We start from the raw sequence: 72,089 nt of genomic DNA, 5'->3' as shown, positions 1-72,089 counted from the left end.
ATATACATTTTGGGCCAAAACCAAATTTTTCCAATACTGTGAATAGATAGCTCCACTCCACTCCACTCTATCAAATGCCTTCTCTGCAACCAGGGATACCACCACCTATGGGACCTCCCTGGATGCAGGAGAATACAAAATACCAAGAAGCCTCCTTAAGTTGGTAAATGAGTGGCGACCGCTAATAAAGCCTGTCTGATCTGGGGATATTATTTCTGGTATAACAGTATCTATTCTAGAGGCCAACAATTTGGCAAGAATTTTAACATCAACATTTAGCAAAGAGATTGGCCTGTAGGAATTCTAGGCACTCTAGTGGATCTTTTCCAGGCTTCAGAATGAGTGTAAGAAATGCTTTTGTGAGAGACTGTGGCAATTCTGTATTATTTAAAGAATTCTCAAACATTCTCAGGAGAAGCAGGGCTAATTTGGGAGCAAAAGCTTTTAAAATTCGACAAGATAACCGTCGGGGCCAGGGGTTTTGCCATTTTGCATTGCATTAATAGAATCTAAAATCTCTGGCAACTCAATTGGTTGTTCTAATCTTTCTTTATGATCTGGATTAATAGTCTGGATATTCAGGTCATTCAAAAAGGTTGACATGCCTGATATATCCCCACAAAATTCTGAAGTATATAAATTTGAATAAAATGTTTTAAAAGTTTCATTAATTTCTCTAGGATCCACTGTCAGTTGTTGTGATGTGTTGCGAATCTGTGGAATTAACCTGGAAGCTGATCGACACTTTATCTGATGCGATAATAAACTGCCCACTTTTTCCCCATGTTCATAAAAATTCCCTTTAGACCAAAGCAGATTTTGCAAAGCAGAGTTTTTTCAATTGATATCTGATCATATTGTGCTTTAATTTCCACTCTCTTTTTAAGCAGTTCTTCAGAAGGGGATAGAGAGAGTTGTTGATCTAATTTTTCTACCGATTCAATTAGTTGTTGTAGTTTTGCATTTCTCTTTTTATCACTGGATACAGAATAAGATATAATTTCACCTCTGATGACAACTTTAAATGTCTCCCATAAAGTCAGTGGTGATACCATTTCTGAATCATTTGTGAGCAAGAAGTTATCTATCGCCACTGATATATATATCTGTGGAAATTTTTATCTGCCAACAGTGTAGAGTTTCACGAGTTCACATGTTAATGAAATCTGATGTAATATTATAATGCGTATTTGGCTTGCTGTCTGGGGGGAGGGCTCCGAGCTTGGATTTCGCCCCGTCCCGAGTACTCCCCCCTATGAATGTATAGGTCATATATCTATGAGCAGACCCAGCCGAGTGCGAGGTGATGGGGTGGTGGCGGGATGCTGAGAAATTTGTCATGAGACAGGAGGTAAGGGAAGGCTTTATTTACACTGGCTTCTTCTTGTGCTGATTGGATGATTACCTGAACATGCTCCTCCCGAACTTTGTTACATAAAACTTCATTTAATCGCCAAGTAGGGCGCTGTGTACAATGCTGAATAAAACGTAGGTCAAGAAGTAATGGTGTGTGATCTGATATTATAATTGCTGAATATTGAGTATTTTCCACTGAAGGAAGTATTGTTTTATCTATAAAAAAATATATATATTCTTGAGTATGAAGAATGGACAGGGGGAAAATAAGAGAAGCCCGTTTGTGCCATGAAAGTAGAGAGAGCTTGGGACATTTTAGACTGGAGCATGGTTTTTGGATTCGAACGATCTAGAATTGGGTTAATAACACAATTCAGATCCCCGCCAAAAATTAATCGATGTGAGTTTAAGTTGGGTAAAAGTGAGATCATTTTATAAATGAAATTATAACATCATTAACATCATCCCAATTGGGGGCGTAGACACATACCAGGGCAACAGGGGTGTGAAACAAATCACCTGTTACAATAACAAAACGACCCTGAGGATCTGAAACACATTTGGAAGGATAAAACTGTACTTTCTTATGTATTAAAATCGCTGTTCCTCTTGCTTTACTGTTGAAGTGGGAATGAAAGACTTGACTAATCAATGTTTTTTTGAGACTCATATGATCTGCTACCTGTAAATGCGTTTCTTGCAGAAATGCTATTTCAGTATTCAATTTGTTAAGATGAGCAAATATACAAGCTCTTTTATTTGGCCCTTTCATACCTTTAATGTTCCAGCTTGTGAACCGAATGGTAGACCCTCCTGTACTATTTGAATCACACATTAATCAATCGTTAGGTTATAAAAGAATAATGAATAAGACCACGTCTCCGATGCATGACGGGCAAGTAAAGAGAGAGAGAGAGAGAAAAAAGAGAAAAAAAAGAGAAAAAAACTTTGGCGGTTATCATCCCAACCTAGAAGAAACTGAACTTTTCCTATATTTGCCTCAAGAACAAAGACAAATTGCAGGCCCCTATTATCAAACCCCCAGTAATCCCTCAACTGACTTAAAACCATTCCAACCTCTAGGGAGCAACCCAACCTTTACCCTTATGAAACATTCTCAGTGTTTAAAACGCTTTTGTGAATAAAGTCTTAACTCAGTGGAGTATCAGTCTGTCACAGAACCATCAGCTTGTTTGAGTTAGGTTTAGAACAACAAACTATTTTCGAAGCCACAAAAAATGAAAGTGTTTATACCTTTTTCAACCGTATCAAGAAAAAATAAAATAATTATCCGTCATCCTTCACTCAAAAGGGAGACATTGAACGTGAAATAAATAAATAAATGATCCAAATCCTAAACATTGATACGTTGATTGTAGAACTGTTTCGCCTCCTCCGGTAAGTTGAATATGAAAGTTTCTTCATTAAAAGTCACTCTCAGACGAGCCGGGTAGAGCAATTGAAATCGAATGCTCCTCTGGTAGAGTGATTGCTTAATGCCATTGTAAGACGCGCGTTTCCTTGACAGGATAGCGCTGAGATCTGGGTAGATTCTGACTGGATTCCCCTTGTATTTCGCCTCATGCCGCCTTGCCCATCGTAGTAATTGCTCCTTTTCTTGGAACCTGTGAAAGCACACCACAAATGGACGTGGTTTATGGCCATCAGCAGGCTTTTGACCGGGTGATCGATGCGCTCTCTCAAGTGCTGGTGGCTTGTCGAAGACCTCCGTGCCCGTCATCTCTAGCAGCATCTCGGCAATGAACGTAAAGGGATCTTGACCGCTTTCGCTCCCTTCCGGAACGTTCACAATCAGGGTCCGAAATTAACACCCGCCAAGCGCCAAATGCGGGTAGATTTTCCGTTTGGCGAGTATATCTCAAAAGGCTATCCGCCACAGTGGCGGGTGAATGTTCATACCAAAATAATAAAATTGTCAGCGCGCACGCGCTCTTCTGCCTCCGAGCAGAGAGAGAGAGAGAGAGAGAGCGCGCGCGAGTGAATGAGCCCCGGCCGCGTGCGCGCACTCACTATTCAGAGCGGACAAGCGTCAAGCTTTCCTGTACTTTTTGACAGAGCTTCTTTGCAGCTCAAGTCGGCGGTGGTGTGTACGTACAGTTAACGCTCTATCTGTTGACGGCGCTGAGGAAAAAGGATATGTGAAGCTGCCGCCACTGGAAGAAGCGGTCGCCCCAAAAAAGCCGTGCAGAGCGTCTTCAGCACTCGCGGATCGTGCATACTCCGCCGCTGGCCAGGCTGCTTCTGCTTTAAGTTACATTTTGGCCGTTCTTTTCTCGATAAAATTAGTTTTCTCATAGCGTTTGCAACGCAATACTCGTTCCCTTATCTCTCATGGAACCGAGGTTACGTAAGTAACTTAACCGAGGACGTTCTGCCTTCCCTTCCACATGAGTCAGGAAACAAAACTGACAAAAAAAAAAAATAATAATTATTTTACCCCAATGATAGTAATATTTCATATATTTTGATCAATATATATAGTTTTTTTATTTTTTTATTATACATTTCAAATTTTGCTCTGGACAATTTTTTACGTTTGTATTCAACATAATTTGCCTACCTTATAATCTCAATTAAAAGTACTTGAATGAATGTATATGTGACAAAAAAAAAAGGCTGTTTATTATTTTGGCCGGTAAAAAATATGCTTGGCTGGTGGATTTTTTCATCTACCAGTCCCCGTGGCAGGTGAGCCAAAAAGTTAATTTCGGACCCTGTTCACAATCCTCAGGTTAGACCTTCGCGATCTATTCTCCAAATCTTCAATGCGGTCAAGGAGAGATGTGTTCTGCGCTTGCAAAGTTTTTATTGTATTTTTGGCCACTGTCAGCTTTTCGAAATTCTCCCCAACCAGGGATTCTGTCGTGGCCAAACGGCTTTGAAAGCCATCCACAGTCTCTCTCAGTGCATTTACAGAGCTTTGTAAAGGACCGATAGATTCCCGAATCAAGTCAGAAATGTCTTCCCTGATACTAATGCGCTGATTAGTTAATTCAGAAATCAACTGGTCCATGGAGACAGATTCAAAAGTTTCTGTCATGGCCTGTTTTTCGAGATTGGAGGTAGAGGCAATGGCTGCCAACTTACCGGCAATGCTAGCAGTAGCTCTCGTGGTCGGTGGGGCTGAGGGGTGCGGTTGCTTCTGCTTAGTGTGACTCATAATTCACCAAGAGATGTTCTAAACGCGTATATCAACGATGACTGACGCTATATGGCGTGTAACAAGTTTAGTTTGAAAATGTAGGTCGGGAGCCTTTCTTCCTTCGATCTCACACCTTCATGACTATACCGGAAGTCCCCAATTATTCCTTTTTAATAATCTACCACAGTACTCATATCTCATTGATGTATATTTAAACATAACACATCGAGATGCGTCACAGCAGGCTTGACGGCAGCGATGCCAAACATTATAGGATCAAATTAATCTGTCGTAAGCACTTGAAATTTGTATATTTTAATCCTGCAAATCAGACTTGAGAGTTACAGTGAAATTAAATTTTGGTCATGTTGTTCACACTTTGTGTGAATATATTAAGCCTGGTGCACACGGGACGATTTTCCAAACCTGAGAGACCCCACACACGGCGATAAAAAATCACGGGTCTAACAGTTTTGGTCGTACAGTGTGTGGTGCGCAGCCACACGGCAAAATCAACACATCACACATGAACCGATCTGACTCCCGAGCATTCCCAGGTCAGACGGGAAATCTCGCAAAATCCCTCGAGATCAAACGTAATTTAATACTGTGCTTACGAGGATACTTGACAAAGTGAACATTTTGGCATACTTTTGTGTGTTTTTGTCCGTTCAAGCGTGAAAGAGAACTCAATGCGGCAGCGCACTGTCTGAATTGCGGCATTCTGTGCGCCTGAGTCCTGTGTGTGTGTGTGTGTTCATCACACAGAGAGGAGATTTACAGACAGCACGCCGCCAGTACAGATTTAAATTCTTTTTTGCGTTTTATCGCGCTTGAATTGTTTCTTAGCACTTGAATGAATGATAGCGTGATAAAATACTATAGTATAGAGCAGCCAATGGATGAAAGAAAAATCTACACGCCACAGTCCACAGGCTGCGTGCTCGTTTGTCCCCGGGGGAAACCACACACAAGGAGAAATCGGGCCAAAACAATCCAACATGTTGGATATCCCTGATTTGAGATCGGAGCGGTCCCGAAGTCCTTCCGAGCAGACGAGAGCTGTCTTAACACACCACACACGGCAGGAATATCTGATCAGATTATTTCACGATATCGGAGCATCCTTAAGATTGTCGGAAGGGGCCTAAATCGGCCTAATTATCCTGCCGTGTGAACCAGGCTTTAGTCATATGGACCACTTTTATTGTGCTTTTTTGATCAAATTTGTATAGTTAGCCCTATTCACCATTACCTTTCATTGTATGGAAGAGTACACTATTCGCACTCTAGCAAACATTTCCTTTTATGGTCCACAGAAGAAAGAAGAAAATCACACTTGCTTGGAAAACTGTGAGGGTGAATAAACGATGAGATGAACCATTTCTTTACGCGGTCATTTGCACTTTGTTGGATTGTCGTAATGTTTGTTCCACCAGAGAAGAATGAAAATTGTGCCAGCCAATTCCAGTCTCCCCTACAGATATTGCCTTAAAAATACAGCATTGCTTTCCCCCATGTTTGCCGTCTGTTTAGAGTAGTCAATCATGACTAATGTCAAAACACTTCAAAACAAAACCAACATAACTAGAAGTCCCATCACCATCATTTCACACAGACCAGAATGATGATTGTCTGGTTGTTGGTGTCTTCTCTTTTAAACCTCATTGTTTTGTATGACAGTTCTGCTCTGCTGCTTTGTGGAAGTCATGACAAGTTTGTGTGTGCGTTTCATTGTATTTGTGTGCCCGAGGGGGGCAGGGCTGGCCTCTGCATCTTTCTCTTGCTCCGTACAGCCTCAGATGGGTGATTCATACTGGTTCCTGGCTTGTAACAGGAGGGACATCCAGCTCTTTATTACCCTCATCCGTCACCATCAGTTCATCAATCCAAAGACCGGCGACTCTGACCGGTGGCTGTTCGTCCTCAGTCCCTCGTCGCCTCTTTCTGCGATGAATGGGAAATTTATGCTGCCTTAGATGCACACAAACATGGAGGCAGAGACCAGTCAGTCTCAAGACTGTGTCAGGGATGAGGTCCCTCGAGATTTGAGTGTGAAGATGCTGCCTGTTTCTTGCTCTCTTGTTTTCAATGTCCCTATTTCCTCCCACGTCAATTTGTTATCTTTGGGTTTAGTTTTAGAAGTATCACTGTTGCCAAATATTGCAAACTTGAGTAATTTTGTACACCACCATTTAGAAGTTTAGGAAGGTGTTTTTTATTAAAGAAAGTAATCGCGATTTTAAAATGTGATGACATTTCTCGTCGAGGTGAAAAGCTATCTCGCAATATCGCCATGACTGAGGGTGAAATAAGCATAGAAGATGCCACCGCTACGTTTACATCCACTGTCGGTTTGCTTTTTTTTTTATAGAAATAAAAACAATTTATTTTAGTTGGATAACGTTTTGTAAACTATTGTAACCATCTGCTCTGCTCATCCAGCACTAGCTGCAGAGTCGCACATAGTGCAGCAGGGATCACAGTTCACTGATCACGTGACGAGTTAAGTGAGATGACTGACAAGACCATGCCGGAGGATTCGTCTTAACTTGGAGAACGTGCAATCGCAAATTCGAGAGTAAAACGCGCTCGCCCTGATGCGCGCAAATTAGGCTACATACAAATAGTCTCCCAGTATGAATCCTATTTTAGGCTGGGCTGTGTAGTTGTAACCACCTCTTAGCTCTGGTCTCTGTTTTGGTCTCTTTTTGCACTTTGAATATTGAGAGTGTACTTTAATTATGATTTTATCTCTTTTTGTATCTCTTTATGATCTCTTAAGACTAATAAAATAGTTATTAACTGTTTTTTTTTGTTGTTAGATATACTATGTTCAATTTGTGGAAAGGAGTTCAGTTAGGAGGTAACACAAGTTCTGGAAGCTCATAAATCATGCACAGTAAGTTCTGAAGAAGCTCATGTGAAATCATACAGGAGAGAAGCCAGTCAGTTGAGTTTGTGGCAAAACCTTTTTCAGTGCTTGTATATTGTTGTCTTTCAATGCATATGATAATTCATACTCAGAAAGTAATCTATCCTGATTATATAACAGTTCAGTTTCAGCAGCGAAAATAGTTCCAAACATCTCACAGGAACACTAACCACGTTTTTATTACTTCATGATTCAATTGCCTATTCATAAACAACTGCCTCATCATGTATCATGTAGGCCTACATGAAAAGTATCATTCTTTTCAAAAATTCTTATTCGTATATTATTATTATTTTCCAAACATCTCATAATCTCATTTAATACGGTTTAATTGTTCAGTGTAAATTATTTAATTTGATTGGTTACAGCCATATAGTGCCTTATTATTCTAATTGAATTTCAGATTTAAGAATTTGAAATAAAATATAAAGCATACATTTAATAAAATTAGGGGGGAAATGCCCTTTGTAAGGGTAAAAAAAAAAAAAAAAAACTAAAAATCTAAAAATGGAGTGTTTTCCAACAGTGATGTAATGAAACAGTGACAATTTAAGTTTGAAGGGAGTAAAGCCTCTGTTTAGGCTATTAAGGATATGTAATTTTGCCAAAAGAATTAATTTTAACCATATCATATCCATGTTACCATATCATATCCGTGTTACCATATCATATCCGTGTTACCATAACATCATGCTTAACACTTGAGAATTTGAATAATTGTAATGTGATGATCAGGTGCAGATATCTAAATTAGAGAATATCATGTTTGAGAGGTTGGCGTGTGGATGATTAATTTTTAACAGTGGATTCAGGTGAAGTTACATCTGATCTGCACATCTCTAGCGCACAAGCCCTAGAGCCCCCATTTAGTTCAGGTACAAGTCAATAAACAGACTTCCTTTGTTCAATTTGCGCACTGAGCATGGGTTGGAGCTCTTAATTTTGAACTCTCAAAGTGCTCTAGATTAATGAATTTATCTTTAAAATGTACAAAATTTTCTTTCAGAGGGGCTTGACCACCCCCCGCCCCCCTAGAGGTACCACGGTCCACCAACGCAAATAATGTGGGAAAGACAATATGAAAGTCATCCAAAATTAAAAATCGAACTACTACAGTATCTCACAAAAGTGAGTACACCCCTCACATTTCAGCAAACATTTAGTATATCTACTCAAGGGACAATACTATATAAATGAAACTTGGATATATTTTAGAGTAGTCAATGCGCTTCTTGTATAGCAGTATATATTTACTGTCTCCTGAAAATAACTCAACATACAGCCATTAGTGTCAAAATAGCTGGCAACAAAAGTGAGTACACCCTAAGTGAACATGTCAAAACTGTGTCCAAAGTGTCAATATTTTGTGTCAGCACCATTGTTATCTAGCACTGCCTTAATCCTCCTGGGCATGGAGTTCACCAGAGCTGCACAGGTTGTTGCTGGGATCCTCATACACTCCTCCATAATGACATCATGGAGCTGCTGGATGTCAGACACATGGCGCCTCTCCACCTTCTGCTTGAGGATCACCACAGGTGCTCAATAGGTTTCAGGTCTGGAGAAATATTTGGCCACTCCATCACTTTCATCTTCAGCTTCCTCAGCAATGCAGTTGTCATCTTGGCGGTGTGTTTGGGGTCGTTATCATGCAGTTTGGCCCAGTTTCTGAAGGGAGGGCATCATGTTCTGCTTCAGAATGTCACAGTACATGTTGGAATCCATGTTTCCCTCAATGAAGCGCAGCTCCCCAGTACCAGCAGCACTCATGCAGCCCCAGACCATGATGCTACCAACAACATGCGCGACTGTAGGCAAGACACAGTTTTCTTGGTACTCCTCACCAGGACGTTGCACGCCAACCGCTCAAACATGATATTCTCTGATTTAGATATCTGCACCTGGGGTGCGTTTCCCGAAAGCATCGTTGGCCAACTATGGTCGCAAGTTCATCGCAATGTCCATTGAACTCTATTGGTAACGACGGAACTTGCGACCATAGTTGGCCAACGATGCTTTCGGGAAACGCACCCCAGATCATCACATTACAATTATTCAAATTCTCAGTGTTAAGCATGATGTTATGGTAACACATCACACTGAAGTAGGCTGCTTTAAAATTAAAATTTATTTAAAATAAAGGTTCTTTTGGCAAAATTACGTTTCCTTAATAGCCTAAACAGAGGCTTTACTCCCTTCAAACATAAGTTGTCACTGTTTCATTACATCACTGTTGGAAAACACTCTTATCGCAGTTTTACCACCTCCGCCTTGTTTTGAGCCAGGAAAACCCCTGATACGTATCACGATACAGGGGTTATGATACTATACATTGTGATACTGTAAGAAAGGCGATATATTGCTTTTTCTTTAGGAAGAGAATCTATTTTTAGAAAAACTGCCATATAAAATTCACCACAATATGCATATGGGATCTGCATTTGCATTTAAATCACTTATCACTATTTTGTGCAATCCAAGTAAAGGGAAAATGGTGCTTGCAGGATTCTTTAGGTATACCTAAACATGAGAGTGCTTTATATTTATAGGCACTTCAAACAAAAGCATTAGCATTACTGCATCTTGCACTGTCGTGCTTAGACAGATGGGTGTGCTATTTAAAGGGGTCCAATTATGATTTTATTATGTTTTAATATTTAGACCACTTCTAATATTGATTGCTATCAGAATGTGAAGAGAGTTTCAATCGGGATGTCAATTAACACAAATTCCATGATCTAAAACCTGACAACTAAACCAAAATTTGTTCACAACAATTTTATTACTATAGTGTTCTCCTTATAATGTTATGTAATATGACAGTCCCAATCATAGTCTGTATATATCAATCATGCTGTATGAGCAGCACGCTGAATGAACACCATGGTAAACTGAAGCCCTTTGCTAGCACGTTATTTAACTCAATGAAACACATCCTATACAAGATTAATCAGATATATACAAATTATATCTGCACAAAATGAGGCGACTGCACAAGTGAACTTGAACTAGTTACCTGCTAGTCAGAATGTCTAGTGGATGTGCTCTTCCTGGAGCAACGTGCTTAAACCCAAAGATTTAACAACATTTTATTACAATACAGTTCTGTTTACAATGTTATGTAATATGACAGTCCCAAGTATAATTATTATTAGTCGTGCATTGCTGTTCGAGGTACATGCACTGAAGATGATCGCCGGCGCGCTTTATACAGTGTTAATTCTTGCATCCTATATGAGATAAATCATATATAGGCCTACACAAAATAAAAACCATATTACAACTTAAATTTGCACAAAACAAAATTCTACGAATGCACATGCAAACTTATAGTCATGAAGATGTAGGCTAACTCTAGCCTTTTAACGTAAAATGGTCCCAAACATAACATATCGCTTCATTTTTGCTTGTGTCTGCTTTATGTGTTTCGCGGTTGAGCAGCACGCATGCGCATGACCTTGCTTAATCAACGCTTAATAAGCTTTATCGATTAAATGATCACACTCAATTAATCGATCATCGATTAATTTTAACCAGAATGACAAAAAACAGTAAAACAAACCCTACTTTTAACACTTAAAGGTTGGTTTCTGAAGGACTACACGCCTGCGCACACATATATATTCAAAACACGTCCTATAGACTACACATGTGATGCGCATGTCCACGCCGTCTGCGTTTTCGTGGGTTCACGTTTTTTGAGGTTTGCGCAGATAACGTTTTTTTCAAAAAATTTCAAGGCTTGCACCTTGGAATCTATTTCAGGGTTTGCGTTCTCGAGCCACCAGGCACTGTTTTGTACGGATGAGCAGGCCAGAGCGCATTGAGTGTTTTCTGTTAGAACGGTGTCGTGTTAGTGGCCCTAAGTTAATAACTAATGATCTTTGCAACGGAAGTAAATCAATCAATCAAAACTAACTTTAGCTGGACAATAACTTTATTCTAGAGCTGCTGTAAAGCCAAAACAATCTCTGTTTCTGTAATTTTCTTATCACTGTAAAGCTGCTTTGAAATAATCTTGTTAAAAGCGCTATAGACTTGACTTAAATTAACACGTAATTACATTAAAGATGATTGCAAATGTATGTATAAACTGAGCTGTCAGACTAATTGGGTATCTGAATGCTAAGCTAGCACATAAGCTAACTTAGGGCGCTTTCACACTGGCAGTTTAGTGCGGACCGGGGAACGGTTCGCATGAAAAATCGCTAATGTGAACGCTGTCATCGGACCCGGGTGCGCACTAGAGTACCGAACCCGAGACTACCTGGAGGAGGTGGTCTGAGCTCGGTTGCTCCCGAACCGTGGTGTGGTTCGCGTTAATGTGCAAGCAACACGGACTCGGGTGCGCGCTTGTTCAGGAAGTATAGTATCCCGCGCATGCGTATCACTGTCAATATCATTGTTTCCTCACACAAGACAACCAAAATAAAATAATTTAAATCGCGTTCATGTTTGAATGCCTTCTATTTGTGATGCAAAAGACTATGCGCGCTAACCGTTACCATAGTAAACATAGTAAACGCTTGAAGATACACATATTAAAAAAAAACATAGCGAACGCTTGAAGAAATCAGACCAATCTTAAAGGCTATCACAGTCATGTTTTTATTTTTTAAATGAGTGGCAGGGGAACGTTGTGGGACACTGAAGAGGTGAGGTGCCTCATTCAAATTCATACAAATCTCATTAAAAAAACATTCCTCATTCAAAAAAATCTTCTACGAGCAGCAGAAACACGGCGTCCCCTGGATATATGCTGAATTACACCATGTAATGCACATAAACGTAGTTGTCTCTCACTATGTTGTGCATAATAGCACCAAAAAAACCCGACAAATAACAGCTATGCTCAGTCGAGTTGTATTCTCCATGCGTTTTCCGTGTGCGTTTGCGATGACGTAAGATCACTGCAAACGCACCTGGGTTCGATACAACTAATTGAGTGTGAAACCAGACCAACGCTGCGGGGGGCGCCGGGAACTAGCGCACTCGGGTTCGGACCGCAGCAAACGAACCCAGTGGAAAAACGCCCTAATACAGACATTAAAGAGTTTGTTGTAAAGAGAGTAGCTATTAAAAGTAATTTGAGCCAATGGGATAGCTTTGACTCCTAACAGAGACCCAATTTCGAGTGAGAACCTGATTTGTCATCCCATCAGCATAATTCTATTGTCTTGTGAGCTGGGTTTGCTCATGCTAATGCTAAAGAGGCACCCTTGGGCTTCTCCATGTCAGTTTAGGTTCTGAGGTAACACTGCCATCTAGCAGTCAGGTTTAAACCGAAGACAAAGCCACTGGCATGAATCTTGGATGTCAACAAATAAATAAATATCGATGTAGTGTTTTTGAGAATCAATATTTACGTGCATCGATATTTTCTTACACCCCTAAAAAATACTGTAATTCATGATATCAGATATATTTTCATCAGCCAGTTTCTGAAACCACTGATGCAACTAATTATGCATTTGGTAAGACAAGAGCTAATAAGATAAATCAGCTGCAGTTACTGAGGTAAATACCTGAAGGACACCAAATCCTTGAGACAAATTAGTTCTTCACAAACATTTCCATCATCTTGTGACATTCTTGTGACCTGAGCTAACTGACTGGAATAATGCAAACATTGTTTCTATAAAACATGTTCTGTGTTAGAGAATCCAACATACTACTCTGTTTTATTGTTTCCTCCTGGTCAATTTTAAGAAGTTCTGGTTTTCTCAAAACAATATGCACATTATCATAAATTGCATAGCCACAATGTTTCGTTTTTGCAATGCAATTTTTTTTTTCCCAATGCAGGATATGGTAATGAGTTCCCACTACAGGTTCAGCCTCAAAAAAAGGTTAGTGGAAATATAAACATTTATTTTAATGTGTAAATTGTGGATGGTGCTGCTGACTACTGCATAAATCCAGATAAAATTGTCACCAACAATGCATCAAGGACTTTGAAAACAAGTCTGAATTTGAACATTGAGCCAATCTCACCAGATAAAGCTCATTGCAGGCATTCATTTCAGAAAAAGAAATGTTAAAGATCATGAAAACAATAGGCAAGTAAGCTGATTTTGTTTTTGTTTCACCATTTTGTTTTTGTCCTGTAAAATGCCAACAGGCTACTTTAAATTCACATTCGTTTCTATTGCTCTCAACTGATTGACTCAAGTGAACACAAATTAAATAGGTAAAATGAGGATACAAATCACGGGACCCAAAGTTTCAATCATTAGCTTCTGAATTTGTAATTCATAAGCTCCTATAAATGGATGGATTCTGCCACAGTTTTGCCACTAATTGTTCATAAGGGGATCTATCCATGGAGACCACCGTGTAGCAGCGCACTAGACTGAATGTATAAATTAGTAGCTGCATCATGTTTACTCAACTGAAAGGCTAGTGGGGGCAGAGCCAGAGTGTGTATCCGCCAATGTTCCCTCATGAGGAAAAAATATGCTTTTAAAGCAAGTGACAGCGAGAGGAGAGTGTATTTGTGGGTACTGGTGGTTACCTTAGCGACAACACTGACTGCAAACACACGTATAGACTATTGCTCAACTGTGGTCTAAAAGGTTGTTTTTGGAAGAGCTATCAATTTAGTGTTCATTTAGTGCAATTAATTTTCTATTTAAAAAGCAGGCTAAATGAACACATTTAACTATGACCTGTACACTATTACAGGTAGTTCGACTCACCAAAGCACACATACCGAGATCAGGCATCACATAATGAGTAGAGCTGTTCACACAAGATCGGTTTTAACAGTTGAACTGTTTTATAAAGACACACGTCTTAATGCTGCTGTGCCCATTATGCGAGATGCTTGAAAAAAATGCAAAACGTCAAACTAGCATAGAATACAGTGTTTTCCACAGGATTTTTGTTAAACTGTGGTGGGTGGTCCTCTGTCCCTCGGGGAATCTCCAACCCATATTCACTGTGCATTGCAACTTGAACAAAGCCAGTGCATTGACTTGTACCTGAACTTTAACGGGGACTCAAACCAGGGCTGGACTGGGACAAAAAATCGGCCCGGGCATTTTGGCCCAGACCGGCCCACTATATGATCATAAACACCACCCATCTTTGCACGCCCTTAATTATATGCATACCAACTCCTATTCATTAAAACCACTAATGCCATGTAATGAGTGAGTATAGGAACGAGTGAGAGTTAACAGATGAAATAAGTAAAAATTTGACATTTATTAATACAGTTGAACTATACAACACAGTGATGAATCCTGAAACAAGCTATAAGCTGCATTGGCATAGCAATACAAGTGTTTCTTACAGGATTTTTGTTAAAACTATGGTGGTGGGACCTCGGTCCTTCTAGGGGGGTTTGGGGGCATGCCCCCCCTGTGATAAAATCTTGTGCATTTTAATGTTAAATTCATCAATCTGGTGCACTTTGAGAGTTCAAAATTAAAAGCTCCAACCCATATTCAGTGTGCAAATTAAACAAAGAAAAATTCAAACCTTTTTTAGTTACAGTGTCTATTTACATTACACCTACTACATAATAATAGTTATAATATGAATCCAATGACAGTAATAGCCATATTTTGTAAAACAAATGCACTAAAAAATAATGGAAACTTTCATTGGTGTTGTACCAATTTCTATACTTGAAAGAGATAAGCACATGATCTTTTATTTTGACTCAAACTGCATCAAGCTTTTATTTTGGCAGAAAACATGGTTTACAAACGCCTCTCATTAAATTTCTAGTGAATTGCGGTAATCGTCAACTATGCAGATGTGGAAATAATCTGTAACTGGGTTATGGGTTCCTACACTCATGACATAGCCTAAGTGTTTTGAAAGTAGTTCTGCTTACCGCAGGCTCTACACTTTCTCATCTCTCTCCTGATCCTCCGCACTATCCTTATCTGCCACAGGAGCTGATGAAGGTCAGAAAACATATATTTTGACACAGTTTACAGTGTCTGCTTTAAGGGCCTGTTTCTATTTTTTCACGCTATTTCTCTGCACATTCCTTGCGTTTCTTCTCCATCTCGCTGACTATTTTGACAGATACACACTGACACTGCTGCACGCTCGCTCACTCGTTTAAAGTTGTGATTGGGCCAGCCCAATGTCAATCAAGAAAAGAGCCAATGGGCCGCTGATCTACGTGTTTCAGGGGCTGGTCTGTCAGAAAAAAAAAAAAAAAACTAACACTGACTTTTTTTGACCAATGCATTACACCGGCACAAACCCAGCGCCGCCAATTAAGCAAAACAAAATAAAACGAATGGGCCGCCTATGTAAAAAAAATAAAATAATAAAAAGTATGTATGAGTATGAGATGTATCGGCCCAAAAAGCACGTCGGCCCACCGGGAAAATGCCCGGTATGCCCAATAGCCAGTCCAGCCATGACTCAAACCTCTTTTTAGTTGTGATATAGTGTCTCAGCCTACATTAAACTACATACTACTACTACTACTACTACTACTATTACTACTACTAATACTACTACTACTAATATAATATTATTAATCAGCGTCGGCGCTGTGGTGGGGCATTCGAGGGGCGTGCCCCCCCTAGCGGTTATTGATGCCCCTCCTACCCATACCTGTCAACCCTACTGTTTTTCCCGGGATTCTCCCGTATTATACCTTACTATCCCGCTATCATCCCGTTTAAATATTTCCCTGAATTTCTCCCGTATTTTTAATCTTTCTATAAAAATATTTTTAAAAAATCCCACTGGGCGCAAACCAGTTAAGCAGAAATCCCGCCCTGCAGCTTATTTCATTGGTTAAGGTTACAATGACGGGTAGTTTTAGGGATCAGTGTTTGGTGTATTCAAACAGCAGTTTGTTTGACAGGCGATCTGACCAATCATAGTAGATTAACATGAGGATTTGAACTTGAAAAACGGAGGGTAGGCAACAAACGTCGTTCCATGGTCAAAACAACATTCCTTTTTATATTCATTCATGTTTATTTGACGCTATAAATATAAATTAACTAGAAGGTAGAGATGGTTGGTTCACGAGCAGCTTTAACTGAGGCTCTACTGCGATCTGTCCGACACATTCAAGAGCCACAAAACGGTTTACTTTTCTTTAAAAAATTACCAAATTTGAAAGTTGAAGTGTTTGAAATTACCAAATGAGACTTTGTTTCATATCAAAAGCTGGTCTGTCTTGTCTGCCAGCGAGTTGTTAACGTTAGTGTCCTCTGAAGTAGTTTTGGGGAATAAAAAAATTTGCACGAAGAAGAACAGCAGAGATGGTATTGGAGACTATGTATGTAATGTAGTATGTATGTAATACAGAGATTATGTATTTATTTATGTTAATATCTGCGCAATTAATGTGTAGTAATATCTGCATTTGTGTATCCTTGGCTGCCTTTAAGAAGATATGTAAGGGATCATGTAGAGCGAGGCGGTTGTATTACATGGCTACCAACAAAATAAATCAATAATTTGACACAAAATATTGATTTAAAAAGGAGTTTATTTATTTAAAAACTATTGTATTGCTTCCGCTAAAGAAAATAATCCGTTCCGTCTCTACGGTTAAGTCCTGCGTCCATAGCAACGCTCTGTTTTTCATGGCAATGGTGTGTTAACGTTATACTTAGCAGCGGCTGTTATCAAGAAATAACAGACCGCGTTATATATTAGAATTCAACCAAGCCATGTAATTGTAATAATAATAATAATTATAATAAACGTGTTTAGTTTTATATAGCATTTGTGCTGTGTTGGACTATGATGTCGCCACTGCGTCATAATATTTGTCAAACGTCAGTGCCCCCCCGCCGATGACCCAATGCCCCTCCAGTAGATCTGCCCTGGCGCCGACTCTGTTATTAATTCATATGACCATAATAGCCATGTATTGTAAAACAAATCCACTGAAAAATAAATTAAACTTTCATAATTCGTTATTTCTGTACATAAGGGTATAGGGTAGCAATGGGATAAACCCGTGAGCTTTTTTTTTGACGAAAAATGCAGTCAAGCTCTTATTTTGGCCGAAAACAAGTTTACAAATGCGTCTCATTACAAATCTAGTGAAATGCTGTAATCGCCAACTATGCAAATGTGAAAGTAATGCGTAACTGCGTTGCCAAATGCACACTAAACTCAGCACATGCACAGATGGAGTTCACTGCATTTAGTCACTGTGAACGGAGACGCGGAGCTGATCTTGTGCTGATGGAGTGATCGAAATGCGCACTTCTCTTTGTGCAGCGCAAACAGACAGTCTTTTGAGAAGGACACAGCCTTATCGCGCTTTCGATTTTAGTTTGTTTGACAGCAATAGTGCAAAACATGACATTAAAGAGGTTTATGTTATTATGAGAAGTTTAAATATATTTTCGCGCCGCCACAGTTAATGAATGGGAAGCACTAAAATCTATTTGGGGTGGTCAGTGTTGGACAGTGTTTCTTTTTTCACTTTCTTTTATTCTCGTAATTATAACTTTATTCTCAATCTTAGTCGAGTCTGAGGATGAAGTGGCGGGGGAAACAACTCTCCAATATGTAGAATTTGGACCGCAGTACAAACTTCAACCACTAGCTGTCAATATTATATGCACCTTTAGGCTAATATTTGAATTATTTGTGACTGCTTTGACAGATTATTCAGCAGATGTAATTCAATTATTTATTTCATTTTTTGTCAATTTGACAGTCCTAGTGTTTGTACTCTCATTTTGTATGCCTTAAAAATGGAGGATTTTATCATTTTTTTTAGCCATACCAATGACATTTTGTGATCTACCTCAAATTACAGCACATGTCTTTTGGTATGCAGTGCAGCCTCATTCTTAATGCAGGGAATGGTAATGGATTTTATTTCTCAAGTGTATTCCCACAGACTTCTCTCAACAACTGTACTGTGGGCAATTTATTTTATTTCACGTGTGTTGGGTTTTTGTGTGTTCGTACCCGTGTATGTGCACAGCAATCTCTTCCTCATTCAAGTCATGTCACAGGCTAGACACTCCATTGTCAAAAGATGCTTTCATCTGTTGGCTTCAAATATGGCTGTCATCCAGTCCAATTATACACAGAGAAATAGGTACCGTTACGCCTAAAGGATTGATTGAAGACAGAATAGAAGGGAAGAAAGAAATGCCGACATTGATTCAAGGACACACACAGCTAAGGAAAATCAAGTGCTCTACAAAAGTCCTAATTTGTTTGGGAATTTAGGGCGTATCTGCATTTCAGATAGCTGATATGATGATCAATTGAAGGACTTCACTATGGCTAATTTCCAGAACCTTTAATGCAATGAATCCACAGGCGTTACAGATGGCAATAAGCCATAGTGTAACTATGTTTGAAAGCAAATAGTGTGTAGTATGATTGGTATGCTAATACTGGATCACCTACTGCTACATTTGCCAGAGTATATTTTGTAGAGTACTGCATTTCACAATGAAAAGCTCTTAATTTGACCTTTATGACAGCTTACTTATTTCATCTTAAAAGAAATTTTTACATAAAATAAAAAATACAAAACCAAGATGACTTTATTCACTGAATTAAACATTACATTTAGTGATCGGACATGTAACAACATTGTAGTATACAGCAGTTTGAAACCTTTATAATTTTAGACTAGCTAGGGGAGGGTGATATAGCCTACTGGTAAAGACGATGATAAACTAGTAGAAATTTGTCAGCTGTTCGAGATTTTTGGATTATTTGGCTCTATCGCACACACTACGGAAACGCGTACATAAAGCTGTTGCTCATAGTACTGAATGACCGTGAGTACTGAACAGTTCTTTTTGGCGTCTTATTGGGCTTGAACAGTCAAATACACACACTTATGTGCCAAAATGACTGTCTGTGATTATCCTCATACACAGTCATTTATGTCTTAAAGGTGGTATCAGCGATTTCAGGCCCAAACATAAATGATCACATTCATCTAATATTTCGCTAGCTGCACGCCCCATAAGCATGCTGTCAAAAAACCGCGTCTCTCTAGGTAGCCTAGGCTCTGAGATCTGCACACATAAACAGTTGGTATCAACATCACTCAAAACCAAAATAAATAGTGTTCCAACCAATCATCGACAGGGGCGGGTGTTGTGAGGTTTTGCGTTCGTGCACGGCTGCCTATGACGGCTGCACGCGAAAATCTCACAACACCCGCCCCTGTCGATGATTGGTTGGAACACTATTTGTTTGGGTTTTGATTGTTTGGCCAAACAGACTGAAAACAGCTGTTTTTGTGTGCAGATCTCAGAGCCTAGGCTACCTAGAGAGACGCGTTTTTTTGACAGCATGCTTATGGGGCGTGCAGCTAGCGAAATATTAGATGAATGTGATCATTTATGTTTGGGCCTGAAATCGCTGATACCACCTTTAAGTGGACGTAAACAGTTGAGAAAGAAAACACGTGTAACAGTATATTAGATCCGTGCATTTGACAGCGTCCTAATAATCCTGCTGCAGTCTGTCAATGTTAAACAACAAAAGACAACGAGAAAATCACAGGCTCTTGACTCAATAACTTTTGTAACTTTAATAAATTAAGACTATGCCCAGATTTCAGCAACACACCAGCATGAGAACCAGCACCATTTTGGTGGAAAGAAATGTCAATCTCATTCTCAAAGAGAATTTCAATTCAAACACCCCCACACTTTTATTCCTAAATGAAAACGATTCGGCTGTCTATTTAACCTTTGACAAGTACAATCGCTGTGAACATTCAAATAAGCGTTTGTCCTGCTGCTGAGAGAGTAGTTAGTATGAAACAGCTTGTCATTTCAGCATATGTATTATTATTTCTGTTGCAGTAATTCAAATGATCACAGAAGTACTGGGAATAAAACTTTATAATTCAGATGAAAACACTGATAAAGTAATTTGACGCCTCAAATAATGATTGTATCGATTTCATCGTTACTCCTCAAGGTGGCGACAAGTGACTGTTAACCCTCAGAGGTCGGAGATCACGCCGGCGTGATCTGCTCGCTTTTTTCCTTATGAGTTGAATTGAGACCCCAAATACTCTTTTGACTTTGATTTTATAAAACAAGTTTCATACATCAATCGATTCTGTTAAATGTGTATTATTTTTGTGTATACTCACAATAAAAACAAAATGTTGTGCTTTTTGCCAAATAAAGAAAAATAATCACGAAGCGAGTTCTGCCTTCTCTCTGTCCGTGTAGTCCATTCTGAAACGCGTCCGAAAATGAATCATAACTCAGCGAATACTTCTCACACAGGCACGTGAGATATGTCTTTATGAAGCTTGAAATCTCCTCTTTTAAATGAAGTAATTTATATAAAAAACAAATGTTTTTAACTCATGTAATCCCTTTGAAAGCAAGGAGAGGTACCGTTTTTCCTTCTCCCTTCATTATCTCTAAATGAGCTGCAGCCGCCCCGCCCCCGGCGCGATTCACATGTAAATAGTTTACCTGATCTAGTATGCATCGCATACGCCCCCCGATCAATGCCATAAAAACACAGTTTGTTCATCAGACTTCAGACTGATAGTTCATCGCGTTTTGAGTATGACACGCTTCTCCGGTAATAAAGACTCCCTTCAGATGATTCTGGACAGCGAGGAAGAATGCACCTTTTCCTCAGAGGACGAACGGCAGCATTTTGAAGAGCGAATTCCGCCGAGAACACAATTTCAGAGTAAGTTTTACTTAAAAGTCTTTTGTCTTTTATTTTTCGTGTTCGCATTTATGAGGAAAAAACAATATTACGTGACAGTTCTCCATTATGGACGCGAGCGCTCTAAAAAAAGCACTAAAAGACTTTCAAACTTTCACAGAGACCTCAAAACAGAAAGTACAAATCCTTTCTTTAAAACGAATTTCGTTTTGTATCAATTGTATCTTAATTTTAATAATTTTTTCATTAACAAATTTCCTGGATTTAAAGTAAATATAGGCTAGCAATCACAACATAAGGTGCTTGAACTGGAGATCATCATGAACCAGACCGTAGCCTATACTCGCCTCACATGTCTAAAAAATGTGAAATATATTTACAGAAAGCTGGTTCTAAACAAACCATCCAAAACACTAGCCTACTGCGAAGATCGCGAGTCAATAGCCTATCGTCAACTTCATCTTTGCCAGAAGTTAAATTTAAATCGCGTGTGTGAATGAATGATGATGTTTTAGCAAACTGAATTGCTACTGAGATGAGTAAAAATCGACTGAAATATGAATACATAGATAAAATGTAGGCCTATAATCTTTTTTTTTTTTTACAAAGAAAGAGTACACTTGAAATATTGTTGAAATTGTAATTATTGTTGTAATTGTAACCTTTTTAATAAAATAGCAAAACATATTTACAAGATAGATGTAAGCAAAATCTTAAATGGTCAATATAAGTCTTCTAAATATATCTGTTGTTCTTGTATTGTGGCTCAGTCAGTTTCACACCTGAGTGAATGGCTCATCATTATGCAAAGTGGGTGGGACACTGTAATCTAAGGTGTAAACTACTCCTCCCCCTCGCATATTGGCTTTCCAAGCAAAACCTGTTTTACATCAATTTAAATCAATGTATGGTTTTATGTGAACGATAAAGCAAGACTATTTTCACATAATTTTGAAGAAAAAACACTAGGCGAGGACATCCATTTGTCAAAAGTCTTATTGACACTTATTTACTATGTGTTTTGTGGCCTTATTTCAGAATTTTTATTTTTTATTTTTTTCAATAACCACGCATAAACATTATTCTCTCAAAAATGAAAACATGTACATACACATGGCTCACATATTATGGTAGCCCTGTTTGTGCTTTATAGAGTGAATTTACACCTTTGCCATTAATATGTTTATAAGCAACTGAAAAAAGCACAAATGTCAGGGCATGTCAGAACATCTCAAGGGCCCCAAAAACAGCCCAGACCCCAGAGGGTTAAATGTATTTGTTATTGAATCATTCATTCAAGAGATTTGTTCAAAAACACTGATTCATCCAGTAGTGAAAAAAGGGAAGTCTTTATGAGTCACTGAATCATTCATTCAAACTGGCTTTTTAAAATAGACTGCAGCAATTAACATTTTGTCAGAACCTCAAATAAATTACCTTATTTTGTTTAGTTGTCTATTCAAAATCGTGATCTCTATTAAAAACAAAAAACAAAAACGTGATTATCAATTTATCCAGAATCATGCAGCTCTACTAATATGAGGTAAATAATAAGCTAGTATTCCTTTAAAAATTCACTAGCATTAATCAACCTATTATGCTGGGTTAAATAAACAACCCAGCATATTGGCCAAAATAACCCACGTTAGGTTTGTCCATATACTGTATGACCCAGCAGTTATTTTATTTTCAACCCAATGGATTTTAGAGTGTAGGCTAGCACTTTTTTTTCTTTTTGTGATGTTGAAATTGGTAATTATGAAATGATATAAAAAATGTTGATATCATAAAAACATTATTTAAAGCAAAACAAACTATTGTGATATTGTTATCAATGCAAACAGACGGGAAATAAAATTACTCGTATTGTGATAGGATTTTGATCATATCACCCACCGGCCTGTACTAGCTATGTTTGAAACCGAATACTGTTATTCTGCACTTATTTCTGTGGTAAATAGTATGCATACTGTGCACGTAATGGGAAATTGTTGGATGACATTCTGCGCTTCGGAAAACAGTATCCCGCAATGCCCTTAGACATTTTTTTGGACTTGTTGACTGGAATGTTCACAGATTTTTTTCACCAAATAGATCAAACTGGACATCACTTGCTGAATTAAGCAATGTACAAAGTCATCTTGCAACATCGTACAATACTTTTAATACTTACTTTACTTTTTTTGATATATTTAATGAAACATTACCTAATGTGTTCTGTTTCACATACTACTAATAGTACTATGTCTACAGTATGTGCTGTGCAGTATTCAGCAAGTAAATATAACCAGCTTTAGAGAGTTCCTTATTTAACTCTGAACTAAAGATGTTGTTACAAATCATTTAATGACACCAGAAGATACACTATACTCATCACTTGTGGCCATTTATAATCATCCCAGACCTGTCACTCGCTGGATTTAGCGTGTAATTGGCATGAAACAAACCCATTTGAGCTGATTTAGTGGCTTGGCATGAAAGAACAAATCCATTCATAAAGTCTCCATCAAAACCCCAGTGTTTTTATCCCTGACATCCTTAGACCTCCTTGTTTGTCTTGCAGTGATCGAGTACTTCCATCTACCACCCACTAGTCTGGATAGCAGACACTTTTGGGTTTGTAATAGGTTCACATTTTCTGCTGAGATCTGCATTGATTGCAGACGTGGGGGACTCAGGTTACGACTTGAGTTGCGAATTAAAGGGATACTTCAGGATTTAGCATTAAGCTTTGTATTAGTAGAAAACCTGTAGTATTTTCGAATTACCGTGCTTTCCTCCCTCATATCCCCCTGAGATGAGAGATTTATGTATTTTTTGTCTGGAAAAAATTCTCCGATGACGCAAAAATCGTCATTTCGTCATCAATCGTCAGGCTAGAGACTACAGCCAGTAGGAGGAGCTGTCCCGCATGTGTTCAACCCGCCCATAGGAGGTGGGATCTCACTCACAGAATGTACACATAGTATCAGCCGTCTTTCTTTGGAAGCTAAGCTAGCAGGCTCTTGTTCTGTGGAGAAAGCTGAGTAGTAGAGGTTACCATCCTCTTTTTCCCGGACATGTCCGGCCGTCGAGATCGTCCAAAATGTCCGGGATTCGGCTTTTGCGTTCTGCAGTCGCCATTCATTGTTTACATGCACACCTTTTGTTTCAATCTAACTGAATTCATTCTGATTGGTGAATCTGAATGTAGTGTTTACATGAACACTAAAAAAGTGATCGGTTGATGTGCGTTTTAACATTGCTAAGAAAATTCCCGCTCCTCCGTGAGAGATACGAGACCGGCGCGTCTCAGTAATGACGCCACCGGCCTCGCGCCGTTCTCCCGCGGCCCTCAGCCTCGTCCTGCTCGCCACAGTAAACATAATGAATGAATGGCGACTGTAGAACGCAAAAGCCGAATCCCGGACATTTTGGTGATCTCGAAATCCTGGGCAAACTCGTCACGGAGTCTCACTAGTAGCCTAGCCTTGTTGTTTTCAACTGCACTCTCTTACCGGTAGGCGTGGCCTCGTAGGGCAGCGAAGCAAGTGCATTCTGGGAGTTGTTGTCTTTCATCCACATAAGCCAAAAATACATTTTCTGGATTTTCTCAGTCTAGAAAGCTCCAAATTCAAAAATAATTTCACATTTCTTCTACATAAATGACCTATTTTAAATACACATTCATCTTTCCAGAGGTGAAGTACCCCTTTAAAGGGCTTGTGACTTGATTGACTAAATAAAGAAAAAGACTTTGGTACCAATGACTCGAGACTTGACTTGGACTTGAACTGCATGACTCGACAATGACTTCATAACTACAGTAATTATTATTTTATGATGGATAGATGCACTTTTATGGACTTCAAAACAGAGACGGCCATTCACTGCCATTATAAAGCTTGGAAGAGCAGGACATTTTTTTAATATTACTCCGATTGTATTCGTCTGAAAGAAGAGTGTCATATACACCTAGGATGACTTGAGGGGGAGTAAATCATGGGCTAATTTTAATTTTTGGGTGAACTAACACTTTAAATTCAGCATCAGACATGACTGTCACAACTTTAAACTGCATTCACCAATTTAAAAAAGGAAAGGTTTATGTCTCTGCAAGAGGTAGAAATGTGCAAACAAAATTATATTTTAAATGTTTAGCAATTTTGTGGACATCTCCTTTGCCATCATTGAATTATATACAGTATGTTGGCATTACATTGGCCATCGGCCATTCTGCTTTCTAGATATAGTCAGTGGTGTAAAATAGTAACAGCCAACACAGACTACCGTTTCATTTTAATTGGATGTCAGATGTAACATGAGCCCAGGTTTTTACAGATTTTTTTTACTTTTAAGTTGTTTAGCATTTCCCCGCTCAGATCTTTTTAGCACAGCACATTAATAATGAATTGAGTTTTACCCCCAGGCTTTACACTTTTCAGCTGATCTTTTTATGAGAACAATTTAAGAGCTCATCATTAGACCTCCTTGTTTGACTGAGGTGATCGAGCACCTCCATCTACCACCCACTGGTCTGGGAAGCAGATAATAGGTTTGCAGTTTCCACTGAGAGAGGAAGTTGAAGTTACTCTGTGCTTTGTTTCTTTATACTACAGTATTTCATGCTGTAATGCTCTACAGATTTAAATTGTTTGGTGGATGGTGTTTAAAAGTGTGCATTTCCCTCTTTTTTTTGATGTGGCTTTTTTCAGTCAGATTGTAATCATGCAGATTTTACAGGGTGATTTAATTATGCCCCAAGATGAAAAATAATAGTAACAGCCTGTTAATGAACTGCGTTTAATTGTACACACAGTAATTAACACCAGCGAACGCTCCTCGCTGCGAAACGTCTATCCACGGCGACGCATAGTGCACATGCTTATACAAAGGAGGAAAAAGTGTCACTATGGAAACAAGAGAAGGAATTCTGAATGCAAGTCTCCTGAGAAACTGAAGTGGAGATAAAAACACAACCAAAAAAAAAAACAGGCCAAGCTTAGTAGTGTCTGCCACACTGGCAGTGTAATTTACAATGTCATCTTCATTTCTGGCTCTGTCTACGGCATAAACAACTGGAGAAAACACACCTAACCGGCTGTCATATTTTTCTCCGTTTAATTCCTTTCGGGGAATACTGATGCTCCATATGTTTATAGCACATGAGTCCATATTTACAGTATACAAATTCAGGCAGCCATATATGCGGCTCTCAACGCAACCCGCATTATGCCGTTTTAGCAGAGGCAATCTATTTTAATAACAGCTGCCACAGTCTTACCTTACAATGATAAATGAAAATCTAAATGACTTGGGACAGGAAAATTCCAGCGGGAGGGAGAGGTGATAGAGATAAGTGCGTGTTCGCGTGTGCTTGCGCATTGACAAACGTGGCTCTCGAGCGAGTTCCTCTCTGTAAGAGTGTCTCCTGGTCACCGGTCTCTAATAACCTATGGCAGAAGCGTGGACAAGCACGCTTGTGACCGCCTCACACTTTGAGTTCTCAAACCTGTGGCTGCAGGGAATGCTAATGCTACTTGATCCCACAGCACACACCGTGTTAGGAGACTTTGAATATAAAGCAGATTTGCTGCGCAAACAGCCGAGGCGAGTGAAATCGCTCCTTATTTTCTGTAACCAATGTATTTCGTTTATGAGGAAGGGCTCGGGGAAGTGGGGAAGTGGGGGCATGGGGAGGGGGGGAAATGGAGAGCGAGCGAGAGAGAGAGAGAGAGAGAGAGAGAGAGAGAGACTACGGGAGGGGTAAACGTGCGGTCTTGTAAGGATGATGTCAGTTTCTGCAGCTGAGCCCCAATCTGTACCTCACTGAGCCGAAGACTCACCAACTCATTCCTTATCTCAGATGGAGAGAGAGAGAGCGAGTAAGGGAGAGAGAGAGAGTGCGAGAGGGGGGATGAAAGACAGAGGAAAGACACAGATGGAAGGCGAGTGGTGATGGTGGATGGCACAGGTGTGTATCAAAGGTCCCTTTTTTACTTCTCAGTGAGTTGATGCTGTAATGTAAATCAGTGACTAGATGTAGTTCATCTGTGTTGTCTATTCTGAATCATGTATGTCTGCAGGTGGTTGAGGTCCTTAATATTTATTTCAAAATATGAAAAGGTTGTTTATTTAATTTTATTGCTAAATATATTCTATGTCTGTATATATGTATATATATATATATATGTCTGTAGTTTCAGTGGTGTGTTTAGTGAGTACTGTCTTTGTGTATGTGTGAAACTAAAAGTGATGTAATATGGTTTTGGTAAGTTTCTGTGGCTGTTTTTGGTATAGTTAATCGTAAAATAGTGATACTACATCTGATACTAATGGTTGAACAGAAAGGCCTGGTTTTAATAGGTATTATTATTATTATTATTATAATACAACTCTTGAATATATATGTAATGTAAATACAATGCTATATATACACGCAAAACTGTTCATAGTCGGTCTCCAGGTATGTCCAGCAGTGCCTTAGAGAATTGTGCACTCCAGTAATCTCACTGGAGTATAGAGACGAGATCAACACGCAAACAATGAATTTAATACATTGGTAACTGTGAGCTGGGTGTTACATTTCAATATTTTATATACAGCCTTGACTAGCCCCAGTGTGCTAACAGGATTTAACATTTAAAAGAAAAAATGTAAAAACATGAATTTGGGGATATATATATATATATATATATATATATATATATATATATATATATATATATATATATATTTATATATTTATATTTATATATTTAAATTTTAATATTTTGAATATTTATAAAGTACATTTGAAATAAATGTTATAATCTTTTCATATATTCATGTATTTATATGTATATATTTATATATTTGTAAGATTTATAATAAAACTGTGTATCATACGTATTATATATACATTAAAAAATCATATATACGTATATGATATATTATTATTCATTTTTACATACCGGTATTTACAATTTTTACATAATATATTTGTTATATTATATTTAAGTCTAGAAAAAGTGAAAAGATTGATGTGAATCAATGGATGCATGTTGTTGTTGTTTTTTACCTCCAGTTATGGACTGTTTATCTAGCATGTCGAATTTGTTGCTAATCTGAGCCGGCGGTGTTTGTTCATCAGAAGCTGCTCATTCACTCTAGAATTCTCAATTTTGTAATTGATGTAATTAAAAGTCAGCCTGTCTTCAGTAGTTTGGCGTGTACCCTGAATCACATCGCTAATCTGAGTGAGTCACAACCAGCACTGGGATTTACCGTCAAATATGCCACCGCCACGGCCGTGTCACTTCTGAGCTGCCTGACAGTTGGATTTCCTGACATTTTAAGTTGTCTATTAGTGGGCTATACCCTTGTCAATTGCGATCTCACACATGCGCACACACACACACACACACACATGTTCACGCTCAGACACATGCAATGCTAGTGCAAACCGCTCTAGAGGGGGGAGGGGGGACGCCTAAGGGGAATGACAGTTAAGGAGAGGATGTAGCAGTGTTGAAACATGAATAGTTGCACTGTTTCAGGCTATGTCTATTAAGAATTAATGAAGTATGACATATTACCTCTGGGAAGAGAATAAACCGCACTGCTAACAAGCCAAAAATGTCTGATGGCCCTAAACGGCCATTTTTCCAATTGCAAATTAATCTTGTGCCGCTATAACTCAAACCTTTCAAATTGAGTTTTTAATTGTATTCCAAATCACCGAGAACCCAAGCGGAGGTATTATTTTAGCTTTGAGGTGTTTAGCATTTCCCTTTGAGTCTTATCCTGTTCTTTATGACACACCACATTAATAATTAATTGAGTTTTACCCCCAGGCTTAAGACTTGTTTTCCACTGAACTTTTCACAGGAACAATTTGAGAGCTCATCAACTCGTACCTTGGCCAATCTAAATGTGCAACCGATGCTGGATGATGGTGTCAGGGGCGGCAGCTCATTACAGAGACGGTGCTCGCTGTCTACTTTGCAGTCACCCCAATCTCAGAGGTCACGCGGCCTGATACACACCGCAATCATTTGAAAATCTATGTAGAACTTTAAACCAAGACCTTGAGTGAACTGTGTGCCACTGCATGGTCTCTTCAACTGCATGTTTTGAAATGAAAGACATGCATTCAAGTTCTCTTGCTCTGCTTCAAGAGGATCAAGGACTCTGTTTACCTTGGTTTGTTGCAGCGAGTGCTGACAGCAGGTCTAATGCGACCTGCGAGACTACTCAAGATGTGCCTTTCAAAGCCCTGTGATGCATACGCAGCTTCTCAAAGCTTCAAGGAAACATTGAGGAATAGTTTGACTGCGCAGTCTGTTGAGGGGCCGTCTCTTTTGTTGTCTTTACCACAGTCGTGTCTTTAAAGTGTTCTCCTCATGACAGGTGACAGGTGAATCTAAAACTCATGAAGCCTGGAGGATCAGATTGGTAGAGCTGTGACATGGAGCTTTGAAAACAATCTTTGGTCATACTTTCTATGAAGACTGCTTATGTTTTGAAGCATTATACTGTTTTAAGTAGAAATTATACTGTTTTCATACTGATAAGTACCATAATAACACAAGTGGTAAAGCAATTCATCTTAAGTGGCCTGTCAATAAAACACGGCCAATACTCGCATATAGATGGTGCACATGGTCAAAACTTGATGTAAAAAACCTTTCATTGTAAATTATGTGGTAATTATTTTTTTTTTTTACTTGCAAAATCCACATAATGTTATAATGGATGATTAAAAGTTTTACTGTAGCATTTTTACAGTTTAAAAATTAGTTTGTAATTTTCAAAAAATGTTATATTGAATTAACACATGAAGACTTTTTAATGAAACTGACAGCAGTGTAATGTAAAATGCATTACTTGCTACTAATTATGCACTACTTATCGTATGCACTAATTATAATGGTCTGTTTTGAATTTTGAAGTGAGTATTGCATTCAAATGTTATATTAGTTTCAGGAATTTTGTTTCACTTACCATTAAATTATTAGATATAAATATTTATATTATACCATTATCCATTGGAAAAATATAATATGGGTTATCTGGGTTAATTTACCAGAACATGCAAATGATTAAGTACATTATTAGGCATTATTAAGCATTACGAATAGTTTTCTATGCAGTCGTCATAAAAAGTGTTATCCAATTCTTTTTTTTGTTCCATATTCATAAAACAGTAATGGGTTGGAAATAAAACCCACTTAAATGCTGAAGTAGGACTGATTTAGATTTTTAAGGCTGTCCTTTGTTTGGTATTATGATGAAGTGCTGGGGGCCTGCGGTGATGGCTTTTCATTCATGCCTTTATCCTGACAATCATAACTCATGCTGGTTTACACATGGGCATCCTCCATTGAAGGCATTACCTGTGTTGCATTTCCTGTTTTCCAGCACTGGGGAACCATCTCATCACATCATCTTTACTCGTTATGATGTAAATGGATGACAGCCTGGTATTATCCCCCAAATGAGTCATAAATTAACAGCAAAATGACTCACCCCATCCCCATCCCCCCCACCATGATTAAATATTGTGTTGTGGCAATAGGGAGCTGAAAGCTCTCCCCGAACCAAATAGTCACATTTATCATTTTTCCTCCCGCTGTCACTCTCCATCTCTGACATTGGGGCAATGTGATGGAATTCCTAGTAATTTTCCATCAGTGCCAAAGCCGTGAGTGGCACTATACGCTGCTGAATGGGGACTGAGGGTTGCTGGGATTGAAAGGTGAGATTGAAGATGGCCTCTGTTCCCTTTAGACTCCATGTCATTACCGCTGACCAGTCGCCCATTTCTATCTGGCCCTGATCTTCAGCCCTCTGTGAGTGGCAGTATGGCGAAACTGATGCTATTTTCAGGGCCAGCCAGTGATAATGTCACTCCACTTCAAAGAGCAAAGCTGTGCTGTCTCCCAGGAGATTTTGCTCAAAGATGAAATGATCAGAACAGCCATGACAAGGAGATGTACAATTATTGCTTGGCACCAACAAACAGCACTGGGAGAAAATGCAATAAAGTTTTTTTTTTTTCCTTGAGTGATTGTCAATCATGCAAATCATCTGCCCTGACCATTTGCGATTTCTTTTTTTTAATTATTTTTTTTTATTCTGCATATAAATTCACCCATTAGTAATCAGTTACTGTAGTTTAATGAGCACCTTGCATTGTGGTAAAATTTGCTCAGAATAATTGAACTAATCACTGTTTGCATAATTAAATTAACATTTAATCATGATTTTCGCTGCATTTTTGTTTAAACCCAAAAGAGTAATCAGTGGCAATTACAAGATTCACGGCTACAGAAGCTTTTTTGTGTATCACATGGTATGATTGATTGATTAATGCATTAGACCTCACTGAAATATAGCTGTCTTGGAAATGCTTCGCTTTTGACGCTTACTGAGACACATTATGAATGCCTCTATGATAGCTAAGATCATAATATCAATTTCACACTATAATATCTATCTTTCTGCCTGCTTAGCTTTGTCATCTCCTTTTTAAAGTTATCAATCCTTTTCCTTCCTCTCTTTCTTCTACCAGGTGCCTCCAATACGGCCCCTACATCTTTGTTGAAAGCCAGGGAGTTCCCTCACTGCGGCGCTCCCATTACAGCTGTTGTGTCTTATGGCTTTTTATTCCTATGTGAAGGTGAATAAGGCTCATGTAGGGATACAAGCCACTAAACACACAGTGATAAATCAGCTTGAAAGGACTTGTCTGTTAGTCCTTTTCTGACCAACAAATAAGTTCATTAAACAGCCAAACTTTATTCCCTGTTGTTTGTGATGTGCGTTTGCTTAAACAGTAGAAAATCGTATTTGGGTAATTATTGTGCATAAATGATTATGGAATGATGTGCCATTGTTTTTGAGCAAAGTCAGTAATGTTTACTCTAATTCTGAATAACTGGGTTTTTTACTGTCTAGAGTTATTGTCAGGGAATTTTTTTTTTTTTTTTTACGAATTAATAGATTTAGGAATACAAATTTGCATAAAAACAGTGGGGTTCAAAAGTCAGACCATACTGAAAAATTAGGATTCAAAATCTAATTTAAACTTGGAAATAATCAAGGTTTAGGATTTTGAGATACTTTACAAAAAAAAAAAAAAAAATGAGTGAAACAATATTAACAATTTGAGATACTAAGATACTATTCTCAACATTCTCAAATCATGCTGGATAACATGATCATCAGGTGTTACAACAAACTTACGCAGTTCACATAAGCTTGAGTTTTTCACTCTAATTGTTATGCTTATGGTATCATTTGAAATGGAAAAGAAGCATTTTTACTAGTGGTCTTTGTTTTGGACCCCACTATCCACTTTATTTTTCAGGTAAGAGATTTGTTACACAATTGCTTTTGAAAACGTCTCGTCTTTGTCCGGATCAAAGCTGTCATTCTCCCTACTAAAAACAGGTTGTCAACCCTTGATGGCTCTATGATCTTCACATTTTCATTGTGAATGTCAATTTAAAGTGATCATTAAATGTGAATTCAAAGGATACATTGCAGTTCTTGACTGGTTAAAAAAAAAATTTGTACTCTCCTATTGCACACTTCACACAGTTCATTCTTTCACATTGCATTGTGATAAGTTATAAGCACACTTTCATTTTGACAGATCCACAGCATGAAATAAGGAAATCACCAGAATGACAAAGAAACAAAAGACTTGATGCAAAAAAATTTAATAACCAAGTTTATATGATGCACTTTGATCCACTCATAAGCCTTTAGTAGGCTTTGTATTTTGCTTTCTTTTTTTTTTCTCTTCATCTTTTGCACATTATTAAAATAGAACTTTGACATTATGCATTGCACTGGAAATAATCAACCTACAATATTATACAATATAAGATACATATAAACATGACAAAGCACCGATGATCGTGTGGGGTTTGTGTATGGTAACATCAGTGCATGGGAAGAATTCTTAAGGGTTTCATGCGCAATAATAGCACCTGAGTTCATATTATAGATGAAATCAAACTAAATACAGTTTTGGAAAAGGCTTTTCCCTTGCCCTCCTCTGAACAGATCAAATTAGGACACAACTAAACCCTTTCTTTTTGATTGATCTTACACAGTATGTTTGTGTAATTTCCTCTAAAACTTAGTACCAGCAATGATTGAATGAGTGTAATTGCTACATGTTCCCTTCAGTTATAAGACATTGTGTTCACATTACACAAAATATAATAATAAAATAACATAGCACCAATTAGTGATGATACAAAAGCTAATACTAATGAGTGTCTCCGCAATACAGTAAAGTAAAAGAGTATGAAGGAGTAATTCTCTGAAGCATATAAAATAAAGCACATTGACATGATTCAGACTTAGGATGTCTTTTGGTCCTGTTGCTAGGAAAACATCTAAGACCATGTAATGTTAAAGTGTCATGCATTATTTGGAAAACAAATATTCTCAGTTCATTTTCAAGTAAATTCTTTCCCAAAAACCTTTACTTTGTTGCTGCTGAAATACAGTCTCTTAGAGATAATGCTCCGCTATAAAATAGAGAAAATAAATTTGTAACCAACATATTCATCCTATATTCATACATTTTGTTGTTGGTCTTCACATATATGTAAATACACATTTACAAGAGGAATGCAATAAAGTGACTAAACAAGGAGTTAAATTATTTCACAGAGGAGGGCCATACAATCCAAGTATCATGAATACACTGCCTTAACTTAATCACATGCCTAGTGGATCACTTAATTACCTCCTCGTTAATAGCATTCATTTAATCCTTAATTGATTCAGAAGTGTCCTTCCTTAAAGGAATTTTAAAGCTAGTTAGTCTTTGGCCAAACAGCTGGCTGAGGAGGTTGTTCTGTGACTCTGCAGTACGGTATGAGTGAGTCTCTATGGATCTGACCCCTGGCTTGGACCGTGATTTGTTAAATGAATTGTTCATGGTGGAGATCCTGGAAGAAGGGGAATGGATGGGTCTCCTAGGAATGTTCTTTTTCCCTTTGCAATCTCCGGTGAAGTGACGTACAATCTCAACCTTTTTTGGTGAGAAACTATCTACAGAACCTTTCTTCAGGTGAAGGCCCAGATTAGATGACCCTATTTTATGCTTGGAGATTATTTTGTTACTGACTGTGTCATCCTTTACTGATGTAAGCACTGGATAGTCATTGGGAAGTTCATTTTTCCTTTGTCCATCAATATTTTCAAACCTGCTGGGTCTGAACTTCTTTTTGGCCCTTGGGTCAATCCCCAAATTTTCCCTTGCAGTTGGAGATTGCGTTCTCTGAGAGCTGAGAGGTGTCTTAAGATCTTTCCTCTTCTTCTGTTGCCTGGTTGAATCCTTGTCTTCACATGTATTAGAGCTGTTGGTGTGATGTGCAGAATCAGTGGTACTTAGGTTATTTTCAAGACTTTGTTTCATAGTTTCCTCAGATTTGACCATAGTTATGTGCTTAGTCAGAGCAGTAGTCAGCTGTTCACTGTGGTGAGTCTGAAAATCTTGTTTATTTTGATCCTGCTTCACAGATGCGAGTTCAAAGCCATTACAAGATGAGAGCCCTTGCATGCCTTGTTTTGGTAAATTTATGTCTGTTTGACCGCTCAATTGAATGGTGCATTGACTTGAGTGCCTTATTTCCCCTTGTTCACTTGCATTTTCAAGACTTAATGAAGTGTTTGTCTCCACCGTGTCTTCGTTAAGTTTGGTAATGCTCGAAATGTCAATCTCGGAAACTAACAATGTTGTTGGAATGGTGCAACAGTCATCTTCTATTTTGACATCACAAATCTCTGTCAGAGCTCCTTTGTCTGTTGCAATGACCTCCCTGGGCTCATCTGCTTGTATTTCATAAGATGGAGAAGGGCTTTCATTTTCTTCCTTCAGCTCTGTTGATGGAAGACTCTGTTCCACAGAATCTGTTTGCACTGTACACTCAATAATATCCCTGGCAGGGAAGTCCTCAGCCTCATCTTCAATTTTCACACTGGTATTGTTTGTTTGCGTTGAATGTTCCTCAGTACAGTTCTTTACAGTGTCATCTATGATGGGCAACACTGATTTGATGCCTTGCATATGTGACACTGTGATGTCTAAGCTGCTCTCAGTTGCTTTCCTTTTCTTGCTTGATGGTGTGTCAGATTTATCATCTTTTGAATTAAAAGGCTTGCAAGGTCTCACAACTCCCTTGAACTTGAAGATCTTGTTCCCTCCAGTTAGGTGTTTCTCCATGTGACGATCAAATTGTTCCTTTTTTGAAAAAGTGTAGTTGCAGGTACTGCAGATGAACGACTTCTTGATTACATGCATGACATCAGCACAGAGTTCACAAGTATATAGTGTGGTGTGCTTTGAGTCTGGCTCATCTGTCTCGTCATGTTCATTTTTAAGGTGGTCTTTAAGCTCCTTTGCCTCTTGGTAGGACACTGGGCATTTGTGACAAAGATAAATCTTTTGCAAGCTGTGGACCACTAAATGGCGCTGGAGCTTGAAAGGCTTTGGAAACTGCTTGCCACAGTGGTGACAGTCCCTTGAAGGGTCCTTGCAGTTAGGATGCATCTCAGCATTTTTAGAAGAAGTCTCTGCTTTAGATAGAACCTCAAGCGTTGTCAGTGCGCAGTGCTTATTTCCTCCCCCAATACTCGTTTTAGTCTTCAGAATTGTGGAAGACTCCTCTGGAACCTTTGGCTCTTGTCCATTAACATCAAAAGATGTCCTTCTCTCTTCCTTAGATGATGGTTTAACATTGTCTCTTGCAGGTCTGCTGTGCCGATGCTGCATTATTGAAGATATGAAGTTCTTCACAGCATTTTCTTGCATGAAACACCCAGGCATGTCCAAGAGGGAACTCTGAGACTGCCCTCTTCGCGCAAACTGTGTGGCATGCTCACGCAAGTGTTCATTGTACATCCAGACATCTGAAATTTCTTTCAAACACATCCCACAGGTCCAAACACCTGCTTTGTTTTTGGCGTGTTTCTCCCTGAGATGGTCCCTAAGCTGTTCCCGGGAGGTAAACTTGCGCTGGACACACATATAGCAAGTTGGGGGAGGTGATGGATTGTGAGAGAGCTTGTGAAAGTCGAGCTCACCTAAGGTGAGAAACCATGTGAAACACACCTTGCATTTGTACTGCTTATCCTTTGGTTTGAGTCCAGGTTCTATGCGTTTCCTACACTTCCTCTCCATAGGTTTTTTGCAAGGTCTTACAGGGTCTTTCAGTTCTGTGCTTGCAATTGTCGCAACCAAAGGCACATCTTTCTCAGGCTCAAAAAAGGATACAGGAATCTGAATTGTAGTGTCATGGTTTGGTATCTCAATGCTTGGTGAACAAGAGTCATTTTCTTGAACACAGACTAGTTGGAGAGGGCAAGCTGTATCAGGAACCTCTGGTTTACAATCTTCCTGAGGAACTGATGACACTGTGTTTTCTGGCACAGCGCAATCATGTGAATCATCCTGGTGCTCTAAGGATTGTCTAATTGTGCCATCATTCTCACATAAGAATTCTTTAATGCCAGTTGCTGCATTTTCCTCGTAATCAGCCTGGTGATCCATTAGGCCATCTTTTGAATGACAAGCGTTCTCTGTAGAGCTGTTTACTAAGCTTTTGGGAGTCGCTGCATGCATGTTATCATTGTCGATTGATATGGTTTCATATTCACATGGGTCATTTGTGCCGTTGGTGAACATATGTCCCAACTTGTTTTCTTTAGACTCTGCATACTTGTCAATAAAGGCACCAGTGGGAGGACAGTCTAAAACTAAACAGGACAGTTGTTTTTGCTTTTTGTTGCTTTTACCATAGACCCTTGCACATTTCTTTCTTTTCCTGTCATCATTTCTTGGGAATAACTGAGAAAAAGTATTTTCATCATCAAAGAAAGTCTTAAGATCAGGTCCCATTCCTAAAGTACCAGTAAGCATATGACTGTCTTCTGTGGGAGAAGAGGTGTTCTCACGCTTAATATCCACAGAAGAATCCCCAAGTGGATAGTGGATATCTTCTGTCAGAGCATATTTTGGGTTATCACAATACTTAACAACATCGTCAATGTCATGTGTGTTCCCTTTCTTATGCAAATTGGAAGTCTCTGTGGAAGAAATTGTTTCTTCCTTTTGCTCTTCAGTGCTGATAGTTATCATGCTGTTCTGTTCCTCTCTCACATTGACTTCATGATAGCTGTGACTGCTACCCGGAATCTGTTTTTCAGGTGACTTAGGAGAGTTTTGTTGCACCATTGAGGGGGAATCTAGAGATATAGCCTGCAACATATCTGTTTTAAGAGTACTGAGTATTTCATCTGAAAAAGTGTCTTGCTTTACCAATTTTGAAGAAAACATTTCACTGCGTGTGTCCATGGTATTGATACCGTTATTTGCCCTTTCATTAGCAAGAGTTGTCTGATCAGTATCACAACTTTCTGGGATCTTTGACATATCAGAATCACTTGCAATCCCTTCGAAGATCAAATGTGCATCTGTTTTCTGTCCTTGTCCATCTGAGATTTCATTTCTGTTTAAATGTGAGAGAACTGCTGGACCCATAACATCCATGTTATCTTTCAGTGCTTTTTCTGTTGGGTGTGACATATTATAAATGGGCTTAGACACTTGACTACTCATATTTACATTTTCATTAGGTGAAATCCCTTCAGTCTTTACTACATGCTTGATGGCTTTATGTCTTTTAAGTCCAGGATGTGTACGAAAGAACATTGCACATATTTCACACTGAAATTTCCCATGAATTGCATTCTGTGTACCACCCTTTTTAGGTGAGGATTTTGTCTCACTTGACTTTAGACTCTGTCCTTCATTTTGGACAGATGTGCATGCAAGACCCACAGATACTGCTTTTTCACAAGGTATCAGAGGTTTAGATGTCTCCTTAACATCTAACAATGACCTTTGCATTGCATCATGCTCATTGGTGATCATCTGATTGTCCATCTTCTCAGAATCTACTTTCTTCAGAAGTGTGAGTTGCAGATCCGTGTAATCAACAGTTTCACGTGGAACATGAGTACCATTAACATGAGTACCATTCATGTAACTCTGGTTAAGGTTTGAGACTTGTTCAGAGTGAATTGTAGTGACATCCTCAACATAATTACTGCAGGAAGCTGATACATTTGAATATTTAATATCATTTTGGATGTTTTCATTTATAGAGTTTTTGGCTATTTCAAGTCCAATCAGGTGGCCCTGGATATTTGGCTCTGGTTCATTTGCATTATACGGTATTATACTGGATGACAAAGGTTTATCAAGAGAGAAAGCACAGGCATTGAGGATGTAATTGTCTGTGGAGTTTGATTTTACATCAGACTGGTCATTTCCTTTGTTTAAACATTTAGAGGTGAAGTTGTAGTCATTGAAGCATGTTTCACTGTAATTCAGGGGGCTGAGTTTCAAATCATATAGTGCACCTGTATCCTGAGAGCCATCCAATGGCCTAGAATGCAGAGAAGTCTCACCAAAAATTTGTTTTGAGATTATGTCCTCCACAGCAGAGCTAGAAGTTTTACTCTCTGTGATTTTTACTAAATCCTGATGGGGAACAAGTGAATTATCTAATTCTGGTGTTGCGGAATCAGAAGTATCTACTGACCCACCAATATTTTTGTGATCTGAGTTTTTGTCTTCCAGGTCTTGTCCATTTTTGCTCAGTACAGGGGTAACTGTGCCTGGTAGTGAACCATTATCTCTCAGTTCACAAGGGCTTTGGATAGAGTTGTGAGAAAACTGTGGTGCTTGAGTCACAGTATAAAGTTGAGGACTTTGCTCAATGTTCTTCTGTTGATTCTCTTCACATTCTGATTGCACAGGAAATGTCATATCAGGCATGGCTCTCTCCACACTCTCTGTACAGTCATGTTCATTTTGAACTACAGGACGATGTTTAGGAGAAACCACCCTTTGTCTATTATTTAATTGTGAATGGGTTGACAAAGTGGCTTGACAAAGAGGAGACTTGATGTTTGAAAGGGGTGGTTGGACGTTTATATGAGAGGGACAGTCTGTTGCTCCACCTGTTTTGTCAGATGCCTGCCTGTTGCCTTTAGAAATGAGTTCTGGCTTCGCAATTAGAGCTGAATCTTCATCACATTTCTGTGTTTTTTCAACACACAGCATGTTTTTGTCTTTTGGTATGGCTGGGGATGTTGAAAAGTGTGATATTTTGGAGAAGTCTGGACTATTGGTAATATACAGTGAGTCTTTAAAGTCAAACTGTGCATCACACTCAGCATTCTCGGTTTGGCTGACAGATGACTCACGCTTGTGCTCATATCTAGACACTGAAGACTTCACTGATTCAATTTCATTTGAGTTCACACAACATTCAGTTTGTGGACTCGTAAAGGAGCTCTCAGCAAACTGTTGTTCATTAGCTACTAAATCTTCATTATGAAGTGTGTCATTACTACTCTCATTTAGGCTGGCTTTTGTTTCATTTTCTGACTCTGAAATGTCACTGGTTTTCTCTTCTAGTTTATCTGAAAATGCAGTTGTCTCCACTGAGAACTTTGTGAGCTCTGCTTCTGTGTTTCTAAATTCTACATATTCAGACTCAATGTGTTCTGAGTATTCATTGTCTTGTTTTTCATGTTCCTCAGGAACCACACACTCTTGATTAGGAGATGACTGAGGTGATGTAAAACCTGAAGACAAAGAATCTGAGATTACTTCCAGGCTCTTCATCAGATTTTCTGTGTAGATTTCATGTTCAAGCATCTCTTCTGACTTATCCAAGCACTCATTATTTTCTGTTTTGTCTTCTTGGTGCAGAGGTGAACTGTTTTCTGTGTTCAAATCAGTGAGCCCCATGCTGCCCTTTATATCCAAATGTTCATGTCCTGAATCAGTTGGTGTGTTGATAGTAGATGAATGTGTTGGTGTATGAAGACCTTGCTGTCCACACATCAATCCAAATGAGAGTGGACTAGACCATGGTAAGTCAGGTTCTGAGAACAGTGCTGAATTTGAGTCTACTGGTCTGGCAATATCCAGGTTCTCTGAGGAACAGTTTATCTGTAAGCGACTGCCCTCATCTTCACTTTCAGGGTCAAGTCTCAGTGGAGAGAATTTGCTCATAGTAAGCTGTTTTGTTAGCTCACTGTCTAATGGTGGAGGGCTGCTGAGCTTGGCTGTTTGCAGCTGACTCTCAAGCTCTGTAACAATTCTTTTTATTTCCAGATCATCAACTGACACGCTGTTGAGATTAGGAGTGTAGTCTGTTAATTTCTCTGACAAAGCAAATGGGACATAGTTAAAATTGGTCTTATTCTCATTTGAGTCAGAGTCCTCTTTGTACTGAGAAATCTCATCTGGTAGTACAGGACTAACATTAACCATCAGATTCCAGTCTCTCTGTTCTAAGAATGGTGAGAATGACGACTCAAAAAGTTCCTTCTTATCTGTTGTGGTTTCCAGAGGACTGAAGCTCTCTTTGGCAAGCTGAATATCTGGATAAAGATTGTTCTCAAAACCTCCCACAGAAAGGTCGCCAAACATTGACGTTGTGTCAAAAGAAAGAGGTGATTTTATAAGACTTTGATCATGTTCCGAAGGATAGGGAATGAGACATTGCACATCCTTTTGAGCTGCATCATGGACTTTTAAAGGTGATAAGCAGACTTTGTCCACAAGTGAAGTGCAAAAAGGTGGGGGTTCAGAGAATAGATAATTTGAGCTTCTGTTAGCTTCTTCACTTGATGTGGTGTTATTGATGGCTTTCTCAAAAATGGGTGCTGAAAATTCAGAACGGTTTGTTCTCTTGTGGGATTTACCCTTTGATGCAACAGCATCTTTTGTAAAAACATGGCTAGAATCTCTATTGTTTGTCGTTTCCATTGGACTCAGTGTTATGCCAGACCCTCTTGGTGATGTGATATTTTTTGGGTAATCTTTTTTGAATGGCTCTTCCGTGGTTGCAAGAATTCCTGCCTCAAAACCATAGTGGTCCCCTTTTCCCTCTATTTCCACTCTGGTGGTTTTGAATCTTGCGAGGCTGACAGTACTTTTAGTCATTGTACGCTCAGATGCAGTCTCTTCAGTCTTACAGATAATGCTTGCACATTTTGAAGTAGTGAATTGATCCTTGTGCTCAGTGAGTAGTATCTTATCAGTGCTGTACCTTTTGGTATTTTTTGTGAAGGTCAAAGCAAGTGATGTGCTAGACTCTTTTATCCTTGGTGGGGATTCCTTGTACAGATTCTGCTCAAGCGTGTCTTGATCTTTCCTCTGTACTTCTGTTCTTTTCTCAGAGTCTGAATCTGTATGATCAATACTTTTTGGGCTGCCAATACTATCGCTACAAATACTTATTGATGTGCTGAGTTCACTGCTTGTGGAAGACCTACTGCTCCGTCTTCGTAGCCTTTTGTGACCAGGATTGTCTTTCATCAAGGATGGAGAGACGTCAAAATCTTTCTTGGCATCAAAGGACTCATTTTTGTTTTGTTTCCATGAACTTTCCCGGCTCTTGTCAGCACAAATCCTCCCCTTACACTCTTTAGTGTATGTGTACTTGCAGCGAATGCTCTGGCTGAGACGTCCTTGACTGGCTATCTTTACAGGCTCACAGTCGTCATCTGAGTCAGAAACGTAATCATATTCCCTGAAAGTAGGGTTCTGCACTGCGGGAGTCACTCTCTCCATCACAAGTGAAAACTGCATGTTTTTAGTGCCCTTTACATGGAGTTTATGCAACTTGTTCTTTTGTTGAACAATTTTGTGAATAAGCTCTTTACTCCAGCTTCCACCTGTCCTTTTCCTTTTTCCTTCTGTTGCTATTGGTTTCTGAGCCGTTGGAATTTTGTTACCACAGGTGGATCTGGGACATGTTGTTTTAACTAAAGCTGTGCTGCTTTGCAGGCTTTTAAGCCCACATCTTGTAGAAAAATTGCTTGATAAAAGAAACTTAGAACTGTAATCATTTTTGTGTTCTGTTTGTTCTGACTTTCTTGCTTCCCACTCCATTTGTGTGCAATTTGACTCCTGTGACTCTGTTGGAGAGGATTCTGCTTTAAGGCCTTCCTTTTGTATCAACTCGTGTTGGTTTTCTTTGTAAGGGATATCTGTGTGTTTGCTGTCTAAACTAAGGCTGTCTAAGTCTGAGTCAAAAGGATATTTGCAGTGAGTTTGAGATCTCTCACTAGATGTTGATTCATTGTTAGTTCTACCTTCAAATATCGTGGAGTCTTTGGTAGTCAAAGCCTGTCTTGTTGATGTACATTTAGTAGTGGTGAGGTCATCATCAACAAATGCATCAATAAAGCTGCTATCAATTTCTGCGTTGTCTGACTGATAGCCTAGTCCATTCAAAGCCTCTGTGATAAGGCTATCCAATTTGGGATCCTCCATTTCTAAATCTGGCAAGGGTGCAGATGGTAGCATCAGTTTCATTGAATCATCTTTTATATCTCCTTTGGTTTCATTATCTGGCACTATTTCCCCATTCTTGTTCAGTCCAAGCAGAGACAGATGCAAATCTGAAGAACTTCGCAAAATTGCATAACTGGATCCAGATGACATGGCTTTTGTGTGGTCCGTCTGAAACTTCCTTATTTCTTCCACTTTTGGCACATCTTTTAAGTCATTTTGTGCAAATGTATGCTGTCCACAGTATTGCTTATGGTCAAGAAAAGAGACAAGGTTATTAAAATTTTGATCACATTGCTTGCATGTCAGAAGCACATCCAGTTGATCAAGGTTTGCTGAGACTAACGATGTGGCGAGTTGGTGGGCAGAGTATGGAGGTGGGGGATGGTTTTCTGTTCTGTAGGTCTCCAAACAACCTTTTCCATTGTCCATGTTGGACTTTGAATGCCTGTTATGTGGCATGAAACTTGTCGTGTTTTCTTTGGTTCGCTCTTGTTTATAGTGCAAGTCTCTGGAAGCTTCTGAATGGTAAAGATGCTGGTTAGTGTTCATGTTATTAGATGATATCAATACCTTATCCTGTTGCTGCTGAAAAAACTGAGGGGACAGAACCTTTGAAATTTGACTGTCATCAGAGTTACTGTTGACAGAGTTTGTAGAGGCTGGGGAGAGTGATGAACATGTACTGCTAGATGCTGGATTTTGAGTGGGTGAACGTGAAGGAGAGTCATATGGTGACACCATCTTCAGCCCTAAGGGTGCTACATGTAATGGATGGTAGCTACAGTTTCTTGATGTCACTGGCACTGGGTGATTAATACCAAAGTATAATGACTTATTCTTGGCATCACCCACCTGGCCTTGATTTGTATCCACCTTATTTGTAAAATGACTGGGTGGAATTGTGTTGCAGCCTTGTTTGACACTGTCCTGCTTTTGGTTTGAGAAACCATCATTTATCTTTTTGTTGAGAAAATTGTTAGAATCTTTATGGTTGATGTTTTTGTGTGGCTTATTGTCATCTTGCCAATCTGATGGGCCTATCAAAAAAGTAAGCTGCTGATTGCTCAACTGCCTGGAGAGATCAATCCTATTTTGGTTTGGCATTGCAGTTGTGAAGCGTATCTGCTGCCAAGGCATACGGCCATTGATGCCAGTGTTTTGTCTTTGTTCTGGTGCAGTTTGGTACTGAAAGGGGTAAGGCGTGGAGGTCTGGTCTATGAGTGGTGGTGGAAAGGTTTTGTTTGTGCCTCCCCATGGGTGTGATACCCTGACGTGGTGTTTACTGGCACTTTTGTCAAGAGGCCCTGGGCTGATGTGAATACCATTATGTGGGGGGCTAATTACGTGTACTTGTGAACTTGAACCTTGTGCAATATTTCTAATATGATGAACACTGCCTTGAATAAGAACTCTCTGGCTGGGAGTGCCATTTTTAAGATGACAGCCTCTCTTGCCCACTACTGTGAAACCTGTGTCCCTGCTGTCTATTGGACTAAAAGACTCAGATTTATCTGAAACACTCTTACTCTGCTCTGTTTGCCGAGTACTTGATGCTGAGCTCTCGTCATTGCTGGGAACAGAAGATGACATACCATGTGGCGTCTGCATGTACTGGGGTGGTTTATGGTGTAACTTGTATGACTGCCTGTCCTCTACCTGGTCATTACCAAACTGTGCACTAGTTTGCATGGCCTCATGGCCCTCTGAAGAGGACGGAAAGGAGAATGAATTATGGGAAACCTGGTTAGGGACAAGAGAAATATCATTGTAATCTTGAGACGGTGTATTCCGATCACTGGGAAAGGAATCAGAGGCTGACTCCTCTAACAATGGGTATCCATACTGAAATGGCACAGGCATAAAATTTCCATTGGTCTTGTTCAAGTCCACAAGGTTGTTTGGCTTTTGTGAAGTAAGGGAAAAATTTGTGTTTCTGAAAGTCCTATCTGGAGACTGCCACGTGTCTGTTTTACTCAGCTGAAAGTCAGGGAATAAAGTTTCATTGGCAGGTTGTGTACTGTTGCTCTCGATTGGGCTGGGCTTCTTTTGCGGAATAGATGGTGGATTCTGGTGAGCAGGTCCTCCAGAGGTGGCACCAACAGCCTGTGAGGTAAAACTTTGGGAAGTAAGGTTAGGTGAGCCCTCATGGAAGCATCTGAACTGTAGTTCTTCCTGCTGCAATTCGGCCTCTCGCTCTGGAATACTTGGCACATGGAAGCGGTAGCTGCCTGAGACAGGACCTCTGTTGGACTCAAGCTTCTTTGGAAGTGAGACTTTCTGCTGGGGATAGGCTATCCCAATTGTGGGATTTGAACGTGGGTTAGTAATACTCAATCTGTACAACTGCTGTGGGTTGCCACGCTCTTTCCCCGGCTTTCTACTCTTGTCTTTATTGCGACTCTTTCCACTTGGCGACTGAGGGCTGTCCTTGCCGCTGGGCCATGTCCTGTTGCTATTGAATGAATGATTCTGCAGTGACTTAAAATCAATCTTTCCAGCCTGCTGTGGGCGAATTACAGCCTCACGTTGCTGCGTGTTGTCCCTCTCTTTTTCGGAAAACTTAGCAATATTGTTCACAGCCTGTGGCTCCAGACTCACATTTTGAAAGTGCTCAGGGGACTCTATTAAGCTTTTGTGCTCCACAGCCCCCTTATCCTGTTTTTTGGACTCATTATCCAGCTCTTTGGCAGCCAAGGACTGTTTAGTCTCTTCAGTCATGATGCCAATGTGGCTAGTTCAGCACGCTGGTCCTTATCTGCACAGGCTGTGACATGGACACATTGTGTTTCAGTCAGAATCAATAGATCTGCAGGAACAGAAGCTTGATGTACAGGATTATATCCTCTCTCTCTTATTTCTTCATTTCCCCAATGATGGAATGTTCATGTCATTTTTGTGATCTGAAAATAGAAGAGAAAGGATAAGAAAATGTTATTCTCACTTTAATTTTCACATTAGGTAATACTGCTTTACAAATATGTAATACACGTAATGCTACAGAGAAATGTTATATTAACAAAAATACTATACAATTCAATCATTATAAATAATTGTGAACTGTAATTGCATTTGAATGCAGAAATTTCACTCAGGTGGTAAAATGTTTATTTTTTAGCATCGGGATATAAACTGAGACAAGCAATTCCACTTCTCACCTGAAGAGGGCAGAATTGCATCAGTTTTTGCATGTGGTCTACATCTCATTCACATAAATCAACAAGAATAGCAATTTAAAACATGAAACTGTAAACAAAATGTACTGCACTAGAAACTACTTCATAAAAGATTCAGTTCAAATACTTTTAATTGTGTATGACCTTCTTTGGGTGCTCCAGACTTTGCTTATATTCAGGTTTACTTTGGCTAAGAGTGTTTTGGTAGTGGCCAGACTATAAGCAGCTGAGAGTTTGGCAGAAAATTGTAATTTCTCTGCTTGGAAAATCTGTACATACGGTGCTTTTCAACTGCGCACTTTCAGCATCTGACACTATAAAAAAAGTTAGAAGTCCAGGGAGACTAGAAGTGCTTTTTGCTTTAAGACCATTTGGGGATGGAGGAATAGATAATCACAGGTCAATACTTTGCTTTCTTTCCCTCGGTTACACATATCCACAAAAGTAAAAGTAGTCAAAAATAAGTTTATTTTTTATTGGATTTTTTTTCTTCTGTAATGTCCTAGAGGCGACAAATTCTGAAATAAAACTCACAACATGATTGTTTGATTCTTTTCCCTGTGCACCCAGCATTCATAATTGCATGGTACAGGCTAGGGATGTCACGGTGAGGAAATTTTCACACCGGTATATCATATGTTAAATCACTTTTCACTTTCGCTGTTGAATTTGCAATCATGCCTACTCTGTCCACGCCTATAACTTGTGGACATCAGGGAGCTGCTATCTATATGCGGGGTATTGAATCACTTTTGAATGCACACTTGCTTTTCACTTTCGAATTCGTGATCATGAGTAATCTGGATACAGGGAGCAGTGGTACTGACCGCACATTTTACAAGATGTCAATGATGCTCTGCAGCTCGTGCTGATAAGTGCACAAATAAGTGCACTGCTGTATGCAATTCAGAGATGGTTTGTACGAACATTTGCATGTGACAAAAAAGGCTTTAGGGAACTGTGTAAAACTTCTTGACATCTATTTACTTCCATCATTTTAGATGTCAGTACATTACCTTTAGCCTCTCACACAGTTTTTTGAAACTCTTTCAATTTTATTCAAATTGAATATGCTCTGTGTATGCAGTGCAATCAGCTTGTGTTTCCTTGACATGGCCACGGGCTACAGAGCTGGACTCATCTCTCATTAAAATGGCCAGAATTGCGCATGCATATATATATATATATATATATATATATATATATATATATATATTTGCATGCATATACCCGCACACACCACACTTATTGACTCCCAAGAGCAACTGATCTTAGTATCCCGTTGGCAGAAAGACCTGGAAATGACAGACCATGTAAACCAGTCAATCTCCACTGATTCACCACTGAGAAAGGACATTTAGAGAAGGTTGCTCTTGTCTAAGTATGTCAGTCTCTGACATAGCATAAATAATAAGCCCATTTAAGAATATTGAAGATGGTAAAGGAGTGAAGCTTGTAACGAACACCTAATGTTACATACTGTTCATGACATGAATGTTGATGTGCCTGTAAGATGACGACTTCTATGATTTACATTATTTTATGCATGCTGTTATCCTTTTCTTTTCCTGTTTTATACTCGCTCTTTTACATGTATGTGAGGAGTGTGCAAACCATCTATAAAGACTCATGGGGCTACCAATTTATTTGCTTCTGGTTTTCCTTCTCGCCTCGCCTTGTAGCCTATTTCATCTGGGCAGACTTCAAACCCTCTGAAAGAAGTCACAAGCTGTCCAAATAAGCACCTGCAAATTTCTGAAACAACTGGAACTGTGACTATTCTGTGATTTTGGCTGCTTCAGGACTATCCTTACCTTATGCACCAGAAAACTTGAGGCTTAATATCTCAAAATTAACATACCTGTTTCTTTCTTTTTTCTTTGCTCAAGAAAGGATTAATGTCCGTCTTAATATTTCAAGCAGTAACTTAGCTGAACCCAAGGTTGATTTTGGAAGGAATGCATTTTAGGATTCAGCTAAATTCTGATCTGATCTTATCTGAAAATGATAGAATCAGTTCAAAACCTTGTTTCAGATGTGTTTTGTGACAGTGCATCAAGGTAGAGTAAAAAAAAAACAACCGTTGAAAGAATGATTCTCTGAACTATTCATATGACCTATTCCTTTAAGGCTGCTGTTAAGCTCAACAGCTACGTTTTCTTCAGTGAATCGCTCTGCATTCAGTGTCACGCTTCTCAAAGGCTTTATCTCTTCCATCCTGTCGTCCACCTCGCTCAGGTATTTAGCAGGTTGGTCTGGAGTCCAAGCCCTGCCTGGGTTTGGATAGGACTGTGAAAAGTCACATCCCCCCTTCAGCTCCTGTCATAGTCAAAGCTAGTGTGTCTGTTCGTTTCCCTGCAGCCTGAGGGATGACTCAACTCCACTCAACTGCTGGGAGCACCCTGCAGAGGCTAAGCTTGATCTGGCTGGGAGCCATACATCACGTCTCCCTTGGTGTTTGCCCAGGCCGGCCAGCCCCCTGGAACGGCCACAGAGGGAAACACAAGCTGACTGTGACAACAAAGACCACAGTTGCAGGAATCGCGGGGGCCTACTAGAAGTATCACCAAAGCCAGAGCTGTCAGCGTACAAAGAATGCAGGGTCATTTATATCCTCACAACTGTTAGTTTGACTTCCCAACTCTATCTACACTATTCCTGTAGGCAGTCTTCACCACACGCAGGCCATGGATTAATGCCCTTATCCATATGCTATTTAAAGTGCATATTTAGTGACACTTTATCTCTCTGGTTAGCCAACTTTTTTTTTTTTTTTAAGTTTATGAGAACTTGGCCAGGAAAATAAAGTGTGCCCATCACACATTTCATTACAAACTATGACTTGATATGAAATCCCGTGAGAGTTGTCTGAAAATGGCTCCATAAAACAGCATTTTAGGCACTTTTATAAGTCAATTAAGGCAAGCTTGTGTGTTCCACAGCCCTGGTGTCAAATCAGCCTGCCCACACACTACCAAAAGCTCCATATGGTTGAATCACATGCAGCTCAGGGCAGAGGGAGGGTTCATTTTTGTTTGTGCATCAAATTATATGCATAAATATTTCTTGGCACGTGAACACAATCTCAAATATTAACATTTTGGTGTGTCTTAGCTAAACAGGTTAAATGTCTGTGAGAGGACCTTAATTTCCTGGGATATCTTTTTTCCTCCCATGCAGGATATACTGGTCTGAGCCACAATAAAACATTACATTTATACCTCTGAGAAAATATCCTGTCAGTTATCATCTCCAATTAAACCTCCATTAGTTCTCTTCTGTCTTTTTCCCCTGGCCATCCTTCTATTTATTACGGCATATGGCGCCCAAGCAATTACCTGTCCATTACTTCGACGTAAATTAATTATAAATCATATCTATAACCTTCAAGTGTGAACTCCAGGGACCTGGAATGATTTGTTTGTTACTAATGGTATTGATTTTACTCCTGTGTGTAACTAAATTCTGATAAATGTACACATGATTCACACCTGATTGCACCCTGATTTCCTAGCCAGCACTTATGAACAATATGTTACAGGAAGCCAAAACTATCATTTCCTTTCCACTGAGAAGGAAAACACTGGCTTTAGCTAAAGTCTCACACAAAAGACAAAGACATGTTTAACAAAATTAAAAGCTTGTAATAACAACGTCCATCTTTTATGCTGTCACACAATCACATTCTAGACTTATTTCCGCACATAAGTACCTCCACACACACTCCATTCCAAAACCTGGTGTGCTGCCTACATAGACAGGTTTGACTTTGGTTTGATTTGAAATGCTCTAAAAAGGTAGGAAATCTGTGCATCATACTTGACATAAATGGCTCTCTTCACGTGAAGCACATGATCGACTCAACACTGCTATGCTAATGATGCAGCACTTTAATAATTCAGCATGCCATTTCATTCACTGAGCTCTGTGCATTGCATTATGGGATTGCTGTTATTCTGTGAAGGATATATGAGTGAATTTGATCAGGTGGTTGTGGCTACCTTCTGAAACAGCTTTTACAGTGGGATTGTGCCCATGATGCCTTAAAATGCCCCATATATAGGTAGCTCCTTGGTTTTGGATCCGAGCCATACACTCTAAGTATGTCTTTGCCATTTACAGGGAGCTCTACATGGGTTCAACTGGCATTTGTAGGAATGGTGAGCAAGATTCCAGACAAAGCTCCAAAAACAAAGAAGGGTCCATCTGGGACAGCTCTGTTAAAGATGGCACATCCTCTAGATCCCTGCACCTTTAAACACAAAGGCTCCTTGTATCTCCCTGTAAGCCAATAAGGAGTGTTGGTTGGCCTCCCTGACACTGCTGGCTTTTTCCAGATGCTCACTGTGGCAAAAGATCTTCTCAAAGACAAGAGAAGGAGAGAGACAAAGACAACAGAAAGAGAGAATCTGAAGGGCTTGGAGGATTATGATAGACCCGCATGGGATAATGGGACTGCCTCTCTTCTCTCAGGTAGCAGTTAAATCGCTTTAAAGGGCATATTGCAGGTTAAGAGCACCCAGTGAGTCAATGTATAGAAAAATAATGTAGGAACTAGATTTAAATATAAATATATACTTATAAAACGCTATTAAGGCTTCTAGAGTCGTTTTTGTGAGAATTTTACTTCCGCATCTGAAAACTGCTAGAGAAAGAGGAACTTTATAAATACTTTGAATGACCCCGTTTTGGTGACAATGAATAAAAACATAATCAAAATCACAACTGTCTTACTGTATAAAAACTTTTTATGTAGAAACAGCCAACACAAACATTAAAGTGGTTTTGTACAGATTGAAAATGATTATAGAACTATTTATGATAATAATACGTTTCGGCTGCAGACTAATAACATACACATAAATGCATTACATTACAAGTTTATGTAGGATATGTTCATGAATTAAATTAAGACAAGGCACATTTTGTAAAACAGATGTACAATGAGTGATCTCTGACGGATCCGTGACCATCATGTTTCCTGGAGGCGCCCGAACCACATTCTGACGACGGCTGTGACAGTCTGCACATATCGCCGTCATCATATAACTCCATCATATCGCAGGGATTATAATCATCCGGTCTATAGTGAACGCTACACACTACTGTGTTTTTCGAAGCAGATGCAGAACTGAAGTCCTGTCTGTAAGCTGGCTATGATTAAACCGCTTGTTAAAAAAATGCAACTTGATCCTACAGAATCAGCCAATTACAGGCCAATCTCGAATCTACCTTTTCTGTCAAAGATATTAGAAAAAGCAGTGTCTTCACAACTGTGTTCCTTTCTTGAAAGAAAAGATATCTGCGAGGATTTTCAGTCCGGATTTAGACCGTACCATAGTACTGAGACAGCTCTCGTTAGAGTCACAAATGATTTGCTCTTATCATCCGATCGTGGTTGTATATCGCTATTAGTGTTACTTGATCTTAGTGCTGCATTTGACACTATTGACCACAACTATTTTTAAATAGACTAGAAAACTATGTTGGCATTAGTGGAATTGCATTAGCATGGTTTAAATCATACTTATCTGACCGTTATCAGTTTGTAGCAGTAAATGAAGAGATGTCTTATCGATCACAAGTTCAGTATGGCGTACCACAAGGCTCAGTACTAGGACCGCTGCTGTTCACTCTGTACATGCTACCATTAGGAGATATCATTAGGAAACATGGAATTAGTTTTCACTGTTATGCTGACGATACTCAGCTGTATATTTCTTCAAAACCTAACGAAACTTACCAATTCACAAAATTAACGGAATGCATAGCTGATATAAAAAATTGGATGACTCGTAATTTCCTACTTCTAAATTCTGAAAAAACAGAGATTCTAATTATTGGACAAAAAACTTCCTCACGTAATAACCTAGAATACTGTCTAACACTTGATGGCTGCTCTGTCAAGTCTTCGTCGTCGGTTAGGAACCTGGGTGTGCTCTTTGATACCAACCTTTCATTTGAAAGTCACGTGTCTAGTATTTGTAAAACCACATTTTTCCATCTTAAAAATATATCTAAATTACGCCATATGCTCTCAATGACAAATGCAGAACAGTTAGTTCATGCGTTCATGACCTCAAGGCTAGATTATTGTAATGCTCTAATGGGTGGTCGCCCTGCACACTTAATAAACAAACTACAGCTAGTTCAAAACCCAGCAGCTCGAGTTCTTACCAGAACCAGGAAGTATGACCATATTAGCCCAGTTGTGTCAACACTGCACTAGCTGCCTATTAAACATCGTATAAATTTTAAAATATTGCTGAATACTTACAAAGCACTAAATGGTTTAGCTCCGCAGTACTTGAGCGAGCTCTTAACGCATTATAGTCCTTCACGTCTATTGCGATCTCAAAATTCCGGCCAGTTGATAATACCTAGAATATCAAAATCGACCGCTAGCGGTAGATCCTTTTCCTATTTAGCACCAAAACTTTGGAACAGTCTTCCTACCATTGTCCGGGAAGCAGACACACTCTGTCAGTTCAAAGCAAGATCAAAGACACATCTCTTTGACCTAGCATTCACATAATACATTATAGACTTCTATAATTCAATGTTAGTCTGCATAGATTAGGTCAGCCGGAACCGGGAACACTTCCCATAAATCCTGATGTACTCGTTACATCATAAGAAGAATGGCATCTACGCTAATTTTAGTGTCTGTGTTTATCCCGGGGTTTTCCCGCAGCCTGCCAGATCCAGGCCATATCCAGATCTGACGAAGGACCTTCGCCTGGACCCGATCCAACGCAGTGCTGAAGTGCCAACTAGTCTCTCCCTATGGAGGATCCCTTTACCACTCTACAGAAAGCGTTTTCGGGAAATTCGTTTCGTGTACCTACCCTGAAGTGATAAAATAAAATAAAATTCTGTATCAAAATTTATAAGGAAAGACCAGTACTTTGTTTAGGCTTGGTTTGTAGAGAATTACAAACCTGCGCACATATATTCAAACGCACATAACTATAGAACCAATTCTTAATGCGCATGTGAACGCCATCAGCGTTTCTCACAGGTTCGCGTTTAAAGTCTGTGTAGAGAGAATGGTGTCGTCTTAGCGGCTCCTAATTTACTAACAAATGATCGTTGCGATGGAAGCGAATCAATCAAAACTAACCTTAGCTGGAAAATACCTTTATTAAGGAACCAGTATAAAGCCAAAACAAATCTCTGTTACCTTAAATTATACGTTTATTTCTGTAAAGCTACTTTGAAACAATCTACATTGTTAAAAGCGCTATATAAATGAAGATGACTTGACATGACGTGATGATGAAAAAAAGAAGTGGTTTTTCAACACAGTCAAGGAAACTGTCACCTACCAAATTTGTGCCCTTATGTCTTGCAAAACAATTTTAAATCATGCATTAACTTTTCATATGGTATTTTCATATAAGTTTATATATTAATAAAAAATAAATAAAAAAAACCTGCAATATGCCCTTTTAAGTCTGCACTGTTCACGCCAAAAACACAGCGACTGGCTAACGGAGTGCCAGCTTTTACGCCCACACACCTGGTGTTCTGCCAGAGAAGGGGACTATTAGCCAGACCAACCTTCAAAAGAATCATCTCTTTTATATATTATTTAAATATATCTATTATTTAAGCAATTTGCTTGAGTTTTTAGACACAAGCTAAAGTCAACAATGAGAGACTGCACTTTTCAGTGATCTGAATTAACCAATAATTTGTTGTGACATTTAAAAATAACTCCCATTTTATCAAATTGATGTGTGTGATTTGCAGATATTTAAGAACGTTAATAGTAGCTTGGAAAGTAAACACAGCTGCAGTAGCTCGCAAAACCATTTATTTTTAGCTTTTGCCATGCACAATAGCTAACGGGTACCAGAAGGAAGTATGCAAGATTTTGTTCCGCTCTCAATTCAGGGAGGGTTTTTAAAGGTTATATTTCAGGATGCTCCAAGATTGCTGACATTTGTGCTAGACGGTTACCTCATAACCGTCCTTTCCAGAAATGTGCTGAGCAGTGTGGTGAAGAATTTTAGATAGGATGCATTTGTGCATGTCTGTGTTGTGGGGGTAGACCAGAGCATAATACCAGAAGCTCCCCCTATTGCCCCCCTCCAAACTTTCCCTTTCCACCCCAGACCAGACCATTTTTACTATGTAATTTCTGACCTAGTCTGTTTCCATATTGCTAACCACAGCATTCCATAAACATGATGGAATCTTTGTTGCAGGCAGTTTAAAAAGAGATTTTCCCCATTTTTGACACAATTTCCCGTAGGCCTACAAGGATATGGAACATTACTCATGAGTCGTGCAGCAAGCTAGTGAAAAAATGTCTTGCGTGAACAATAGATGTTTAAACTAACGGGACATTAATAAGTTGAGAAGGGGGTCAGGCTCCTGTTCCCTTATGAACCTGTTAACCTTGAACATTATTAGCACTAATTAAGCTCTTTAAAATATCAACCTCCACTGCTCTTTCCTCTTCCAGACTGGAGGAGTTTGTCACTGTTCAGAATCAGCTTTATTTTATTAACCGTAAAATGAACTTCATCAAGGACAAAGGAAGAAAGTGATACATGATCGCCGCTAATGACCAAAATGTCCCCAAATGCTCTGAACTGGATACAATAACTTCACTTAGTTCAGTCACAAAGGTATAAAGGCATCCATTTGCGCCTTGCGTGAGATTATATTTATTCATTAATATGTTACAGCTATTTCATTCATATATAGTGTGTATATTCTCCACCTCTTCAACTCCACTTCTTAATAGACCTTTGTTTTCAGAGGAAATTCTCTTAATAGTTGATCATTTATTACACCGAAACCCTCTTCAAATAAAGCTAAAATCAGACTTATCCATTGTGATGATTGGCTTTCAGCCTAAGATCTTGCTTAGAGAGATTGAGGTAAAACACTGGCCAGTGGACATGATTCTAGAAGCTTCGCTGAAGCCAAAGATAAGTGAGTTCTAGAAGTTTGGCAATGATTGCCGTTTACTTCCACTTTTCTTTCATATCCTCTCAGCAGCTCTCAAAGACGTAGGACAACCCAGCGCCACATGAGCTTAACTCCCTTACTCTTCGGCTCAGTGCCTGTATCAACTGAAACGCTGTATGTTCAACTGACGTTGAGGTTCAGTTAGGGCCAAACGGAGGGAGAGTGGCAGGGCAAATCACTCAGCACCTAAAAGGGGAATTACCTTTCCTCAAAATAAAACCACAATTATAAGCAGTCACATTACATCACTGTAAAGGATGTAAAAAAAAAAAAAAAATCAGACCCTTTATTTGAGCTTTTCTCTCTTTATTGGACGGGTTCTATTAGACAAGGAGGAACGGGATTGAAGGGAAGAGTGGAGGAAGGGGATTGATATATGTCAACGGCCAGATTTAAACCCGTGTTTTCCCACATGAACACCACAGCTCAACACATCAAGTGAACAGCTTAAATGCTACACTATGGCTTCAACAGTTTTTATCTTTTAGCACATATTTCAGCCTTACTATCATGAGAGCAATAAAATATGATTGTCAAAGTTTACAACTGAGTTTTGTGGCTTGTTGCTTTGTGGTTGCTAAGGTGTTCTAAAGGGCTTTAACCTGTTGCTATGTGGTTGCTTAGTGGGTTTTAGCATTGTTATGAACTAGCTAAGGTGTTTGGGGTTGCTGCTGAAAAAAAATATTTTAATATTGTTAATATTGTAGCGTTATGTTTGAACTTGTATGCAATCACAAATGTATTGTATAGAGCAGGGGTAGGCAACGTAGGTCCTGGAGAGCCACTGTCCTGCAGAGTTTAGCCTCCAACCATAATCAAAACACCTGAACGAGCTAATTAGTGTCTTCAGGATTATTGAGGCTACAGGCAGGTGATTTTATTTTAGGGTTGGACTTAAACTCTGCAGGACAGTGCCTCTCAAGGACCTGCCTACCCCTGGTATAGAGATACAAGGTAAAGGGCTCCAGTGAAGAATGTAGAAATTTCACTGTTCCAAACCCGTAAGACTTTCGTTCATCTTCGAAACACAAATTAAGATATTTTAAATGAAATCTGAGAGATTTCTGTCTCTCAATTGACAGTCTATGCAACTGCCATTTTGTAACATCAAAAAGTTCTGAAGAGACATGATCACTTTATATGATGAACAAATTTAGGCTTTTTATCACATAAACATTTATCAGTGAAAATAAACAGAAGCTCAACCGTACTTGTTTAACATGCAAGGTTCATTGGTTCTTGCAGAAGTGCTGTGTAACACAAGAATGAACCTCATTGGTTCTCGAACATCAGGCAAGCATGGTTGAGCTTCCGCTTACCACAACTGTGTGCGTTGATCAATGTTTATATGTGAATAAAAGCCTAAATTCAATCTGTTCATCATACAAAGCGATCGTGTCTCTTCATAAAATTGGGACAAAAGCGCAATTCACATTTAGTTTTACGATCTGTACAATCTCTATAACTTTTTTTAAGCGTCAAAGTGGTAGTTGCGTAGCTGTCAATGGAGGGACAGAAATCTCTCAGATTTCATAAAAATGGTATGAGGGTGAATAAATGATCACAGAAATGTAATTTTTGGGTGAACCTACACCTATATAGTTAGACAGGACAGATGTCTAGTGAATGACTATCTGTAGTCTGTATGTGCCTTTGATTTTCACAATTTTCTCAATATCCGGCGCATCAGTGCATATATTTTTGTTGGAAAGAGTGTAAGCATGAGATCTTTGTTCTCTGAGTTTTAATAGATGCATGTTTACAGTATTGGCTAAATTATTCTGATGCATATATGGCTTAATCCTTCACAATTGTTATTTAGTGAAGTCTGAAATTAAACAAAACAACTCAACATATTACAATGCACATAACACAGCTCCTCAACACACATACAGTACGCATGCATGTAAACGCAGCATAATGAGTAATGCATTCAGATTTGATGCCTTTCCTATAGTACCTGAAAGGATTGATGAACAGGAAGTCAGACATTTCCTATAAAGTCAGCACCAACAACTCTGATTAATGATGTGGGAAGAGGGGACAGGTAGTGAAAAAAAGTCTCTTTCAATAATCCTAAAGTATACATAGTATTTCCATATTATGGCTTCTGTTGAAAGTTACAATCCTTCATGTCAGCTGTTGACAAACTAAAAGAGTGCTACCTAATTACTGTACAACTTTGCTAAACACCATCTCTCCTTATCAGAATATTGGCTGATATTTTAAAGCACAATTTACAAGCAACAAAAGTGTAAAGACATTTTAATTAGCTCAGCAGTGGCTTTCTATTAAACTTTCATACTTTTTCCATCTAAAAGCAGTAATTCCTACCCCAGGAGGTAGTATGCAGGTCTCAGAGTGGATACATGGAAAGATTTTGAATTTACTTTAATAACAATAGATTAAAACTAAAAAGACTAATCTTCTTTCTTTAAGTCAAGAAAACAAAATACATTTCATACATTTGCATGGATGACAGTTGTTTTATCTAAAATGAAATTTCAGCGACTTTAATTGTTAATCATAATGCTAATCAATATTGAATATAAATTTGAGTTTGTAGAAACACATTTCTAGTTTGTGTAGATGTAAGGGTTTGAGCTCTACTGATCGGGCCGTGGGGATGCAAAAAGGTTGTGAAACACTGATCGAACTTTGTGAAAATAACACCACATGTTAGTTTTATGTGGATTGGCTACTTTTGTGTTTACTTTTAAATAAAGAATGGCACCTTTTAGGGCCTTTTGATTGAATTAAAAAAATTCCCAGACTCACTAGATGTTACAAAAGGATTTCTTTCAATTCTGTGAGACTTAGCTCAGTAAAGGTGGTCTTGAGTGTATGGGTCTTGGGAGGGGGAAGGGGTGGGGTGTTTGTGGCTTTAGGCAGGTCAAGTTCATTATTTCCTCACAGGACAGTTTAAGTACAATTCAGTATCAAAACTATGGCATGCAGCAATGTACTTGCTGTTAAAAGTTTAAATGAAAGGGGAAGGGAGTGAAGTTTAAGGTGAGGCCTGAAGGTGAATGCTTGAAAAATATGGGCCGTTAGGGAGAGGGATTTAATTTTGTAATTTTGTAAAAATTCCAGGCCTGCCACTAAAGCAGCTTCTGACTCCTTAAAATAAAGGATGGGCGTCAGTGTGACGAGAGCCTCATTTAACCACTTGTCATTATTCAATTTTTGTTGTTCCTACAGGCCAAAGAACATTAGTCGACTAGCCAACAGTAGAAGGGAATTCCAGGCAATGAATGGGTGAGTCAGTTTGTACCCACATTTTCCTTAAGCATGCCTCCTTTAAATAGTCTAAGGAAATGTCCAAATGACCTAATTACAGCTCAGCCTTTTCTAAGTATACCAGTCAGTGTGTGATGCTTTATAGGAAGAAGATGACAAAAAAAGTGCTATGCAGCCACCTAATACAATTTATTATAGTTAATTTTGGAACGACGGATCACTGAAAAGTTTATGAGTGCTTTTCTGTCTGAAACAGTGTCTTATAGTGGTGAAAGCTTTGACTTTTTGAAAGCTTTGGTGGTCTTTGAACTGTGAGAGCTGCTGAATTGAATAGCAAATCTCAATTTGGGCACAGACAAACATGTAATATGTGAATATACGCACAAACCCACATGTACATATTCGATAAAAGAAGCACAAAGCACCTCAGACGAATGTTGTTGGCCACTACTAGAAACAATAACATGCTTTAAACGGCTTAGTCATACTGCAACTATGGAATTTTGCAAAGTGTTGAGCTGGGGACCATTTTTATACATTCATAGCTGCACAGCTTTCCAGTCTGGATAAATACAAAGAGGCAATGGAGAAACACAGTTATGAGACTTTCAAACCTATACGTCTAGTCTGAGTAAAAGACAAACATTCAGCTTGTGACAATGTCATTTCTTTCTCAAAAAAGTGGTAGTTATGCTGTATACTTCGAAGACTGAGTTTGCCAGCTCTACTGCTGAATGGCTCTCTCTCACATGTTGAGTCTTTTGAGGCTGGCGGTGGGGTGCTGGTGCATGCTGGGATGTCCCTGGTGTGAGCTGCTGTTTATGTGGCCTGAGGACTGCCTGATGTGTCGCTGCGATGGAGTGAGAGACCACTGTTGAAAAGAGTCTCTGTGCAGTGCTGCAAGATCACCTTACACAGCCACTTCCTGCTTCCGCCCCCTTTCCTCACAAGCAGCCCAGTGTACCCACTTGGCCAGTGAGAAAAAAAAAGTCAAAACAGAGGGGTTCAGTACGCCCGGCAGTGCAGCACAGGACCCCATTCATCTTCCTCCACTGCTCCAGGATGACTTTATTTTTCAAATTCACAAATATTTCCCTGTGAAAGCCCCTGAGGTTCAGGAGCAAGCATGTGCTTGACTTTCCTCTGTCTCTGATCTGAGGCCTCTGAGGCACCGCTTGGCTCCTCAGTGTGCGTGTTATAAAAATCCTGTCATGAGGGTGATGTGCAGTGTCAGTCACTGTGAGGGGTCTTGAAGGGACTATGAAGGTCTATCAAGATGTCGCCTTTCCCAACAAAGTGGATACTTCAATCAAGTCACTCCAGACCTGTTGGTCTTTTGGGGTGAATGGGTGGTCACTAAAAAGTGGGGGTGGTAGGATAGGTATGGTAACAGAGTTTGGTAGAAGGGGTATTGCTATTTCTGGAATTACAGAGCACCATCTGGGCCCAACCACAGTTTCAGAGACAAGACTGTGATAGTGGGGCACACCTTATTTATGCAGAGGCCCTTGTCCAGGTGGAACAGGGAGTCAGGGGTGTTTAAGATTCCTGGGGAAATGGCAAAGTGGGTGAATAACTGGGAACATAAACAAACCTAGGGGCATTAATGACGAGGCTGGCGAGAGCCTGGATGTTTTTCCTTCTCTACTTAGCTCATCTAATGAGAGTAAGAGAGAAAGTGGGAGCTTTGAGAAAGAACTGATTTTTTTTTCTCCTTCACTACAGTTGCCATACTTTCCGTCAATGGACACAGCTTAGATTTCTTAAAGCTTAAGACACATTTACACAAAACAGCACCCGATACGGCTGCTCCTGATGGGGGGGATAGGAAAATATTCACCCGGCACTGCTGGCTTCCTCCCTGGGCTACCCCTTGGATGTCAGCCCCACATCACTGAGAGAAGAATGACGCTCTGTACAGTGGCTGCATGGGGCCATTCATAGCTGTGAGTCTGGCCACAGACAGCATGTACGACCAACTGAGATCTTCTGGAACAGAACTGGTACTGATCCACTCTCTGTAGCACAGAACTGGTATTGATGGTCCACTTAACACAGACAGACCCAGTAGTCATTCTCACACGCTGGTCTAGGGTCAGCAGGGTCCAAGTTTGCTGGCAGAGGCCTCATTCAGGTGGGCTGTTCTGGGGTCAGTCATGAGTGGACCTGTTTATTGACAGAGTGACTGGATTGATCAGATCCCATTAAAACTCCCATCATTCTCAGTTCTCTGTTTGGCTTAACCAAATATTTATCCCCATTATGCTAATAGCATAAAGTACTATGAATATAAAAATACTCTCTTTTGGAGAAGTCCAAGGTAGCAATAATCTCATGTAATGAGGAGATGTGTTGTGGTTCAAAAATGAAGCAAACAAAATAGATCAGTGAATCAAAACAGAATTTTCAAATGCTAATCACCCCAGCCATGGGACCAGGGATGAGCAACTTCTCACTGGAGGGCCACTTTCTTGCAGAGTTTAGCTCCATACTAATGGGGTGAACATGGCACGTTCCGAACCGTAACGAAACCGTGACCCTAAAACCGTGATAAAAAACCAAACTGTGAGTAATTTGAACCGTTACACCCCTAATACCTATTCAAACACACCTGCCTGCAATATTCAAGTAATCCTGACGACTTTGGTTAGATTGATTAGGTATGGAGCTAAACTCTATAGAATAGTGGCCTTCAGTTGCGTCTTCCTGGGTTAGACACAATACAATGGGCTAGTTAAGCATAGACGCTAATGATCAAGACTAGTCAGCTGAAGGCTGACATAAGCTATTACCATGGTTCCTTGATCAAGACACTTCAGGAGGATGATCCTTTTAATAGGTGTACTGTATGTGGTTTCAGATAAAAGCTTCTTGTAAAGAGGTACTCACTTAACATGTCTAACGTCAAAGAAATGTTGCACTAATTCACCAGATCTGTGTTACTTTTCCTTCCCATATTAGAACAAATTTCAGGCAGCATTACTTGTCCGAGCCTAGGTGCCCAGAGGTGAGTCTATGTCTGTGCCCCCCCCTCCTGCGTGGGCAGCTTTGGCTCATTTTAGGTATAGTGAGTATGAACATGATGCCCAGCTGCAACAAGTGTCCTCTGTCTATTAGACCACTGTAGACTTTTGGTGGTTCAAGAAAAGCAGCCAAACCAAAGCAAGGCCTGGAGCTAGATTGAACGTAGAAATAGTTACTAATTCATAGTTTTAATGTTATGCATGCCACAAATAGTGCACAGTCTTAAGCATCACATGGTCTAGTGGCCTGTAGGGGTTGGAGAGAAAAAAAAACGATTCTCCAATGCATCGCAATCCAGAATCGATTATGAGTTTAGTTAACAGCAGATACACAATGGCACTTTGTGTGCTTTAGAAACAGCCGTAGTCTGCTTGCTTTCAATTCCACACACAAACACAAAAACCCTCGAACCATCCATAAAATAGTGTTCCATTAAGTTAAGCGAATTACAAGGGTAATCGCGGGATTTATTGCAGTTTTCCAGTATTTTCTTTTTTCAAATGCTCTACAAAGGCATTGTTTTTATCGTTTGGAATGCAGTAAGCCTATTTCTATACATGCAACTCACTTACTGACAGCTGCTTTCGCGAAGAGCGCACGCGGCTTTGTGCTCTAAGTAGTTAAGTGCACTTGCATCTCAAAATGCTTTTATGATGCTTAATTAATGTAAACACAGTAAGTTATGTCTTAAGGGATTAAACAGACAGGACAAAACATCTGAATTCAGCCTATTAGATCTGCCGCTGTATATGATGTCATCAGTAATAGTCAAACTACTCTTGACTGGAAAGTGTTCAGAAACTTGAAGCACTCTTTGTTTATTACTTGTAATTTCTTTGTTCTGCTTTATTATTTACTTTTTGCTTGTCTTTTTTAAAGCTATTTAGTCTGAAGCCAGGAAGCTCTTTACAATAAAATTTTTAATTATTTTTTAAAAAGCTCTTAAAATGAGTAGTTAAATAAGAAAAGTACAGAAACATGTAACATTTAAAGTCTAATTAAACTAATTCATAAGAAAAAAAAAATATTGATCAAGAATTGTTTTGGAATTGGATCGTGACTCGAAATCGGATTAGATCGTGAGGTGCTTAAAGATTCACACCCCTAATGGTCTAGGCTGGTAACTGAAAGTTACTGAAACCTCACAAAGCGCCATCTGGGAAATGTGCACTGGAGCAAGGCACTTTATTACAGGTTTCTACAAAACTGTCTCTGTAATAGATTACTGTAAATTGTAAAATAATTTGTGTAAATTTGTGTTTAGTTGCTTCCCAAATACCCATACATATAGTCAACCCTTACAAGGCATTATTTTTTACCATTCCAGAAAACAATGAACAAAGCACACAATAGTATTCTTAATAAACACTGTGACCAATTGATTAATTCTGCCACAATTACAAAACCTACTTTTTCACAAGCCTGGAAGTAACATTTAGTTTCCATGCAGGAGTGAGTAGTAGTCCAGGCAGCTGTTTGCTGATAAGGACTCTAGGGCCTCAGGTGAGAGTCAAGAGACCCTTCTTACAACAAAAATGTCTGCACAGCAGGTTGTAATCCTGTTCCACTGGACATTATTCATACTAGATACTTTCCCTTTCTTTTTATGCCTGTTTTTATAGCTGGACACTACACTAATCTGTTCAAGCCCTTGACTCCAGTGGATATCAACGGATGTTTCATAACTTCCCATTTTCTTCCCTCATAGTCCAGACCAGCTGCCCACGATGACAAAATCAAAGTTCCTCCTACCTACACCTACAGCTGGTTAAATGCTTCCATATATGGCAGTGTGAAAACAATCAGTCAATCTGGGGAAAAACCTCTACAACTCAAATAAAAATACAAGGTCTCAAGTCAAGATATTTACAGCCGGTACTGATATGTTGATGAACTTTTGGATAAAGGTTGCCTGTCGGGCTGCCAAGCTCCAAGCCCTGCTCCAACCCCAAATCTTTACCAGCCTGTATATATTTAAAATCTATTGAAAGACATTTTATATAGAAAGTATCCTGTTAATCAACAACACATACTCATTTTTTTAATGTGGCATACTAGGAGCTAATGTTTATAATCAGGCAGTATTATCCTTACATTCTTTCTCAATCTCTCCATCTACTGCATAGCACCAGAACAAAGGAAAAGAAAGATATAAGGGAAAGTGAGCATGCTGAAAATGTTATCCAATGCGAAAGATGAACAGTCAGGATGGGGTCATAAGGTTAAAGGGCTGGCATAAAAAACACAAATGGTCAACCCAGTAAAAAATGCTGTAAACATCGCAAAGACATATGGATCTCATCAAGTTAGTTGACAATCTTTATTACTCTATTTATAAAATCATTATTGCAGCTAGTTATGGTCAGGATCAACTTTGTTATTAGAATTCTGCAATGTTCTTGCAAGTCTCAAGAGTCGTTATGTTAAGGTTTATGTGCAGGTTCCTTACGAAATAAATCTTCTGAAAGACAAACAGATCAGCTATCCATCCAATCAAAAGTGAGAAGTGAGGAATGCAGGGCATAAATTATGTATCACCTCTCCATGTGAGCAAAGCACGCAGCGATTGCACCCTGGAGCGCCTCTGATGAATAAACCATTTGCCTTGAGGGCCACTGAGGAAACGCTGTCACAGGCCATTACAGGGCTCAGCAGCAAGGACAAACTAGGGTCTGTGATTACACTGCTCTCACTTTCCCTTCTTTCATTTTGTGTATCCCTACCTCTCCATCCAGGTCAAGAAGTCACCCTTGTCCCGCAGCTGCTTTTGTGCCTCTCTTTTTTGCTTCTACCCACGTTCTGCCATTCCCGAAGTCTGCTATAGCGTTGGCAGGATCGGAATCCCACGGCAATAAAGTTGTATACCAACTACAGTTAATTGGTTGAGGGTGGGGCCAGTGCTGGGCCAGCTAAAGGCCAACAGTCAGGCCCAAATCCAGAATAGATCCTTTTCATGTCTCTGCCCCTCAAATTTTCTACATTTTTCCTTACCTCAGTTGGACAAACAGCTTTAACTTCACATGCAAATATAGTTGCAGTCTGGGTACAGTAAGAAGTACACTACAAATTCAAACCTCTTGTTCAAAGCTAATTTGACTTGAAAATGTGCAGAACAAGTTTGTCTATTTCTGTACTCTTTTTAAGAAGGGAGTAATATGAGTGGAAAAAAGGCTTTTAAGAATCCAATTTCTAGGGGAGTGACCCAACTAAAGTCTCAGTTGTCTATCAGGCACTCTGACTCCAAATGGGAAGGTGATTAAAATGATATACTAGCTCGTAACATTTTTTGAGAAGTTTCTGAAATGTTAAAAGTGTCCAGCCACCCTGCAGTAAGAATAAGAGTACCTTCCCCAAAGGCTCCTAAAAAAGGGACAGGAAAAACTGCTTCATAAGATACTGGTATGAGCTTTTATCTCTGCTGTGGGGTTTGGGTGGTTTGCAGGGGGTTGTTTATATTCTGTAAAAAAATATTTCACTTTGGTTTGATGAATGTTACAACATATAGTCTTTTAAAAGCTGGGCCTGGATCTGTTCTCTGCAACTTTGTCAAGGAATTTGTGAAACCGCGTCTGAGCAAGTCATTCACTGCCAGTCAGCTCTGTAATTCCTCCCCACCTGTGATGCGGTTGATCCGTTCGGATGGTATTCCGTTTTCAAAAAAACCCACATTCTTATGGTGGGAAGAATTACACTCCACCGTTATGAAAGTGCCACCTATGACCTGCGCGTCTGGAAGGCAAGGAGTGTTAGCATAGCACACGTACTTTGCGTTAATGCCATTAAACACATTTATCAGCTAAGCAATGCTATGTTAGGCTAAGTCAGGCTATGCACGGTAATTGCATCCTCTGTAATCGAGTCCTTGGCAGGCGATGCACTGCTCTTTAAGTCTAAGCAGACGTCTGAGGCCAATGTAATTGCTGGCAATTGCAGCACCACACAGAGGACAGTGAGGAGGGGGAAGAGAGAGAGAGAGTGAGGAAATGAGGAGTCCTCACCTCAGCAGCTCCTGTTGAGGCTGGAATGTTGGGCTTGGTGCAAGAGAGGCTGCCAGCACTGCTATGCAGGTCAGTGGGAAGGAGAGGGAGGGAGGGAGAGACCTGGGTAGATCCAGTGTTCCTTCTCTCAAAATTTCTTTCCACTCTCTGTCTTTATCTGTGTCCCTCTCAAAATAGAGTCAAAAAAGTTTTATTGGTGTATTGCTGGAATATAGTGCCAAGCCATTTAAGGTACTTATGAAATACAAATTTACTAAATAAATAAAATAAAATAAAAAAGTTAAAGAGTTAAATGATGGGGATATTACAAAAATATTCTTTTATTTTTTGTACATTTTCAAGAAAAAAAAAATTGTTTTGTGCTTCACCACAAATAGTTTTTGGATTGCTTAGTCTGTAAATGGTCATGGTTTGTCTTGCCCTGGTATTTCCAATTGTAATGAGATACTTTGCCAATTAATCTTCTCATTTTAGGCTCCAGCAGAACTTAACATTTCTTTGGTTTAAACTGTCTTGGTTTTATTTCCCGTGTTCCATGTGCTTCTAGGTAGTTTCAGGGCGTCAGACTGTGACTAAATGGTATAGTATTAACAACTTTTGTTATATTATTAGTTTAGACGTGCATTAAATGTATCAAAAGATTTTTTGCACATTTGTATTCATACTACTTTTTTTTCATAACAAATAACAGAATCCATATACAGTGCAATGCATAAGTGAATACACCCATGCTAAAGTTGACTAAAAAGAGGAATAAAAAATCATATTTTGGAAATTGAACTTAATGCCTTAATTTAAAAAATTAGGAAAAATCCAACCTTTAAGGACACCAATTTTCTTTGTGAATGAATAATGTATCGTAAATAAATAAATGTTCTTCCTTAAAATACATGGTGCATAAGTGAGTACACCCCTATGTTAAATTCCCATAGAGGAAGGCAGATTTTTATTTTTAAGTATTTTTTTTTAGGATACTATGCATCCTGATAAAGTTCCCTTGGCCTTTGGAATTAAAATAGCCCCACATCATCACATAGCCTTCACCATACCTAGAGATTGGCATGGGGTACTTTCCATAAGATCATCTCTCAATGCAAATCAAACCAGCTATTAGGCTAACTGAAATAAAACCATGCCAATCTCTAGGTATGGTGTATGCTATGTGATGATGTGGGGCTATTTTAATTCCAGAGGCCAAGGGAACTTTATCAGGATGCATAGTATCCTAAAATAAAATAAAAAAAATACTTAAAAATAAAAATCTGCCTGCCTCTATGGGAATTTAACATAGGGGTGTACTCACTTATGCACCATGTATTTTAAGGAAGAACATTTATTTATTTACGATACATTATTCATTCACAAAGAAAATTGGTGTCCTTAAAGGTTGGATTTTTCCTAATTTTTTAAATTAAGGCATTAAGTTCAATTTCCAAAATATGATTTTTTATTCCTCTTTTTAGTCAACTTTAGCATGGGTGTATTCACTTATGCATTGCACTGTAGTTTTTACCATGGCATTGAGGTGCCATGCATGGTTTTACATGTGGTTATCATGATCTACAAATGTATGATGCAATGGAAGACTAATTTTAATAAGAAATTTCATTAACAATTTCAATTTTGTTAATGAAAAATACATTTACATCTACATCCCAGCTCAAGCTACTGGTAGTGTCAATTTAAGTTACTGTAAAACGTGCATTTCCAAGAGACAAAACATGTTATATTATTAACAACTCTGCTACCCCAGTGCTACCAAATCAGGTGCTGTTGCCACCATCTGTAGAACACTAGTGCCACTGCTCTCAAATGTTGTAGCAGTGTGACTTAAGGGTCTCTTTCTATTCTCCCTAGTTTCTTTTCATTCTATTGAAACATTTTGAATAGGCTGGCAAAATGAGCTCTTGACTCCTACAGAGGTCAGGGCATTTGCTAGATTTCAAAACCCAAATTAATCATCATCTATGGTGTGCTATTTTTAACCATATCATTTTTGATATCATTGGGGCCATTGGCTTCTTCAGAATTTAAAGTTTTGTGATAGTTGTTGATGGGTAACGGGAAATTTACTCAGTTCTGGCTGAGTATTCAAAGTTACAGAATACTTACAGAGTATTCTGAGGAGCTTTAGTTTTTGTGTGATGTGGTCATGGTTTGAATTCAGGTCTTTCATGGGATCTGTGTAAATTGATTTTCAAAGTGCCTTTTTAAGATATCATTTTTTTGGATCAACAAGTCTTGTAGTGCATTTATGTCCCCTCCAGGCTTCTCTAACTAGCCTGACCAGAAGGACTTTCATAGTCAACCAGCTTCATAAGAAAGACAATGCTGGCTGATCATGGCTATTACAACATGATCAGCACCTAACCAGGACTAACTAGCCTAAACCAGCATGAGAATTAGTTTCTGTTTCACTTTACAGCTGATAGGTGAAGGTCTTCTCTCTTTTACTCACCACAATTCAATGTCACCATCTGTGCTTATAGTTTCTGGTTTTCTTCTGGAACTTTTCTCAGGACTTTTGAGTAGTTTGTTGACAGAGTTGGTCTCCCTCTATAATAGGGTTGCACGGTATACTGACACTTTATAAAAAAAAAATAAAAAAGAAAGAAAGAAAAGGACTGTATAACGTCAAAGGGTTGGTATCGATCCAACCCTACCCTACTCTTTCACCTAGATATCATCATATAGAGACTGTGTCTGTTCCCCGAATTTGGAAATCCAAAAAACGTTTAAACCCAACTAAGGTTAAAAATTTAATTGATGTTCAACAAATAAAAAACAGCTATAATACAGATGAGCAAATGCTAAAGCTTGGGTTGCTGAATATTCGATCGCTTACTTCAAAAGCACTCATTGTTAATGATATGATTTCAGATAATAACCTAGATGTGCTGTGTTTGACAGAAACCTGGCTAAAACCAAACGATTACATTACTTTAAATGAATCAACCCCGCAAGATTACTGTTATAAACATGAGCCTCGTCTGAAACGCAAAGGGGGTGGTGTTGCTGTAATCTATAGTAATAGTTTCAAAACCACTAAGAAATCAAGTTTTAAATATAATTCTTTTGAAGCATTGGTGCTTAATGTAAAAATATATAGTGTAAACGATAAATCACGTTTGAGATTTGTGCTGGCTACTGTATACAGGCCACCAGGGCACCATACAGACTTTATCAAAGAATTTGCGGACTTTCTATCAGAATTAATATTGACTGCAGATAAAGTACTAATTGTTGGTGATTTTAATATACACATCGATAATGAAAAAGATGCATTGGGATTGGCATTTAAAGACATTGTAAATTCAATTGGAGTTAGACAACACGTGTCAGGACCTACTCATCGTCGTAATCATACTCTAGATCTAATATTATCACACGGAATAGATGTTGATGCCGTTGAAATTCTGCAGCAGAGCGATGACATCTCAGATCATTATCTAGTCTCGTGTAATTTGCATTTAGCCAAGGCTGCAAAGCCGACTCCGTGTTTCAAATATGTGAGACCTATCACTTCTGCTACTAAAGATTGCTTTATTAATAATCTTCCTAATCAGTTTCATCATCTCAGCATCTCAGATAGCTTAGAAGAACTAGATATTACAACAGAAACGTTTAACTCTCTCTTTTCCAGCACTTTAGACACAGTTGCTCCGTTGCGCTTAAAGAAGATTAAAGAAAATAGTCCAACGCCGTGGTACAACGAGCACACTCGGGCCCTTAAGAGAGCAGCCAGAAAAATGGAGCGCAACTGGAAGAAAACAAAACTAGAGGTATTTCGCATTTCATGGAAAGAGAGCTCAATTACTTACAGAGAGGCTTTAAAAGCTGCTAGATCTGCTTATTTTTCAACCCTATTAGAAGAAAATAAACATAATCCTAGGAATTTATTTGAAACGGTGGCTAAACTAACGAAAAATAAAGCTTCAAGCACCGAAGTTTCCAAGCAACACAGCAGTAATGACTTTATGAACTTCTTCACTTATAAGATTGATAATATCAGGGACAAAATTATAACTATGCAACCGTCTACTACAGTATCGCATCAGGCAGTGCATTGTAGTCTCCCTGAGGAAAAATTTGATTCATTCGTTGCTATAGGAGAGGAAGAATTTACTAAACTCATTAAATCATCTAAATCTACAACATGTATGTTAGACCCTATACCGACTAAGCTACTGAAAGAAATACTTCCAGAGGTCATAGATCCTCTTCTTAATATCATTAATTCGTCTTTGTCTCTAGGATACGTACCAAAAAACTTTAAGCTGGCTTTGATTAAACCGCTTGTTAAAAAAACGCAACTTGATCCTTCAGAATTAGTCAATTACAGGCCGATCTCGAATCTACCTTTTCTGTCAAAGATATTAGAAAAGGCAGTATCCTCACAACTGTGTTCCTTTCTTGAAAGAAATGATATCTGCGAGGATTTCCAGTCCGGATTTAGACCGTACCATAGTACCGAAACAGCTCTCGTTAGAGTCACAAATGATTTGCTCTTATCATCCGATCGTGGTTGTATCTCTCTATTAGTGTTACTCGATCTTAGCGCTGCATTTGACACCATCGACCACAACGTTCTTTTAAATAGATTAGAACATTATGTTGGCATTACAGGAAATGCACTAGCATGGTTTAAATCATACTTATCTGACCGTTATCAGTTTGTAGCAGTAAATGATGAGATGTCTCATCGATCACAGGTTAAGTATGGCGTACCACAAGGCTCAGTACTAGGACCGCTGCTGTTCACTCTGTACATGCTACCCTTAGGAGATATCATTAGGAAACATGGAATTAGCTTTCACTGTTATGCTGACGATACTCAGCTCTATATTTCTTCAAAACCTAACGAAACTTATCAATTCACAAAATTAACGGAATGCATAGCGGATATAAAAAATTGGATGACTTGTAATTTCCTACTTCTAAATTCTGAAAAAACAGAGTTTCTAATTATTGGACAAAAAACTTCCTCACGTAATAATCTAGAATACTGTCTAACACTTGATGGCTGCTCTGTTAAGTCTTCGTCGTCGGTTAGGAACCTGGGTGTGCTCTTTGATACCAATCTTTCATTTGAAAGTCACGTGTCTAGTATCTGTAAAACTGCATTTTTCCATCTTAAAAATATATCTAAATTACGTCATATGCTCTCATTGACAAATGCGGAACAATTAGTTCATGCGTTCATGACCTCAAGGCTAGATTATTGTAATGCTCTACTGGGTGGTTGCCCTGCACGCTTAATAAACAAACTACAGCTGGTCCAAAACGCAGCAGCTCGAGTTCTTACCAGAACCAGGAAGTATGACCATATTAGCCCGGTTCTGTCAAAACTGCACTGGCTCCCTATTAAACATCGCATAAATTTTAAAATATTGCTGATTACTTACAAAGCACTGAATGGTTTAGCTCCGCAGTACTTGAGCGAGCTCTTAACGCATTATAGTCCGTCACGTCTATTACGATCTCAAAATTCCGGCCAGTTGATTATACCTAGAATATCAAAATCGACTGCTGGCGGTAGATCCTTCTCCTATTTAGCACCAAAACTCTGGAACAGTCTTCCTACCATTGTCCGGGAAGCAGACACACTCTGTCAGTTCAAAGCCAGATTAAAGACACATCTCTTTGACCTAGCTTTCACATAATACATTATAGACTTCTATAATTTAATGCTATGCTGCATAGATTAGGTCAGCCGGAACCGGGAACACTTCCCAAAAATCCTGATGTACTCGTTACATCACGAGAAGAATGGCATCTACGCTAATTTTAGTGTCTGTGTTTATCCCAAGGTTTTTCCTGCAGCCTGCCGGATCCAGGCCGTATCCAGATCTGACGAAGGACCTTCACCTGGACCGATGACAACGCAGTGCTGAAGTGCCAACTAGTCTCTCCCTATGGAGGATCCCACTACCACTCTACAGATAAGGCGTTGTCGGGAAAATTCGTCTTGCGGTCCTACCCCAAAGCAACAAATAAAATAAAATTCCTTATCAAATTTATAAGGAAAGACAAGTATTTTGTTTAGGCTTGGCTTGTAGGGAATTCCAAACCTGCGTATATTCTAACGCACATAACTATAGAACCCATTCTAAATGCGCATGTGACCGCCATCAGCGTTTCTCACAGGTTCGCGTTTAAAGTCTGTGTAGAGAGAATGGTGTCGTCTTAGCGGCCCCTAATTTAATAACAAATGATCATTGCAACGGAACCAAATCAATTAAAACTAACTTTAGATGGAAATAACTTAACTCTGCTGTAAAGCCGAAACAATCTCTGTTACCTTAAATTATACGCTTATCTCTGTAAAGCTGCTTTGAGACAATCTACATTGTTAAAAGCGCTATATAAATGAAGATGACTTGACTTGACTTGACTAAATCATCTCTGAGCTACTGGACAGAAGTGGAGGTGGTGAGAAGTTTAGGCTTGGGGAAGAAGATCAGATTACCTTTCATTTTTTTTGCCATCTATGTACATAGTGTGCAAAAAGAATATCTCTGGATTTGCAATTACATATTCATTATGCCTGCTTGCTCTTGCTGGAAACTCAACTTCCTGGATTTATTCTAAGGCCCTCGTCGTAGCGGCAAAATGCTTTTTTTCATGAGAGAGTTTCAATGCATATGCTAGATAAAACTAGGCCCAACTAACCTAATTCATAACTTACAAATCCAAAACTTAGAGGTTTTCTGGCTTAATTCAGGCCATTAAACTTTGTAGATGCTGATGGTTGCTGCTTGGCAGCTGCTAGTTTATTAGCAATTCAAGTGTAATAAAATCGTTGTGATCTTTAATCAAAATGTAATAATTTGCTATTTCTCTAAAATAATGTTTATTTTCTGTTAAGACTGTGCTGGCTTATCATGTAGCCACTGTTCTAGCAGATATCCTGTATCATTGCAAATACGTCATATTGTGGAAAAAATTACGCAAAGTTCGCAATTCAACAGAAATTCACAATGACCTTACAGTTAATTAGTCAACTAATCATTTAGCCAACCCACTGACTAGTTGATTTTAAGTCTGAAGTCTATTATTGTGCTTCAATAAGCTACAATCAAGGTAGCACTTCGTCTCACTTTACGGTCAAAATGTCATCCAGATCATTATCTTGTTGTCTGCTATTTTTCTTCTCCTGTCTCTGTTTTTCTTTCTATCTGTCTTTATCTTCCTCCAGATACTAGCCCTGGGGGCC

The 72,089-nt window shown here is 39.1% G+C and overlaps 1 protein-coding gene across 1 annotated transcript; it reads right to left on the bottom strand.

The window, feature by feature from the left end:
* Positions 1-32,761: 32,761 nt before the first annotated feature.
* On the bottom strand, positions 32,762-65,006 carry LOC308686357 (uncharacterized protein). The gene is made up of 2 exons (XM_081394764.1): positions 64,874-65,006; positions 32,762-45,353 (listed from the first exon to the last, which is right to left on the bottom strand). The coding sequence occupies exon 2, from the start codon at positions 45,169-45,171 to the stop codon at positions 33,835-33,837; it is 11,337 nt and encodes a 3,778-aa protein (XP_081250890.1). The 5' UTR covers positions 45,172-45,353; positions 64,874-65,006; the 3' UTR covers positions 32,762-33,834.
* Positions 65,007-72,089: the final 7,083 nt, after the last annotated feature.

The sequence above is a fragment of the Scardinius erythrophthalmus genome (assembly GCF_964197995.2).
Source record: "Scardinius erythrophthalmus genome assembly, contig: HAP1_SCAFFOLD_202, whole genome shotgun sequence".
NCBI lineage: Eukaryota > Metazoa > Chordata > Actinopteri > Cypriniformes > Leuciscidae > Scardinius > Scardinius erythrophthalmus.
Note: the sequence above shows the minus strand (reverse complement) of the source record. Positions and strands in the feature narration are given on the sequence as shown.

Excerpts from the sequence above, each read along its gene's own strand:
- LOC308686357 (XM_081394764.1), bottom strand. The coding sequence starts at position 45,171 with ATGACTGAAGAGACTAAACAGTCCTTGGCTGCCAAAGAGCTGGATAAT.